This window comes from Schistocerca piceifrons, chromosome X, assembly GCF_021461385.2.
Source record: "Schistocerca piceifrons isolate TAMUIC-IGC-003096 chromosome X, iqSchPice1.1, whole genome shotgun sequence".
NCBI classification, from domain to species: Eukaryota; Metazoa; Arthropoda; class Insecta; order Orthoptera; family Acrididae; genus Schistocerca; species Schistocerca piceifrons.
The window spans coordinates 76,624,207-76,696,295 of NC_060149.1; the positions used below are offsets into that span (position 1 = coordinate 76,624,207).

The following is a 72,089-nucleotide window of genomic DNA, read 5'->3' on the forward strand; positions in this document are numbered from 1 at the left end:
GTGAGGACAGTCACATTATAATGGAAAATCAAATTAAGGAAGGAAAAGATGTGAGTGCGAAATTTGGTGTGCAAGTGGCTGCTAAATTTTCTGACCTGGAAGCTAACATAAATCAGTTTAGTACAGCTGCATTTAAAGTTAGCACTCACTTGAACTTCACATTTCCTGGACGCTAAATGCACCAATTGTGGTGGGGCAGTGTTGCTTGTCTTTGTTCACTCTGTCACTTATCGAAAGTCCACCTACCTCGATATTCCTTCCTATCGACGTCCCTTCACTCTGTAGTAGCAGATACATGCTAGGCAGTGTAAAGCAACCTTGATGAAACCACTACCTAATACCTACCACACAGAGGCTGCGTAACTCGAGTTGAAAGTCAGTTCCTGAAAGTTTATATTTAAAAAATCGGACGTTCGGAGGATGCAGTCTACTTGTAGAAAGCATTTACAAATTATATTGCATCTGCTTTTTCATTCATATGGAAACACATGAAATGGCTATCAAGTCCGCATTTAATATGGTAAACTTTATCCTCCAAAATTCACTGTCTGTAGAACAAATTTTCACTCGAAAAGCAGCCAGAATTTTTGCAAGCCAGACCTGACTAGTTTTCGCCATCTAACAGTCACAGACCCACCACTCTTCACGAGTTAAACATTGGGTTGTTTCAGTGGTCTTCTTAGCAAGAAGTGATCACCAAAGTATTCCTTACAGAGCACGAAATATGCCATATGGAATTGTTACTATAACCAGAAAGTTCACATGCTCACAAATCTCCAGTTATTTAATATAGAAACACCAAACTTTCATTAAAATGTTCATAGATCCAGTCATCTCAGTCACAACACGTTCTAACCAAACTGAACTCACTAGTTCTTCATCTTACAGACTATTTTTAAGGAGCTATCTAACATGGTGTTATCCATAGGCCGGTTAGCAAGCGACTATCACGAGCTATTACATTCACTGCCCACTCCACTATATTCACATGGGAACAGCTTAATTCTGTTGGCTGCTGATTTAAATGACCAATCAGAATGTTCCTTCCAAATCATTCTCACGGCGAAACTTGCCTTTCCAATCACTAATCTGATAGTAATAAATGTCATTAAAACTTCAATTTCTAGTATATTGTTTAATCAAAATAAGGAAAGTTCAAAATATTCTCCTAATCGATAAATAAACTTATTCTGCCTCTAACTTTCATTCTGGCTGCTTTTATACAAAAGCAAGCTCACACTGACATACATCATCTGAATCGTGGTGGCACCTTAACTTTCCTACCGTTCGTTTGTACAAGATCTTACATAAAATCACATTAAGTTTTAACATATGTTCCACATACACTCTCTCAATCATTCTCATGCTCTCACACAAAAAATTATAAGCAAATAATAATTTTGAGCGATTTTTGTATTATGTAACATAAAATAACTAAAGTTTTGAAAAGAAAATTCAAATTAATTGATTTTATCCACTGAAAACTTTGCAATGGCTTCAAATGATAATGAAAGGTTTTAGGACTTTTAGGTAATTTTTATTATCTCCAGAACTATAATAAATAAAAATCTGAAATTTTGACAGCATTATTCCATTAATAACAGAAGGCTGTGTGCCAAATTTGAATAAAATGGAATAGTAACTAATACGGATTATTTAGTTTCGTAGAGCGTATGAATTTTCATACCGACTGAATGTTGCTCTATACAGTTCTCACGGTAGGCAGTGCCAACTGCGCTGTGAACGAAGCAAAAAAAACGTAGCCATCCTGCAGCCACCGTACCAAATGGCTGCATGCCTTACTGCAACAAATGCCATCTTGTAATAACTTGCTACATTACAACGAGTGTGCAATATTTCTTGCCTCAAAATGACATATTTTGGATACATACACTCAGTCCTCGGTTACGGACTCATGTTTTGGGGAACAAGTGATGGAAATATTGAGTCTGTCTTCAAGGTACAGAAAATAGGTGTACGGATAGTAACAATTGCAGAAATTGGGCCCATTGTACTGATTTATTCAAAAAACTGCAAATTCTGACTGTCTCGTGTGAATAAATTTTCCAAGCTGTAATGTATGTAAGTAAAAATATTCATTTATATGCTACAAACAGCTCAATAGATGGCCATGAAACTAGATCCAGCAACTGCTTGTACCTAAACAGGAAAAACAAGTCCAACACACAGAACAGTATGCTATATAATTACCTAAAACTGTACAACAGACCCCACAAGAACTAAAAGGTGTAAATGAAATTCATATTTTTAGCCATAAGCTAAAGACATATTTTTTTAAGAAAAAGTTTTTACTAGGTATATGAGTATTTAGAATAATCGTAGATAGCTATTTAGTAGACACAAATACCACATAGGTCTATATAAAGTGACAGATTATGGCATAATTATAAATATTGTAAGAATTGACCTTTAAAAATTGTAGGAATTGAATTATGAATATTGTAAGAACCCATGCATGTTTTTAGTACATAGGACACAATTAACAGCATCCATACAATTTGTTTTGTTGTATGGATGAATAAACATATCATATCAATCAATCAACAGTTTCTATTCTCAATTTGTTCATCAAAACACAAGCTACAATATGTCGAAGATCGTCACTGTATTTTTATTACATCCCATGTATATGGCCCATCATTGAGATAAAAATAAGGAGAACTGTCATGATGTCAAAAAGTTGAAGTCAATGTCTCCCATATTAGTTGCCCAAAACATTACCCTCAGGTACGATGTTGCAGTGCCTGTATTGTTAAGAAGAATGATGCAATGTTCCTTCAGACATTCATGCACGTTTGGAGGAACAAGCACTGAGGCGAATACAGCCATTATGAAATACCTACATGAAATGTAATTGCAGTTGCGAATATGAAGAAACATCAGCTCTATGGAGGAATGACGACAACGAAAATTCATGCCGGGTAGGGACTCGAACCCGGATTTCCCGCTTTATGCGAGGGGTCCCCTTAACCGCTTTGGCTATTCTTGCACTACTCACGGTTAAATTCGAACTTCCATGTGTCGTCGTTTCTACGTCACAGACTGTGCTCATACACAAATTATGTAATTCCCATACAGTGGAGTATATTTTACTTGAAAGTCTCTACGTGGTATTGGCGGATAAATACGATGTTGCAGTGCAGTGTGTTGTTAAGACGAATGATGAAACTGTTCCTTCAGACATGCACAAATTTTCAATGTCGTCATTCCCTTATTGCAACGTTTTTGTTCGCATTCGCAACTGCAAATACATTTCATGTGTTTCATAATGACTGTACTCGCTCCACTGCCAGTTCCTTCTTCTTAACAACAAAGGCACTGCAACATCGTATTTATCCGCCAATACTAGGCAGTGACTTTCAAGTAAAATGTATGGGAATTACATAATGTGTGTACGAGGACAGATTGTGACGCAGGAACGACAACATATGGAAGTTTAGATCTGACCGGAAGTCGTGCACGGATAGCCAAAGCAGTTAAGGCGATTGGTTGCCTAAAGTGGGAAATATGGGTTCGAGTATCGGTCCGCTGCAAATTTCCAATGTTGTAATCCTTCGTACAGCCGATGGTTGCTCGTATTAGCAACTGTGAATTCATTTCATGTATTATCTTTTGGTGTTTTGATTGTTTCGAGTGATGAAAGTTGCTTGATCAAAAATACCAGCTTGTGTCGTTTATGGGTGTGCTATTCGCTCTGATCGCACCGTAGTCTGAAATGTAAAAGAATTACATTTCATTCGTAAGTGGACTCGTTCAACCGTTATTTACTTTCATATACATGAATTTTGGTTGCATTGTTTACTTTTACTGTAGTGATTTTATTTCTGTCATTTGGTTTTAGATATCTTATCAGTTCAACTCGAATAGCTATCTGGGCGAACGCTGTGAAAAACATAGCTAAATATTTTCTCAGGTTTTTCAGCAAGAGGACATAGACCGAAAATCAACTTTGTCAGGCTGTATTAAGGAAAATTCTGGATTACAAAAGCAGCCTTTTCACGTCACATATTTCTCTTCTTAGTTATTCGTAATGTCTAACAAAAGGAAAGGTACATTAATGAGGATCAGTTAGTCGTATTACTGATTCAAATGTGCATTCAAGGCCAGAAAAACGATCGAAAATATCTTCCTGACGTTGGGTTACTCAAGGAAGCATTATAACATTTTATATCTAAAACAGATGTTGCGTGCACACAACACAAATTAAGAACAAGTAGCAATTATAAACAGTGGTCTGCTAATGTTTTGGGGCATCTAACATGGCGGCGCCGGCTTCAAAGCAACGTTCAGCGTCTGTAGCGCCATCTCCCCTTATTACACCTCTATACGGCACACATTCTCATGTTAGACTGTGACATCGCCTGTGATTAATTTATTGATTTTCTCGATTAAGTGAAAAATGAAAGATCTATGGTGGGAGTGTCACGTAGTAGCAATATCTTTGTTTTGTGCAAAGGCAATTGGATGGAATCGCGTTTACATCAAGCCGATGGAGTTGTCATTCTGTGTCTGAAAATGTAAATATTTGTGATAAACAAATGAGACTATGGATTTTTCATATTATGGCATTGAACACTAATGCTCATGACTATACAACACTTCATACGTGGTACTTCAACACTCTTAAATGGGTCCCTGTGCTCTTCATATTTACGATCGTCGTGCATGCGACTGGTTGTGTTATGCACACGTACTTCTGATGTGTATATGTGAGTATAAGTTTCATTGTGATGTTATCTTAGTTACCTACGTAATGGGTTTTCAAATATCCATTTTTAGAGTTCCTACTGTACATGTTTGTTGTAACTTTAAGCGAAACTTTGCGGCAATAGTCGTGTTATGACGTTTAGTATTTTCAAACGTTAATCGGGAGAGTATTCCAAGAAATTTGAGATAGTAATTCGTAATTTTTAGTAACTTCGTTGCTCCAACATCTTTATGCGTCCTCGTAAACAAAAAGCGTATTAAGAATGTCACAATGGCATTCTGCTTGAACATGGTCACAATGGCAGTCTGCGAGAACATGGTATTTATAATACTTTCATTCTACTGTCTTACTTAGACTTTGTTCCACCAGTGCTAAGTAGTACATCTGGCTACAGGTTTCCTTCAGCTGCCAGGATTTCACCCTCCACCCAGTTCACGTCCATGGATTGACGATCCCTAGCCAAAGTTCGTTTCCAGGTGTTACAAGGTCTTCTACTTCCGCATCCATCCGTTCGTTTCTACAACAGTCCTGATTAGGGGATTCTTCCATCTGTTGTACGTGACGTGCCCAGAAAACTTCAATATTCTTTCAGCAACTGTTTTGTGAAGGCTGTAGCACCATTACTGATGACTTCATTATTTGAAACGTGGTCACTATATCAAATCTTCAGACTTATGCCCAACCATCATTGGTGAAAAACATTGAGCTTGTGTGCTGATATGATCGACATTTTCACGTGTGTGTATATGGCCATAGAGAGGTACAGTCGAAACTTTGTGGTCATACTTATGGGGTCTAATAGCCGTGTGTTTCACATTCATTGGAAGACTGCAAAAGCATTAATAATTCTGCTTCTGATGTCCGCATCTACATCCCCGTTGTTACGGATAAGGCTGCTGAGATTCGGAAATCACTGTACTATTTGAAATTTGTTTACACTCCATAAAATATGGAAACATGTTTTGAACAACATTCATGGTGTTGTGTATTCAGTTTAGCTCAAATTCTCGACTTTCGCTGTTCATTACATCTTTTGGTGCTATAGATTGTCAGTGTATTATTGTCTGTGGTGTATATCACACACTGAAAGTTATCTTGAGCTAATTATGTACATTTCTGCTTTGGAGACTTGGCAGGGAACGTTGCTCACCTAATTAAGTTGTGGAGCCTTTTTCAGCTCAAGAATATGTATAATAAATACTCTACTGTAACATGCATTTGTAAAGTGATATGTGATTCCATAGCGGTTTTGAGTCTCTGTAACATTGCACTGTGTGACAATAACAGTTGTGTCAACAACAGAAGTGTGAGGCCATATGAAGTGAAGTGAACCAATAAGGGTTGCTTGACCATTTATGAGTTCTGTAATGACTTTTTTATTTGTTGATATACAGTAAATAGCTAGTTCAAAACAGCTTTTAAAATTTATCATCTTGAGCCTTTTCAGAGAGGCAGATATGTCTCTTGAGCTGCGGGGTCACATTTGAGGCTTTACAGACATTTATGATAAATTAAGTATCCTCAGACAGGGTAATGCTACAGGAATGAAACACACACCATTTTTATCAGAACATTCTTTCTATAGTTAAAGTCCAAAAACAATAGCATAAAACTAATCCTAGTTCAAGAACATGGGTACCAAACTTTTAAATCACGATTGAATAAAATACTGTTTTCAAGGGTTAAAATTTCAATGAAGGAGTAAAACACCACAGTTTATTTTCATAGCACATTCAAATATGTTACACACCATAACACTGACAGAGTCCAAAATAAATCTCCCTCATTTTTTAAAAATTTTTAAAAAATCTTAAAAACAGGATTATTTTTCACATATGTTAACATATAAAAAATCAAAAATGGTCAAGCAATCCTTACAATATTACTTCATATGGATTGACTCAAAAGTGTCAAATCATTTTTGATTTTCAGTTAAACAGAATATTTAAAGTTCCTCACTGGTCCAGAATATTTCATGATTCTTGCAGCGTTTCTTCACACACTTTATTAGAGAAATAGGAGCCTTATCATTGATGCTGTCTTGACACTATTTTATCACATTGAACAATAATCTTTATTGAGTTAAGCTGGCGTTTTCACCTTTATGGTCTAACACACACACACACACAAATATATCCATTGGTCCTCTAAGGGTCTGTCTCTCTTGTCAGCTTATTACCTTTTCATGTTCTACATTTATGCTTCAGGTTCATCTTCTGTCAGTGACTTCACCTTTGTCGTATTTACTTAGCTCTTGAATGTTTGTAATTTCTTCATTCTCATTTCTGATTGTACATCTTGCTGTATCAGCCCTATTTAACTTGCCCTGTTGCAGGAACAGGTAGATGGAGGTAATTGAAAGTAAAGGAATAAACAGGAAATTTGATAGTGTGCATAATAATTTGATACTTGCTGGTCACAACTATTGTGAAATACACTGCTGTGTTTATATGTAGAATTATTATTATTATCCTGTATGACAATGACTGACTGTGTAATTATTCACAATTTTGTCTGTGCAGCAGAATTTCATAGGGATTTGTCTGTAGCATTTTTGTGCATTTCGTGTGCAGCTCCAGTAGTAATAAAAAAAAAAGTGGTGGGGGGGGGGGGGAGGGGAGGAGTAAGATTAGAGTTTAATATCCTGTTGTCGGTATGGTTCTTAGAGGCAGGAATGAGGATCAACCAAAAATTGTGATTCCACCGGTCTGCTTTCATCCGGGGCATAACTGTTGTGTGACATAATGGCACAGTGCCTTTGAGTTGGATAGTGTTTGTATACGGCTTGTTGCAGTATTTGGTTGTGCTTTCATGTTGGATTTATATGTTTCAAAGTTGTTCATTAGGTGTGTTACTGAGTCGTTTGACATTGTGAGTTGAGTTTATCAGGTTGTAATTGGAAGTGTTTGTTCTGGTTTGCTAGTGAGTTACTTGGATTTTATATATCGTACGTGATGGATTCATGTTTGAGTTCGGAACTGTTCACGCCATGGTGCTTCTTATTTATTTATATTTATTGTTCTTCTTCTTCTCCTTCTTCTTCTTTTGTCAGTTGTGTATATGACACAGATATATGGGTCACTGCTTCATAGCAATGGACGTAGATAATTTTTCTTGTAGCAGTTCACGGCAAGGGTCGGTACTACCTTGCAGGTTCATGATTCAGCTACTTGTGTCATCTGGAGCCTCATGTCTGAAGATGGCCCCATAGATTAAAACTGGTTACCAGTATCAAAAATAAATAATTTATTGTAATTTGGACTGCTTTTTCTTTTTAAAAAAATTGAAATTGTTTGCCAGAGTTCTCTTTGTCTAACATTTTTTATTAAAATTCAAAAGTAACTTCCATATCTAATTTCTTTATTTCATTTATTTTATAATCTATCATCTAAAAAGCATGAATCTTAAACATTCGAAATACTTTACTGATGCTGCATATTGAAGGTACTAAACATCCTGAAAACAGCACCACACCAAAGTGGTTCTGAAATTCCTCATCTTTTTTATCATATCATTGACCTATGTGAACAAATAAATATGAGGAATTAAACAAAGTTGGAATTAGTAAAAGGCTATATTATTCTAAATAACCTGTACATAGACCTTCCAAATCATCAAAGTCTTTGGAACAATGTGGAAGGTTGCAGGTAATTCCAGAATGTATCAGAATATTATAGAACAGTCTGGAAAATAACAGAAGCAAAAATTAATAGAACTATTTAATATGATGTGTTGATTATTATTTTATGGTTTTAATTTTTAAATAAAAATATTTTTAGGTAATTTCAGAGTATAACAGCATCTTCTAGAACAGCCTGAAATCATCCATATAATTCAGTGTGTTTTGGCTAGAAGATAAAGGTGAAGATGTAGGAGTCAGCAATTTAGTTGTCAACAGGCAAACAAACACAACATTTCAATTTATTGTCAAACAGTACCAGTAAGCTTTTCCGAAAATGACAGTGGTTGAATTTTAGGGCGTTTTCTGGGAAAGATTGTGTTTTTAGGGTGTTTTGCAGGAAAGATTGTGTTAGAAGTGTATTCTGAATGGGGTCACAGGATAGCATCGTGTGCTGATTAATTACATATCCATAAAAGAATGATGTAGATGAGTGTCAGGAACTAGACTTTCTTCAGGTTGTGAATATGTGTGCTCATTTCAAGACTATTTGAAAGTTAAAATATTTACAGTGGTGACTTAATCTGTGTTTAAATGCTTTGACAGAGTATCAGTGACAGTGAGCAGACAAGAAGTAGACTCCTGTGATGTGGGTGATACAGATTTCATGTCTGCAGAAGAATTACATTCCCTGAACTAGTGATTATAGAGGTTGGTGTTACCTCTGTTAGGAAACCATGGTCAGTTAAGTCATAATGTGTATCCATTAAGGAAACTGAGAGAATTTACTTACTCTTTAGAGATGACACCAAAATGAAACCGACCAAGCTCTTCAGAAGAAGATGAACGAAAAGAAGCTTGCGCAACTTTTCAGGGATTCACATCAAACACGATGTTAGCTGACAACATAGTTTTTCATGACAACGTTCTTGGATGAATAAATAAATAAATAATGTTCCGCTGATTTTTTGCTGCGTCAATGAAGGTGAGTGAGTTCTTACTGTTGCCCAGTGTCCCTTGCAAAGAAAAATATTTTTTATGCCATTCCATCTGTGTACATGGTGGACAAATCTAGGTGCATGGTAACTGCAGAGGAATGTTTGGAGAACCAGATCCTTACTATGGTCATCCTGTTAACAAAACAAATGTTCAAACTGCATAGCCATATTAAATGAAAGATAAATGGTACTGTTTTGACCAGAGTGCCAACAAAAATGACATTGGAATAGTTGCAGGAGAAAAAGTGGTAAAAGTTAAAAGATACATGACCCGCAGTATTAAAGAAAAATTTGCCATATATAAGAAGAGACATCCAATATTCCACATTCGAATAACAAAATCTTATGCACTACAACCTAAATTGGTAACTTGGCATTCATCTAGAGATATCTGTCTATGTGTGGATTGTGCAAATTTTGAACTTTGAAGAATTTGTTTCAAATTGTCACATATAACATCTCAGTTGGATGTGGGAAGCCATTAGTCTTATGTAATGTACTGTAGAATAAGAGACTTTGTTTCAAGAGTGTGGTGATTGCCCTGGACTCACCTTAAAAACATTTTGTCGAGAAAACATAACAGATTACTCTTCTGAAGTTACATGTGTACTATGGGACGAGAATAAACTTGCTAAGAAAACTGTTGTCATTGATACCTTCTTTGGTGAACTGAAAATGGACAGTGAAAGCAGCAACACACAAACATCTGAAGAAATTGCAGCAGCAACAGCATATTGCAGAAGTGATGGGACATAGTGAGGCTTAACAGGCGTGTTTAGTGCTTCACTATGGTTTTGCTGAGTAGCGGTCTGTGATTATGCCATAGGAAGTACAGGGGTATGACTGCAGTAAAGACCAAGTTTCAATATTTACAGGAGTGACATATATTCAAATGAGCTGCATCCACAGACAGAAAAGATCATAATCATTTCTTATCGTGTCCCTTACCATTTCAAAAATCAGTACCAGCTGTTTGAATTAACATAGTCAATAGTGCCAGCTGTAGGATGGATAATGTATTATTGGTCGTGGCAGGGGCCTTGTAATGAAGTAGGAGGTCGACTGAAGTACAGTGCTATGAAACATAATCTTTCCTGCTGAGTACAGCTGTAATTCAGAATGCTGAGGATTTTAGAAGAGTGGTAAAGCCATAGGCCCAACACATCAACAGCCATCATCCTGTTGCCAAAAGCGCACCTTGAAGAATTCTGCCAACAAAAAATAGAAGAATGGTCCAACCAGTCTACCTGGGAACAAAAATTCAGAAAAAACACTTCTGGATTCAAAGTAATGGTGACTGAACGTAGCCAGCCGCGGTGGCCAAGCGGTTCTAAGCGCTTCAGTCCGGAACCGCGCGTCTGCTACGGTCGCAGGTTCGAATCCTGCCAAGGGCATGGATGTGTGTGATGTCCTTAGGTTAGTTAGGTTTAGGTAGTTCTAAGTTCTAGGGGACTGATGACCTCAGATGTTAAGTCCCATAGTGCTCAGAGCCATTTGAACTGAACATATGTTGCACAAACTTTAAGGAGTAAGAAATAAGAAAATTCCATTTGTCCAACCAAGATCTCATAAACAACTGAAGATTGTTCACATTCACAACCTACAAAGATGGATTTCATTGACCTGTGTGTATCATTGTGATTGGTGATTTGCAGAAGTTATAGATATCAGTTACGAGTTGATTGAAATCATTATGAACTTAAAGCTACTATGTAGACCAAGTGCTGTATGTAGATTTGAAGCTCCCAGACAGCAACGATACCTCCAGTGCTCACTTCCACTCCATGGCATTTTGAAGATTTCAAACACCCCAGTTCCTGTTGGTGCCACAGGAAAGCATCACTGAGTGTCAAAGGAAGATACCGACCCAGTTGAACACATGTTTAGTGTATTGAATTGCTGATTTCAGTTTTAAATGCAGTGCACAAAGGTGTTGTTGTTTGGAACCTAAATGTTTTAGGATTTCAATATATATTTTGGAAGTTTTTATGATGTTTGAAAACTGCCTAGTGAATATCATTAAGAAGAATTAAAATGCTATGTCAAAGAAGACTAGGTTTTGATTTCATGGTATCAGTATACTAGAAAACAGTAGTGGATGTTTAAAAACCTCTTATTAAACTGAAAAGTGGAAGTTTTCCTTTTTAAGGAATACTGTACTATGTGGTACTGATAAACATTAAAAAAGACTAATTTATTATGATTGGCAAAAAATATGTTTTTTTTTTAATTCTAATTAAATATGTGGACACCTATAGCAGATGATCTTGGACACACATTTCTCAACCAAGGATACTGTTTTAATGATAAAATTGTTATATGTCACATTTAAAAATCTCAAACCATTCCAGAGATGGAGCATTTTAAAATTTTTTGCACATGATGAATGTTTCCAGATTTGCCATTTTTGGCAGCCTGTATATCAGATCAGCAGTTTCTCCCCCCCCCCAAAAAAAAAGTAAATAAATAAATAATATTATCTTATAATGTTGGCCTGAATTTTAATGTATCTCAAATCCAATAACATGTGAGACTGTGAAGGGGAGAATTTTTTCCTTTGCTTACATGGATTGATGTGGATTGAGCCAGCAGCATCTTCTGGACTGCAGCATAAATAAACTATGGAAACTTAGTAATAATATAAGTTTAAAACAGAACATAAAATAATTAGCCATGCACATTACACATGGTATTTACTAAGAAATATTCCGTAACTAACATCTGCAGCATGAAAATGTGGTTCTATTATTCAGAGACCATTTATTGATTTATTCAGAGTTCTGAATCTAGGGGACACTTGGCATCTGATATCCTTGGCCATTGAACATATCGGTAGATGCAGTGTTTACCAGAGTTCATGGCACAAACTTTGATTACAGTAGTATTGTAGGAAAAATGTAATTTTTTTCATCCATAGAATTTTCTAATTAATTACATTCATATATTACTGATTCATAAGTAGCAAACAACTGGAGAATGAAATGAACTGTGAATTATTCGTGTGGATGACATACCATTGTAGTGGGGAAAAAAAATTAGTATTGAGTCTGCTGCTCATATATTAAATTTTGTTGCTCATGCTTGTGATTTCTTTTGGCAGATTATCAAAAACAGGCTCTCAATTTTGCATTGCAGATTTTTTTTCCGTTGAATATTAATGACTAAGCTACCTTGCAAATAATGAAAGTTACAGAATGTTGGAAAAAAGAATATTTTGTATCTGGTATCTGATAAAGCAGTGACTTTATACAAATCCCACTTCCTTGAGAGACTGTTGAGAAAAGATGAAAGTTGTTGTTGTGTTCTTCAGTCTGGAAATTGGTTTGATGTAGCTCTCCATGCTAGCCTTTTGTTCTCTGCATAACTACCACATCCTATATCTATTTGAATATAAATGCCTTTCTTGCTATTGTGAGTGTACATTTGATATAGCCTCCCTATTTCAGTAATCATCAATTACCTTGCTGCCTAGCTAGCAGAGCTCCTCTACATCTCCTCACATCTGCCAGTCTAATTCTCACAGCATCTGATTTAATTCAGCTACTTTTCATTACCCTTGTTTTACTTTCGTTGGTGTTCATCTTAAAATGTCTTTTGAAGACACTAAAAATTCCATTCAACTGCTCTTCCAAGTCCTTTGCTGCCTGTGACAAAATTACAATGTCATTAGTCAACCTCAGAGTTTTTATTTTTCCTCCCTGAACTTCAATTCCCTTTCCAAATTTCTCCTAGGTTTCCTTCACAGCTTGCTCAATGTACATATGAATTACACTGAGGATAGACTGCAACCCTGTCCCTCTCCCTCTCCCTTCCCACACACTGTTTCCCGTTAATCTCTGTTAACTCATAACAGCAGTCTGGTTTCTGGACAAGTTGTAAATAACATTTCGGGTCTTGTATTTTATTCATGCTACCTTCAGAATTTCAAACAGTGTATCCTGGTCAGCATTATCAAAAGCTTTTTCTAAATTTACAAATGCTACAAACATAGGTTTGCCTTTCTTCAACCCATTGCTTAGGATAAATCATAGGGTCAGTTCTTCCTTGCATGGTTTTTTTTTTTCATTTCTCCAGAACCCAGACTGATCTTCCATTTTTCTGTAAATAATTTGGCTCAATAGTCTGCAGCTGTGACTTATTAAACTGTTGGCTCAGTAGTATTCACACCTAACAGCTCGTGCCTTATTTAGGATTGGAATTATTACATTCTTCTTAAGTCTGAGGGTGTTACACCTGTTTCAGATATGTTGCACACCAGATGGAATAGTTTTTTTCATGGCTGGTTTTCACAAAGTTTGTCACCTGAGCTCTTTTCTCCAAAGGTCTCCATAGTTTTCCTGGGCGTCTCTCTTTCCCCTAGTTATGTGTGCTTCTGCAACCTTGCCTTCTAGCCATTACTGCTTTGTCATTTTGCACTTCCTGTCAATCTCATTTTTCAGACATCTCTGTTCCTTTGTGTGTGCCTCATTTGCTGCATTTTTTGCATTTTCACTAGTCCTCAATTAAATATAATATCCTCTGTGTTATCCAGGGATTTATAGTAGGCCTTGTCTTTTTGCCTATGTAATCCACTGCTGCCTTCCATATTTCATGTCTCAAAACTACCCATTCATCTTGTGTTGTATTACTTTCCACCATTTCAGTCTAACATTGCCTAATGCTTCCTCTGAATCTCTCAACAACCTCTTATCCTTTCAATTTATCCAAGTCCCATCCCTGTAATTTCCTACCTTTTTGAATTTTTTTCAGTTCTCTGCAGTTCATATGAAATAAATTATGATCAGAGTCCTCATCTGCCCCAGGAAACGTCTTATAGTGCAAAATCTGGTTTCAAAGGGTCTCTCTTACTAGTATATAATTAATCTGAAACTTTTCAGAGTCCCCTGATCTGTTCCATACAACCTTCTTTCATGATAATTAAATGAAATGTTGTTGAATCAATTATTCTCTGTGCAAAACTCTACATGGCAACTTCCTCTTTCATTTCTTTTCCATTTCCACAGTCCATGTTCCCTTGCTATTTTCCATATTTTGCCTTCCATACTACTGAATTCTAATTAAATTTTCATCTCATTTAACATCTTTCCTTTGCTCATCACACTTTCTTCCAACTGTTTGTCATCTACAGAGCTAGTTGGCATATAAACTTTTGGCTTCATGTTTGTCATTTTTACAATAATGCATTCTCTGTGCTTTTCTTGGTAGTGTACCCCCATTACTGTTTTATTATTCATCATCAGATCTTCTCCTTCTTTACTCTTATTTCATTTTGTATTTATAACCCTGTACTCACCTGACTAGAACTCTTTTTCATCCTGCCACTGCAGTTCAACAATGCCTACTATATTTAATTTCAACCTGTCCATTTCCCTTTTGAATTCTCAAACACACATATTGTATTAAATGATCTAACAATCCACATTCCAACTAGAATGCCAGTTGTGTTTTTACTAGGGAGACTATTTTAACTCTAGAATATTTCACCCAACAGGGTGCCATCACCATTTAACCATACAGTAGAGCTGCATGCTCAGGGGGGGGGGGGGAGGGAGGGAACTAACAGATGTGCTTTCCCCTTGTTTTCAGCTGTTCACAATAACAGCACAGCAAAGCTATGTTGGCTAATGTTACCAGACAAATCAATCAATCATCCAGATTGTTATCCCTGCAACTACTGCAAAGACTCCTGCAGAAACCACCCCTATATTGTGGTTGCACTTACGGTACAGTTATCTGTAATGTTGAGGCGCACAAGCCACCTCACCACAGCAAGGTCCATCGTTCATGAGAGGGATGTAAGTTATCCAGTCAAATATTTTCGGGTCTGTTGTGTCTAGACAAGACAGCCTAGACACAATGAGAGGGAGCCGAAAGGCACGCACTACGCTCACGCGGATGGCGTGAGGTCTGAAACAGGATACATAATGAATGCTATAAAGAAAAGTACGTAGCTTCTGGAATACTTAACTTTAATCCATCCTTGTTGTATACATCGCTATTGACGATATAAGTGAGACTCTTTAGATACATGCAATGTTACTAATGGCGCCTTGCTAGGTCGTAGCCATTGACTTAGCTGAAGGCTATTCTAACTATTGGCTCGGCTAATGAGCAATGCTTCATCCATGTAGTCGCTAGCAAAGTCGTCCGTACAACTGGGGCGAGTGCTATCCCGTATCTCGAGACCTGCCTTGTGGTGGCGCTCGGTCTGCGATCACACAGTGGCGACACGCGGGTCCGACATGTACTAATGGACCGCAGCCGATTTAAAACTACCACCTAGCAAGTGTGGTGTCTGGCGGTGACACCACAGGGTCATGCACCATCATGTAGAGAAAATACATCAGAACAACATATGTATACTGGCCAGTGCTTGCAACAGGGAAATGGAACAAAACTCTCTGTCCAAATGTTGCCCATTTTGTTATGAAATGTTAGAAAAGTCTTTCTTTCTATCCCCTTCTGGCAACATATTCATGGGAAGTGATCATGAGTACTCACTCATTCAAACGATTGTTAATGCCAAAAAGGAAATACAGTGACCCCATGCATAAAATACTGCATTTCTTGTTAATTGAAAGGCAGAGTATTTTGTATGCCTTGAAAGAGTCATTCCTGTGCTTTTGGCACCTAAAAGGCTATGTCAGTATCTTTTGTCACCAGGGTAACATCAGAAATTGCTTTGGCAAATATGTCACAGCTAAAACAATTGTCATCTTGGGTATGCCCAAATGACACATTGGAAGTATCTAACACTTCACAGTAAAATTTTGGAAAATTAATTTAGGATACTTGTCCAGTAAAACTTCACATGTTGTCATCACAGTTATACCTCTACACTCGTACATTTAGTTTGATTGTCACATGAAGGATTATGAGAACTCTTTGGGTAGAGTAAAGATGTGCCATATTTAATACGTTCTTTGAGTGGCTGAGGAACTGCACAGGGCTGTTGTATTATTCCTTAACCTTCTATGTGAGTATGACGGATATGTCCATCCCAGCTCTGCAAATTTACAATGTGTTGGGTGGATATATCTGTCTGCTGCATTCTGTGGCTAGTAGCTGGTGGGAATGATGGAGTTATCAGCTTGCTGTTGAAGCTGTGGTATCAGTTGAGTTTTGTCCACTATATGGCAGCTCTCTTCAGGCGACAAAGCATATTCTGGGCTAGTTATAACACTTTCCACTCAAGCATGCATCGACAGTACGCACCCTGTGAAGCAGCTGCAAAAGCACAACTTTTTTGTCTGTTTTTCCCACTGTGTTAGTGGTCTTTTGCAATGGCAGAAAGAAGTCATTTATTGGATTCAGAGATAGAGCAGCTGCTTTTAGAAAGTGATGATAATTTCAGTGACAGTTCTGAAACTTCTCAAGATATGGATCTTGAGGCTAGTGAAGGTGACTTCGATTCAGAAACTTCTGGTGATGAGGCACTACTACTGCAGATGGTACCTAGTGCATTTGAGCATGCTAGTTCAGTTCGTGATCAATATTTGTGCAATGGTAGCAGTGGTACGGTTGTGCCCCTAAAACAGTATGCTATGGCAAGCTGTTTTGTGTGTTACATGCATGATGCTTAGTGCAAAGTAATAGCTGAACAGATAAACTTATATGCACAACAGTTCATAGCTTCTCTCCACAATTTAGCAGCCCACTCCATGGATTGCCATTGGCAGGATACTACAAGGGATGAGGTTGCCTGCCGTCATAAAAAAGGAAAAACTGAAAAAACGAGAGTACATAACAGAGTACAGAGGCAAGCAGATGATAATGAAATGGAAGAACAAAAGAGGCATTGTTGTGGTCAGCACCTTACATGACAATGCATCTTTAAATGTCAACTCAAAGAAGGGAATCCTTCAGAAGCCACATGTTGTCACTGATTGCAACAAGAATATGGGAGGCATGGATAGGTGTGATTCTAAGTTGCAGAATTATCAGATGGCTAGGAGCAGACAGAAAAAATATTATCATGTTTTCTGCCACTTGCTGGAAATTGCATGCTTCAATTCATACATTCTGTACAAGAAGCATGGTGGCGAACAAAGCAGAATGAGCTTCAGTGGAGAGTTGGTCATATCCTTCACCACAACAAGGGCCATCAGTGGGACGCCCATCTTGAACACCAAAACACAACGCCTTATAGCCAGGCATTTTCCAGACTTTATGCCATCCACAATGATAAGAAGATCAACAAGGAGACGTGTAGCGTGCACAAGAAAAGGCCTTCACAAGAGACTATACTGGTGCACAGAATTTGAAGTTTCTTTGTGTGCAGCATTTTGCTTTAAAATGTTTCACACTGAAAGCAACTTGTAATATCATGAAAATAAATTTTCATTAACTTGTGCAATATATTTTATTCATTTCTACCCAATATCAATTTGAATTCAAAAATGAAAAGGGGCGCACTGGTGCAAAGTAGCCACCGAGGAAGAGGCATGTGCACATGAAGAGGTTAATAGTCTTTGCAGTAGTTTTATCTGAACTCATGTGCTGCTGTTAACAAACAGATCCTCTGGTTATTATAAGAACAGTAATCACAGTAACATTTTTTTTTATCCTGTTGATGTGCATTATCTTGAAGGTGTCCCCATTTAAGGCAAGCTTTCTAAGTCATTTAGAATTTTGCTACTGTTAGTGGGCAATACAGTTGAAGATCTTTACTTAACTCTAATAGTGTTTGTATGTTTGCGTTTCAAACATACAACAAACTCCCAGTTCTGCAATTGTTGAATAAAATATGAAGTGAAGGCATAATTATTCTCTTACTATTAGCACAAATGTTTACTTTGAGAATACACTGTTGTGGCGTAACAAGCTAGCTACGCCACACTGAGAAGGGAGCCGAAAGGCACGCGTACGCACACGCCGACTGGCGTCAAGTCTGGAACAGGATAAGTATTGAATTCTAATAAGAAAAGTATGCAGCTCCTCGAATACTTATCTTTTATTCTTTGATGTGAATTACAGCATTCTTGATGAGACATTTCATACGATAGCTATCAAACTATGTAAGGCTAATGGCGCCTTGCTAGGTCGTAGCCATGGACTTAGCTGAAGGCTATTCTAACTGTCTCTCGGCAAATGAGAGAAAGGCTTCGTCAGTATAGTCGCTAGCAATGTCGTCGTACAACTGGGGTGAGTGCTATTCCGTATCTCGAGACCTGCATTGTGGTGGCGCTCGGTCTGCGATCACACAGTGGCGACACGCGGGTCCGACATGTACTAAATGGACCGCGGCCGATTTAAGCTACCACCTAGCAAGTGTGGTGTCTGGCGGTGACACCACATACACTATTATGCATTTGACAAGTCTTATGGCCAGAAGATGGTGTGGATCCCAATCTGCCATTAGACATCCATGAAATATTTTTCTATTGTTTTCAATTGCTTCTCCATGTAAATACAGTGACTTGTATGTGGCCAGTTTCTTCTTCCTGTATGTGTTTGTTTAGCCATTTCACTAGAAGCTAAAAGTTGATAATTTCCAACTCACTTAAAGCTGGTAGTAAAAGAAAATGCTTTAGGTTTTCTTCTGACATATTTCCCTTCAGAATTCGTGCTGTATATTGATATAAAATGAAATCATACTGTTGCCTAGTGCCAGGAGGAACTAACTGTTGATCATACAGCTGCTGAGTGATCTCAGTAGTAGCTTCTAAAATGGATCATTGACAGTGAGTGTTACTTGTATCATATTCTTGTTGTTGTTGAAATTACAAGCTAGGAAGATGACATATAAACACAAATGTGTTGCTCTAACCATCAAAAAGGTATTAATAGCTATTGATAAGTTAAAAAACAGATAATCTGCACTGAAACTTTTTCAGACTAGACAAATGAACAGTGAGAGACTTAAATAAAAATAAAGAAAAGCTGTCATACTTTGCAACTAAAGCTGACAGTAAAGGTAGACGATCATAGTGCAATTGCCTGATAACTTCAACTTAGTCAAAACTAGCTGATGCACTGCACTTGTGATTCCGACAGAAGAGAGCAAAATATGGTCCCATATCTTTTCTTATGTTAAAAGAGGAAGCAGGAGGGTTCCAGGAAACTCATGAAATTGAAGTAAAATTTAACACTTCATCACAATGCCCTACTTGATTAAATATTGTTTAGGGATTTGAGAAACAGGGTGAGAAACTTAGTCCTAACAAAGATACAGCTGATGCTTTTTACAATGAATTCCTTCAGTTACATCAGATAGAACAGTTCTCTTTGAGAACAGATTTGCATCACTATTGAAATTGGACTATACTGAAGGCCATCCTCACACAAACATTAGCCTCTCAGGCTGGAGCTCATGCTACCTGGCATAAGCCTAGTACAGAAAGCCTGACTGTTCTTTTCTGCAGCAATTCAATGGGTGCATGCAAATCAAAAATGCTGTGCGCATTCACTGGAATAACAAACTTGCCAATATATTGCAAGCATCAGGATAGGACCCAAATGAGCAGTACTGTCCTCGGAAATTGGTTCTGTTCTGCATTTGTTCCTTCTGCGCATACGTATTTTGAGTGGAAAGGTTTATCTGCAAGGGTTATTCTTTTGATGGACAAGGCACATTGTCACCCTGCAAAAGATGTACTTATTTCAGATGACGGATTGATTTTTGAGAGGAACCTCCAATCTAATGTTGTGTCGCTTAGAGCCATTGGATCTAGTTCCTTGGAGAAATCCGTGATAAACACTGTGCTGTCTTATAATATATTTATTCACAACTGGTTTCGATCTTTGATCATCTTCACAGTGGAAAAATATTGTGACAACTTCACATTTCATACATACTATTTAACAGAAAAGATGCCATAACTGACTTGGAAATATCAGAAAAAGATACTTCACACCATAATACCAGCTTAAGCAAACAGAAAACATGGAAAAATGAAACCATGTGTTAGCAGTAAGTGCACAGCGCCATTGCTCAGGCACGACAACATCCAGTAGGTTAACTCACAAGTCTTGACGTGTGTGTTAAGTATTAATTTTCGCCTTTTCTGAGTATTTAACATAAAAAATAAATACTGTCTTGTGCTTGAAAGCTTTTATCTATGTAAAAAACATTAGTTTATGGATAATGGGAGTAGATAAATTCTGCTTTACGATAAAATGGATGTTAAAAATTCATAACCTAAAAGTTGAGTTACACCAGACATTTGGTTAATATTTTGTAGCCTAAAGTAGGCATAGGGCCCAAAGCCATTAACTAAGAAGCCTTTTTTTAAAAAAAAAGATACTGATGCACACTTTTCCATAATTTTGTTAGGGTTAGTAATAGTTGTGACATCCCCCCCCCCTTCGCCGCTCTCCCACCTCTATATATGAGAGTCATGGTAGCTGGATGGAAGATGATAAGATGATCTAATTGAACTGGATAAAAACAGTACCATTGCAGGTGTACGTAAACACTGTCAAAAGAGGAAAACAAATGACATCAGAAAAACAGAGAAAGTAATTATGGACAGTCTTACACAACAAGAAAGGGAAAAATGGCTGCATAAAAATCATTCAGCAACCATAATTGAAACTGCAGAAAAAAATATTTTTCTAACATTTCAGAGCAAGGATGAATAAATATGTCTGAATCTTTCAAAAAATAGGGCCTCTCTCTCTCTGCTCAGAATGGATTGTTATGTGGCCTAATGAAACAGAAAACATCACATTAACAAATATCAGTAAAAATAAAAAACAGAGAGAACATTTTTCACGGGACCATAGACGGAAGAAGTAAAATACTTGGTAAAAAATACGTCTGGCAAACACTCAAAATCTCTGGTAGAATGGTCAGAACCATAAAAATGGTAAAACATGGAGAGCCTCCAGATAGATAAATGAAGCAAGAAATTTTCTGATAATAAAACTCCAGAGAAAAAAAAAATTGATAGTACATGCTTACATAGTATCATTCCTGTGTTATTAAACAGGTTATACTAGATCCCACAACCCAAACAGAACATATTTATCAGAATATTTGAACATTCGACTGCTATATAATTTGTACAAAGAACGTGTTGAAAGTTTTGGAATAGAGCCAGTTGTAAGACACATTTATCATAGAACTTTGAACAAAAAATTCAGCTTGCTTTTCCATGCTCCTCACAAGGATATTTTTGTACAGCTTGATACTTTTGCTGATAAACCCAAACATTCAACAGATGACCAGGAAAAGGTAAAGTTTCAGCAGGACCATGAATTGCATTTATGCACAACTGAAAAAGCTTGCAAGTCATTGAAAATGTATTTGAAAAGTCAGTTTCTGGTAGGACCTACTATGTCTTCCCTTTTAATTTAGGACGTTTTTATAGACCGCAACAAATGTCACAGAATGTTTCAGGGAAGGTCTTGAGTACATAGGAAATAAATATCCAAATTATCCATTAGTTATAGGTGGAGACTTTAATCTGGTATCCATTGACTGGGAAAATTACACGTTTATCACAGGTGCAGAAGTAAAGACTCGTGTGAAGTTATTCTAGGAGTGTTCTCAACAAACAACCTTGAGCAATTGGTTAGAAAACCAACTTGAAATGGGAGCATATTAGATATCTTGGTGACAACAGACCTGATCTTTTTGAGAAGTTAATCTAGAAGAAGGGTATTAGTGACCATGATATCATTGTGGCTTCTGTGTCAGTGGGAGTTGGGGGGGGGGGGGGGGGGGGGGGTGGGGGGGGGGGGGGGGGGGGGGGGGGGGGGGACCAAAGAGACAGCATAGAGTTTTCTTGTTTGGGAAAGCAAATAAAAGTGTCATTAATGAATATCATCATAGTCGACTCCAAGCATTCACTGCGAATATCATCATAGTCAGCTCCAAGCATTCACTGCAGGACACAAAGATATTGAGAATCTTTGGTCTGAATTTAAAGGTATTGCCCACCACGTGCTAGAGAAATATGAGTCTAGCAAAAATATAAGGGAGGGAAAGGATCCACCTTGGTTCAACAAACATATTAGGAAGTTTCTGAGAAAGCAGATAATTTTGCACAGTCATTTTAAATGTAGTCACTGCCCCACTGACGAACAGAAATTATGCAAAATGAAAGCAGCTGTCTAAAGATCAATGAGAGAGTCTTTTAACGACTTTGAAAGCAATATTTTATCTGCAGATTCTAAAAATAACAAAAAAAATTTTTTTGGTCTCATAAAATCTATGAATACTACAAATAATCCAATACCTTCTCTTGCTGACAGTATGGGTAATGTAACGGATGATGATAAACAGAAGGCTGAAATCCTAAACCTAGCTTTCAAAAACTTATGGTAGAGGACTGCAGCACCCTTCCCCATTTCAGTTATCGAACAAATGAAGGGTGGCTGACTTAATGTTTAGTGTATCTGGGATTGTAACACAGTTAAGATCCTTAGATGCCAGGAAGGCATCTGGCCCAGACGGTATCCCCATAAGATTTTATGTTGACTGTGCTACAAATATAGCCCCATTCTTATCCATCATCTATCAGAGATCACTGGAACAGTGAAAAGTTCCATGGGACTGGAAGAAGGCCCAGGTCATAGCAATCTATAAAACGGGTAGAAAATCGAATGCACATAATTACCAGCCAGTTTCACTGACATCGATTTGTTGTAAAATCATGGAACATATTTTGTGTTCAGACATAATGACCCTTCTAGACTCTAGAAGCTCATCTGCAGAAAACAGCATGGGTTTTAGGAAACAGCAGTCATGCGAGACACAGCTGGCCCTCTTTGTGCGTGATACAACAGGCTCGAAATACCTGCTCCATGGTTGGTGCCATATTCCTCGACTTTTGAAAGGTATTTGACTCAGTTCCACACTGTTGCTTGTTCCAAAAAGTGTGCACTTATGGGCTACCTGAAGGTATGTGCGGTTGGATGGAAAGTTTTCTAACAGACAGAGAGTAGTGTGTTGTCCTGAATTGGGAGACTTCAACAGAAATTAGCGTAACATCAGGTGTGCCCCAGGGCAGCGTAATAGGTCCGCTGCTTTTTACGATTTACGTAAATGATCTGGTTGATGGTATTGACAGTGGCATTAGACTATTTACTGATGATGCTGTAGTGTACAGGAAAGTAGTATCACACAAAAGTTGTGAACAAGTCAATGAGGATTTACAGAAAATAAATGCATGATGTAATGACTGGCAGTTATCTCTCAGTATTAGTAAGTGTAACCTACTGTGTATAACAAAGTGAAAATCCCCATTAATGTCTGCGTACAAAATAAATGTCCAGTCTTTGGAAACGGTAACATCCGTCAAGTATCTGGGTGTGACTATTCAAAATGATATCAAATGGAACGATCATATTACACAAGTAACGGGTAAGGCGAACTCTAGATTGTGGTTTATTGCTAGAATCATGAAGCGACGCAGTCCTTCAACAAAGGAAATTGCTTACAATATGTCAGTTTGTCCAGTCTTAGAGTATTGTTCGTATCTGTGGGTCCCTTACCATTTGGGTCTGATTCAAGAAATTGAGAAGGTCCAAAGAAGAGCAGCAAGATTCGTGACTGGTACATTTACCCATCGCGAGAGTGCTACGAATCTCATAGAAAGTTGGAAGTGGGACACACTTGCAGATAGATGATGTGCTAAACAGAAGGGGCTGTTCACTAAATTCCAAAATCTGATCTTCGCCAAGGATGTAGAGCATATATTATTACCACCAACTTTCATATTGCGCAATGATCACCATTCAAAGATAAGGCAAATTAGAGCTCGTACTGAGGTGTTCAGACAGTTGTTTTTCCCTCACGCAATCCGCGAGTGGAATGGGGGGGGGGGGGATAATATGATTTTGGCGTGACTACTGCCCTCCGCCACACGCCGGTTGGTGACAAGCGGAGTATATATGTAGATGTAGAATTTAGAAAATTCTATACTAGGATTCAAACTTGGGACTTTTGCCTTTCACAAAAAGAGCTCTATCGACTGAACTATCCAAGCCCGACTCACGACCCACCCTCACAGCTCCTCTTCTGGCTGTATCTCTTTCAGTAAATTATATACTTTTTGTTGTCACAAGTTCTCATTAGTATTAGGATTCATGTACTGCTGGGACAGTGTGCCCTAACAGAATGACGTGGGAAGTAGCTGTGACATTAATAAACTCGTTTTAAGTGAAAAGGATAACACTGAAATCATAGACCAAAAGTTTATGCAAAGTGGGCATTCCTATCTACCCAGTGAGGATGATTTTGGCTGAAAAGGAGATTACAGAAAGACACAACATGTATTTTGACACAATCATTGGTATAATATTATTGCCAAGTCAAGGAAAAATATCCCTTTCATGTCTCTGTAATGACAAACAGTGACTTCTTGTTTATGGTAAACTTGTTGGAGTCAGTCACGAAAAGGAACACTGACACTGAAAAATCCAGTACCGTGACTGAAGATGTGGTGGATTCAGTACAGAAGAGTGAATTCTTTCAAATATTTCCAAGGAAACACTTTCAACGGACATGCAATTTTACAAGTTGAGTTCGAGCTGGTATTTAAAAAAGGTCACTCAGTTTCTCTGGCTAATATACCACAGGGAAGGCTGCACTCAGGGACATGGGTTGTTACAAAAGAAGAGGACTACTTGGAAGACCTTTTGCCCTTCATCCCACTTGTTCATCACCAGTAAATTCAGAGTCTTCTTTCTGCTGATAATGCTGAAGACATTGGGCTGCTGAAAGGAAATAATATTGCTGGTGAAGTGTAACAAAGATTATCTAGAATTATGTATGTACAGTGTTGTTGATTGCCATGCATATTTTTATCATAAATAAACTCCTTTACCTGTTCACATCACAAGTCGTGTAACGTCGTTTGGAACCTTGTGTAACAGGATAAAATTTATTAAAATTGTTAATTGATAATTCTGTTTAACACTCTTCATAAGCCATTAAAAATCTCAAGACAAGAATAGTGTGAGCTGCGCCACTTGAATTTTATGAGGCTCATTTATAGGTAATGCATTATGTTCAAAGATTATTGTATGCTATTGTCAGACTCCCCCCCCCCCCCCCCCCCCAGTAAAAAAAAAAAGATTTAAATGGTAACTAACAGTTATTGGCCAATTTCACTGTCAGCATATTTTTCTTTAAAAAATATTTTAGCATCTGTCTAAGAATGTGACGAATAAGTCACAGTATGCATTACTGGACTACTTAGCCAGTGAAAATGTTGTGTACAGTCACAAACCTAATAAATAAATTTTAATGACATAGTAGCACAGAACTGAAATTTTTCTATATTTTGTGCACCTGTAAGAATCAGAACATTATGTTTTATGATGTCAGTAGCACACAGTCATCTTAAAATAATTCCGTTAGTATGTATGAATAATAGTCTTATGTCTGGATACAAATCATTACAGGTGTTCCAAAGGGTTCAATACTGTGTAGACTACTATTCTTATTATATGTGAGTAACCTCTTATTGTATATGCATAAAGTATAATTAACTCTCTTTGATGATACAGACATCATAATCAAGTCTCCTAAGATGTGCCATGAGAATAAAATGCAAATGAAATCAAAAATAAAATTATTAGTCTTCTGTAAATAGTCTGGCTCACTTACAACAGAACACTCATAATTCATGTACTTTCGTACAAGGCAGATTGAACTTTGGAAGTAACATTATAATGTGGTGTAAATGTAATTTATCTACATGTACACTCCACAAGTCAATTTACAATGTGTAGCTTAGGGTATATCTTACCAATATTGATGGCTTTGTGCTATTCCATTCACATATTGAACCAGAGAAAAATTGATGTTGATATCTCTTTATATGCACTCTAATCTCTCTTATGCTGTTCTCATTATTGGTGCTGCTGCTGCTGTTGTGTTTGATGATGATGATGATGATGATGATGATTGTAATCTTCAGTCCAAAGACATATTTGATACAGCCCTTCATGCTAGTCTATGTTACGCAAGTCTTTTCATGTGCATCTTTATGTTTTTGCAGTGCAATGACTGCTCCCTCAATTTTTTGGGTGTGTAGCTGCATAATTTCCACTTATTCTAACATTTTGGGTGTATACCACTGAGCCATCTTCAGAGTGAGCCAAATGACTGACACAACAGCACATGCTCCATCCTTTTAAACTTATAGACCATGCTGTTACACATGCGGCAACAGATACACAAGTGTCAGAGACACTAATTGGTGGCAATGAAGTACACGTTTGCATGAATTAGGTCTGTAACTACCAGTCGATCCACACTGGGAAGTTGATGTATCACTATTAGCAGCACTGTGCCAACATCTTTGCAAGTTGATTAGAAGAAGCACCTACTTCCATGACTTATCCAAGCTGATACTGCTGTCTCTATTAATTAATTTCCTTGCCAAATGAATTTCAGCAGTTTCTTTCACTGTGAAGTCCCAAAATGATGAAGACAATACTAGAATTTTGACATTTTCGTACAACATAGCTGGTCATTGGGGCTCAGTTCAAAGTGAGACTCATCACTGAAGACAATTCTAATCCAGTGAATGAGATTCCAGGCTGCAGATGTGTCTGGAGATGCCCAGGACAGCAGTGGGATAGCAACCTGACTGTTGGCTGCCATACAGCTCTGACAGCCAGGATTGATGGCCTGGGGTGCCATTTCTTTTCATAGCAGGACCCCTTTGGTTGTTATCCACAGCACACTACAGCACAGTGGTACATCAACAGCATTCTATGCTCTGTTTTGTTGCCTTTTAAGGCAAGCCATCAGTTTAAATTTCAGCAAGATAATCCCCACCTGCACACAGCCAAATCTTGTACCAATTGAGAATGTATGAAGCATTATGAGCAGGGTCCTCCAACCATTTCATGATTTTGTTGGTCTAATGTGCCAGTTGGACAGAATTTGGTGCAGTATCCCTTAGGAGGACACCCAACAACTCTTATCAAACAATGCCAAGCCAAATATTGCCTACATTAGATCTAGAGATGGACCAATGCATTATTGACTGTCTCAATTTTTGAAGCTCTTTCTCTTGAATAAATCATCCATTTTTTGGAAATTTTCATTGTTTGTTTGTCTATACATGTACACCTCATCTACTGATTTCCATGCCACATGAATAACTCCTTTGTGGTGTGTCTTTTTTTAGAATATTTGTTACCCTGGTAGGTTCACAGTTCCAGAAAGTATATTCAAGTCAACATTGTCAAAAGCTTTTTCAAGATTTAGCAGTATTCAAATGTGGGTTTGTCTATCTTCAAGAAAAGCCAGGAGATTATTCCGGAACTTAACTAATCTTCCCCCAGGTTAAGTCTATTGGTGGTTCCATTCCTCTATAGATAATTTGTATTGTGTTTCTCCCCCTGTCAATTTACCTGAGAGAGAAATGTTATAGAGGCAGCAAATCATCACACTGTCTACCTCAAATACTGGTTCTCTAAATTTACTTCATTTTGTCTGAAGAATGTCATTTTTTCCATAGATTACCATTTAATTTCCTAAATATGTATGTTACAATTTTGTATTCTCTGCACTGTCCTGTTATAACCCTAGTAGTGTCTCTTTCTAATTTTGATATCCACCGACATGTGTCCTTTCTGACTTGCACTCTCTTTTAAGTTAAACTAATTTTTCATTTTAGTCCTATTTCAGATTGCTGCATATCTTCCAAAGTTTTTCTTGTGAGTAGATTTAGTCACTGAGCTACAATCCTAAGAGGTCTGTGCAATATTAGTGTACAGCTCTCATACCCTCTTTCTTGAACTCAAAACATTTTCCAATTACAAATTTCTATTACATTTGATGATATGCAAAAAGTTACAAGGTGCCAAATTGTACAAATTTGAGGAGAGGCAGGAGGAGATAATTCCAGCAATGCGTACCTATCCCACAGTTTTAAATTTATGTTGTGTACTATGTGAGAAGTAGCAAAATGGAAGTTATTTGAGTTATTTGTTAACTTACTAAAAAATATAAACAGAGTTTTGCCGTTGTGAAACCACCTTTGTAGGACGACGCATTGTCCTGAAAAAATATTTTTATTTGTTGTAATAATTCAGATCTCTTTCCAAATGTTTTTCTGTCCAGGCAGTTCAGAAGACTTGTGTAGTAGTTTCCAGTTATTACTTCACTGCAGACAAGGCATTCAGTAAGAAGACTGTCTTAATTGCATCGTATAAAACACTGACAATAACTGTCTGTCAAAACACACTTAGACTTCTTTGGTGCAGGGCCACCAGTTTTCACAGAGTGCACTGTATCAGTTGGATTCTTTTGAAAATGCCCCAGATATTTACTGAGAAATTAATTTTTAAATTTGCTTTTGGTCAAAAGTCCACTGATGTGCTATTCATCTTGTGCAAAGCTTTCTGGTAGTTAATCCTTCATGTAAAACTTTACATGCCCTTTCTTCTGAGGAACTGGACATTCCATACACCTTTAACTACTATCATCCTGCACCAAATTATGCTCTTCCTCAGTCTTCTCATTTCTTTTTGAAGTGCTGGAATCTCCTTCACATGAATCATCTTCAAGACAAATGCAGTCACATTTGAATCAACTGTTGAAAATCAAAAATCATACTCCTGATAAGTAATCATTTATGTCCACAGCAAACAGTCAAGAACAGAGACTTTTATAAAGGAACAGCATTCCATTCATGTATATGACCATAGTCATTATTATCATTTCTCTGCTGTAGCAAGTTGGATGTAGGTCCTTGGGGTATACATAGTAATTTATCTGTCCATAGTAGTTTGTATATTTGAACAGCTTTGGTGTGTGTAGTAATAGTTGTTGCAACCAATCCATTCATCTATATAGTTATAAAAATCTGTTTTGTGCAGGCTAATCTTGGAAACCTGTCAAAGTATTTCATTCCTAAGTACCTGATGTACTGTATGTTAGGACTTGGTATTATCCAAAGGGACATCATTATGCACTGTTAGTACTGAAAGTTGTCCACCTATCTCATCATCTCCAAGTCTTAGATGGACTGTTGGGGAAAATCTGCTCAACACTAATGTCACAGTTTTGCTGATTTTGAGACCCACTGTTACAAATTCTTCATACCATAGATCTAGTTTAGTCTATACTTTCACGTCTGCCTCACCGCATTCTGTAGTATCACTGGTTAAGAATAAAACATTAGGTATTGAAACCTTTCTGTTGAATGCTTTTGGAACGTCATCCATTACTGTTATGACAATCAAGGGAGGTGAGATAACTCATTCTTTTAGACCTCTTCTTTCCTCCCCCTCTCAAACAAAAGTGATCTCCCTCTGGTGTGCATCTGTATGCGACTCTTGAGTCTACAAACTCAGCTATGATGTCCTTAATCACTGTCATATACCTCAAATAACCCAAAACAGTGTGTTTAAAAATGTGTTACGTATCCCTACAACAGTATAGTATTGGTCAAAACTAGAAGAAAAAAGTTCCTACAGTGATTTCTGAAAACCAATACCTTTTGAGATATTGACCAATCTGTCCTCTCATGTTGTAACTGAATGTTACTATTAATTCAGCTCAAACATCCACAGTAGCAGAAAACAGTTTCCCTGCTATGGTTACTTAATGTTGGCTGATATTGCACACTTGCAAACAAACACTTGTGCGATAGGGCAGCACAATAAGAAATAACTACAACTACAACAACAACAACAGTAATAGCTTCAAAAATAAATTGAAATCGTGTCTCCTTGACAACTCCTTCTGTACCATAGATGAATTCTTGAATAGGAATAAATAAATCTATAAATATATTATATGCATTTTGTGCCATTTAAGGGAATGGGGTAAATAATAGAAATATTAATCTTTAACTCTGTATTGTAATATATATATATTAAAAAATTTTGTTTCATCTGTGCATTTCTTGTGCATGTGACACGTTCCACATAATAATGGCTACCGTACCGTACAATTGATCAATGGAACAAGCAACCAACTAACTAACAACAACAGCAATAATAATAACACAATAAGAAATAACGAATAACATTTATTAAGAGTAGGTTATAAAATGGTGCTATGTTATAGTTTGATGTGTGGCACTTAAGGTCCTATACCTAATATAGTGGTATCTAAAATAACTTTACAATTTTAAACATGGCTGTCTCTCATAAACTGTGTAATAAGTTTCAACATAGGAATCATACAACCAACTGCTTGCAAATAACTGTTTGGTACATTGATTTACTCGTAGGTTTTGACATTTCTGAGGATGTCTTCATCAGAATGAAATTTTAAGAAACCGTAAAATTATTGCGAGAATGCCATGGTCAAAGTTTAGATCAGATATGCTCAATTGAAAAATTAAAATTAAACTTGTTACGGCCTTTAGCATGTATTCTTGCTAGGAATATCATCAGACGATTTCGTAAAATTTCATTCTGTTGAAGACATACTTAGAGATGTCAAAACCTAGGTCAATGCACCAAATAGTTATTTGCAACTGGTTGGCTGTGTGATTCTTTCATTGAAGAAAAGTAAAATAACTTTGCTGTCTCTTGGCAAACTATATATTGTCAGTATGACTGATGGTAATGTTAGCAGACACTCTGCTACTGGTCATAATTCTCCGTAGATAGCAATGACTGTGTTGGAAGGTACTGCACTGAGCTGACCATGGGCACTGAATAGTACTGTCTAATTGCGGATACAGAACTCTGTGTATTCACAGCACATCATGTTTTGTCACCTGTCAGCGAAAGGATTTCCATGCTCACCAGCACAAGGCAGAAGCAATGTAGTCCGCAGTTCACAGTACTCCCTATTGGTCATCCACAGTATCAGCAGACATAACAATGCGCTGGAATTAGTGGTGTGGAAGCAGGAAGAGGTCCGTGTTTGTGAGTGCCATCTGGAGACTGTTTTACGGAACTGAGAGATGCCAAGTGAGTGATAGGGCCTGGGTGGTGGTGGCGGCCTGTCGCAGTATTTGTTGTGTACCTCTTGATTGGTACACAATAATTACGTAGAAGTACGCACTACAGATATTGCAGTTACCACACATACTTCAGCCCTTCTTCACAGTGAATCAACGACTCTATCAAATACACCTGGCTACATTTGGATCATGCATTGGTTACACATTCCTGTAATGTCTGCACATTGTTGATGCATTAGGAATTCACCAATTCCTTTAAATGTTCCCACAGCCCAAAATCCAGTGGATTCAGGCACAATGGTTGGGGAGGCCATGCTACTTTACATCCTGGACCAAACTGACACCCATGAAACATTGCGTTGGGGTAGCGTCACATGATCCGTAGAAAATTGGATGATTCGCTGTGGTACATAAACCACAGTCATTGTTTCTCTGTAAAGGTAATGGTCTTCAGTAGTGTTGGTAAGTCATCATGCAGAAATTGGTGATACATAGCACCTGTTAATTTTTTTTGGTAAAGTGTATGGCCCCATGAGTCTGACACCGGCAATTCTGGCCCATACATTGACACTGAAACAATTCTAATATGTCACCTCGATGATTGCTCAATGACTTGCATTTGCCCTCTCATGCATATTGTGGTAATTCACTTGCCATTTCTTGTGAATCCTACCTCATGCTGAACACTACACACTACTCGTCAAAAGTAAAACAGCCCATATTTCTACAGGTATTTGTTCCTAGATATCGTATTATAGGAACTTTTCTTCTTGTTTCAACCAATACTACCATATGTAGGAATATGGCACCTTTTTTTAAACCACCTTGTAAATGTGGCACATAATCCTTGATGTACAAAACAACTTTTAGGAGCATATTCCCCCCTCAGCCATGAGTAAGTACAAATCTGCAAATCCATAAGTCCAGTGTTCACCTGCAACAGGACCATTCCTGGGAAAGCACTGCAGTATTCAAACCACTCTGCAGGTTGATGACAGCTTTATCTCTCATAAAACATTCTAATAAAAATTATGTCAGTAGTTGACCTTTGAAGCCAAAACATAGCCATTTTTCGTGGTGTGTATGTGGATTTCTTTTCCCACTTTTTTTAAGTAGTAGGCAAAAGGCTATCCATTTCGAAATGCTCTGTCTCTGATAACATCATTGTCAATGGGATGTTAAACACTAATCTCCTCCCTCCTCCTATTCCTCCTCCTCCTCCTCCTCCTCCTCCTCCTCCTCCTCTTCCTGTTCAGAATGCTGGATATTGGAACAACTTTCAACATTCTCTTGAGCAGCCTGTACAACCATTTCCTATCAGTCCCTCAAAGTGTGCAGTTATGTGTACACCAAATACAGCTGCTGCACTCTTTTTCAATTTATCTAGTGCTATCTTCACTTCCAATGAGGGCACCTATCTGCTTTTTTACTACTATCAGAATCATGCAGCCTCGCAGTCAAAGGAATGTTGTTCCTTTTGTACACTGTTGGCCATTAAAATTTCAACTCCAGGAAGGATAGCAAATAAAAAAAACTATACATATACAGTATAGCAGAAAGAATACAGTATTGAATTTGTACATGAATTGAAGATATAGGGGATGAGAAATTTAACACACAAAGTTGCTATGTCTGACAGCAACAGTGGCTCCAACCCGGCTGGGCATTGAGTCAGAATGATATTAGTTGACAGGTACAGGTATGTCACTCCATGATGCTGCTTCAACTACAGTCCACAGGTCATCAGCCATAGTGGCTCATGCATGGTGGCATATCAGTCTTTAGGTAACCCGTGATTGGTCTTTATGAGTAATGAGAGATCTGGAGAACGTGCTAGCCATGGCAACAGTCAAAATGTCCTCTGTATCGCAGGAGGTCAGCATGGCACAGTCTTTGTACATCTCATCACAGAAACGTCAAGGATTTGGTGTGACTCCTGTTCATAGTAGTTTCATTGGATGCACCACTGTCAGCATACCTCTCTGCGAATGCAGCAAGGGAAGCTGCAACACGTCATGATGACAGTTCATGGTGTTTCAGATGTCATCACACTGTCCGTGTTAATACCAGACTCATGGTACCTGATGGGACTGTATGGTCCTGTGTGACAAATTGAACAATATGTCTGTCCTCTCAGTTGCTAGCCACACGAGGCCATTGAGATCATGCACGATGTTGGATATGGCCCTCTTACACCCATCTACTCCTGAACAGTGCAAGCTGCAGTATTGCGGAATGATGGAGGTGGGCCACAGTCCTGCCAATATCAAATGCCAACACATACTGTTAGACATTTCCCCTAAATACACGAGGCATAATAAAGTCTTCTTGTACACGAGCTACACTCAAATGTGGTTTGTTAATGAGAAAAATCCTGTGTAATATTTCCTTATATGTATTTGATATTACTCCTAACCACTTTATGTGGTTGCGTTTGTAATACTTGCGTGAATTCAGAAATATTTTGCTGTAGAAAACATCTGGTCACAAGGTAATACATCAGTAAAATCAGATGTGTTGAATTTACTGAAAAATAAACTTGCTAATATCATTAAGATTAAAGAAATGTTGACTGTGAAAGTATTACCTAAGTATAGATAGTTACCCAATTTCATAATTGCTCAACACAGTTCCCACTACTGTTGCTATGTTATTTATAATAGTAATTTAGAAGCTGAGTACATGTCAGGGTATAGAAAAGTGCAAGAGTAGTGTTTAAAAGGGGCAATAAAGCTTCATTCATGTAAGTTACAGCGGTTTTATAAGTGGTTGCCAGACCAGTTTGGACATGCACTTACATTAACCATATGTTCATTAAGTGCAGCTTTCACTACAATTTTTAACAGCTCTCCTTTGCGTGGCATTAAGTGGAAATAGTACAAATATATATATATATATATATATATATATATATATATATATATATATATATATATATATATATATATATATATATATATATATATATATATATATTTTTTGAGCAGTAATGAAATTCATTATTGAAACTACTTCCTCACAGTAATGTGTGCTACTGTGATTCACTAATCGTTTGTTAATCACTCGGTGACAGTGCTGGTAAATTCACACAGGAATGGCACATTAAGTTAAGTCACAGAAGTACTTAAGAAACTGTAATTTCAGAATCATTAACTGACTTATTCATAATATTTTCTCAAATTATGAGACTATCCAAAAAATGAAATTATACTTTTGACTCATAAGTTAAAGTAGTAAAAACTTAATCATCTGTGTTGTTTGAGCTTGCTTAAAAACTTCTCATATGTAGTGAACAATAGAATTTCTTCAGACGTTTGACAATTATTCTTAAATATTTTTCCCATACAATGACACTAAATCCCAAAGTTTATGAATTGGGGAAGGAAACCAGTTTGAGGCAATATGAACTTGGTCAATCACATCCTACACGTGCACTTGAAATAATACAACTGTATTTCTACATTCAAACCACATACTCATCCGTGCATTTATGATACTAATTGGTATTTTGCCTGTAGGTTGTAAGATTATGTGCCAAGTTGGATGTCAACATTTACACAGTCTGTGCAGCCTCTTTCCATATATGGCTTTTACATTGCACCCATCTAGGACCATATTTCAACTGTTTATACCAGTGCAACCACTTGCTATGTACTGTGGAGCCCACTTTGTCTTCTTCTTATACTGCAGACACAATTATATCATTCATGTGAAGCAATTTCATCATTTTTCTTACACCATGTTATTTTCATCCTGACACCATGTAACTGTTCAGTAACTTGTATTTGACTGTCTCTGTGATTGCTTCGCGTGTTCTCTCATGGAGCCAACCATCTTTTCCTTTGGTGCCTTTGTGCCCCCTAACCACAGAGATACTTTCCCCTTGTTTATCCTTACCTAATGTTACAACCTCTTTGCTATGAATCGATCCTGGACGGGAATCAGTCATTTTCAATATGTGAGGAAATATTCATATAAATCTTAACATTCATAGAGTATAGTGTATGTCTGACATAATGTGGTAGTGTAACACACTGAAATGTTAATCATTTGCATTCCATCTTCATGGTGTTACAGTTTTAATGACCAGTAGTGTTGTCCAATTGTGTGTCAAAGTACCTTCTGAAACTGCTGTGATATTATGGGGTCATCATTTGTTGCATCTCTGCACTCTTTCATGCTACAAATGTATCTCAAGAGTTTAGAGTGTGTTTTTTTTTTCTTTGAGACATCAGCATAATTCATTGACATGACCATATAATATAACAGAGAGAAACATTCAAAGTTGTTTGTTTTTTTACACCAGTTAGGTGGTACAGTTGTTTGGAGTCAGGACTTGTACTTGTTGTCCTTGTCATCCTGATGTAGGTTTCCCTGAAAAGTAGGCCAATTCAAGCTTGTTCACCATTTCTAATAGCATGTTTAGACAGGATATTAAACCCTAATCTTTTAATTGGAGAGGATGTACTATGAAAAGTCACTGTAACTAACTAAAAAATTTTTTGGTATAATCTTTTGTTTTTCTTGTTGAAAATGTTATATAGATAACTTTTTAGCATTGCACTGATAGCCACAGTTAGTTGTATGTATGGTATATAATCTTTATATATATGGATCATATGTGAAAAATGCAAACTGTGTATGGTACACTTTCATCTCCAGAGCATGGGTTTTGCATGTTATGCAGTCTGAGCATATCACTCTCATTGGTTGTGGAATATAAAATATTGATTGCCACTATTGCTGTTCTGTGTGGTGATTACTGTTACTCAGTTGGCTGGAAAGAGTTTTTCTTTGAAATACGTTAGCATTACTTAGGTTAAAGCCTTGTTGTACAAAAAGTATGTCCATGGTGATAAGTCCATATTTATGTTGTTAAAGTGATCAAAGGTAAATAGTCCATGACAGTAAAACACTGTTATGCAAGTGAAAGGTCAAAATGTAATTTATTTAGATGTCTAAAGAAGTTTAATGAGTGGAGAGAAATTTGGAGGAGGGGGGAGGGGAGCACTGGGTTAAGATAAGAAATGATAAATGGGCCCTCAATGAATAGCGCAATAAGCTACAAGAGTTTGATTCACCATGGGCTTCTTGACAAACGTCAGAATGGTTGCCACATTATCACAAAGCAGCCAGTAATTATTTGAATTGTGTCGTCAATTTCCCTTACAAGATAAGAAAAATGTTGAATCACCTGGAAGGTGTGAGGGATGTTTTAGGAAAAAGTGTTTTTCTCCATATCCTGTAGAGTTGCACTGCTGAATTTTAATCCTCTGGTATGAAATTGCGTATGCATTTCTTGCAGTGTATGCAGGTAAATGTGCATGCAGTTTTTAATGTAAATAAATTGAAATACCATTCTGTCATGTAATTAATTGCAAAACTACATCGTATGCATTTTTGGGGCACCATCCAGACAGGTACTGGTTATTCTTCATGTTTTCATTTTATTTGAAAGGATGTGTAGCATTTTTATTTTCATGTGCAACCATCATCTTCTGTCCTTTTCTGTATTATACAGAAATTTGGTTGGAGCTGGTGGAAATATTGTGACACCAAAACGATGGGATTGCCCTTGCGACATGTTCCATAGATCATTTGAATGATTCTTTTATCAAAATGGTTTGGAGTGAGTCAATTTATAGGACATGTACACATGCCTAGTGTTAACTTTAATGTAAATATTACTTCCTCCAATTGTCTCTTCCGTTTCCTTGTGGTATTTAGACAGGGATCCTACAGATTGTTCCAGCTACCCTGGGTAGCTCAGTTGGTAGAGCACTTGCCTGCGAAGGGCAAAGATCCCGAGTTAGAGTCTCGGTCTGGCACTCAGTTTTAATCTGCCAGGAAGTTTCATATCAGAACACACTCGGCTGCAGAGCGAAAATCTCATTCCAGTTTAAATTTTGCCCATAATTCCTCTACATCCAAGTGGTAACCACTCACTTTCTAAGTGGGATGTTACGCAGCAGAAATACTCTCCTAACATTCTTGATGGATTTATTAACTTTAGTAACCACCGTTTCTAAGATGGAAAACCAGTCCTGAGCAAAGAAGGTAAAACAGAAAGGTGGAAGGACTATATAGAGGATCTATGCAATGAAGATGCAGTTGAAGGCAATATTATGGAAATTGAAGAGGATGCATAGGAAAATGGAAAGGGAGGTATGATACTGCATGAAGAATTTGACAAACTGAGAGACTTAAGTCGAAACAAGGCCCCCGGGAGTAGACAACATTCTGTTTGAACTACTGTTGCCTTGCGAGAGCCAGCCATGACAAAACTCTTCCATCTGGTGAGTAAGATGTATGAGACAGGCAAAATACCCTCAGACTTCAAGAAGAATATAATAATCCCAATTCCAAATAAAGCAGGTGCTGACAGGTGTGAAAACTACTGAACTATCAGTTAAATTAGTCATGGATGCAAAATCCTAACACAAATTCTGTACAGAAGAATCGAAAAACTGCTAGAAGCTAACCTCAGGGACAATGAGTTTGGATTCCGGAGAAATGTGGGAACACATGAGGCAATACTGACCATACAACTTATCTTAGAAGGTAGGTTAAGAGAAAGCAAACCTACATTTATAGCATTTGTAAACTTAGAGAAAGCTGACTGGAATACTCTCTTTCAAATCCTAAAGGTGGCAGGGGAGAAATACAGGGAGCAAAAGGCTATTTACGATTTGTATAGAAACCAGATGGCAGTTATAGAGTCGAGGGGCGCGAAAGGAGTGAGACAGGGTTGTAGCATATCCCCGATGTTATTCAATCTGTATATTGAGCAAGCAGTAAAGGAAACAGAAGAAAAATTTGGAGTAGGACTTAAAGTCCAGGGAGAAAAAATAAAAAAAATTGAGGTTTGCCGATGACATTGTAATTCTGTCAGATACAGCAAAGGACTTAGAACAGCAGTTGAACAAAATGTACAGTGTCTTGAAAGGAGGATACAAGATGAACACCAACAAAAGCAAAACAAGGATAATGGAATTCAGTCAAATTAAATCAGGTGATGCTGAGGGAATTGGATTAGGAAATGAGAGATTTAAAGTAGTAAATGAGTTTTGTTATTTGGGAAGAAAAATAACTAATAATGGTCGAAGCAGGGAGGATATAAATGCTAAAAAAAGTGTTTCTGAAGAAGAGAAATATGTTAACATTGAGTATAGATTTAAGTATCAGGATGTCCTTTCTGAAAGTATTTCTATGGAGTGTAGCCATGTATGGAAGTGAAACAGGGATGATAACACAGTTTAGACAAGAAGAGAATACAAGCTTTTGAAATGTGGTGCTGCAGAACAATGCTGAAGATTAGTTGGGTATATCATGTAATGAATGAAGAAGTACTGAATAGAATTGGTGAGAAGAGAAATTTGTGGTACAACAGGACTAAAACAAGGGATTGGTAGGACACATTCTGAGGCATCAAGGGATCCCCAATTTAGTATTGGAGGGAAGTGTGGAGGGTAAAAATCATAGAGAGAGACCAAGAGATGAATACAGTAAGCAGGTTCAGAGGGACGTAGGTTGCCGTAGTTACTCGGAGGCTTGCACAGGATAGAGTAGCGTGGAGAGCTGCATCAAACCAGTCTTTGGACTGAAGAAGTCGACGACGATGACAACAACAACAACAACAACAACAACAACCATCATTTCTGTGGTGTCATCATGATTACTAATCACTGTCTCTGTAGTGACACTGTCGATAAGGTCAGGTCTGTTTGTAGGTACAAGATCTGAAGTATTTCCATTGTGCGTGGACTATGGAACTAGCAGGTCAAGACAGTTTTCTGAAAACATTTTCAGAACTACTTCACAAGACTGTGTCCATGCTAGCTGCAATGAATCTATAGATGTCCCAGTCTATACTCAGCAGGTTAAAATCACCTCCAACTAATATTACATGCTCTGGGTTTTTCCACGCTACCGATCATAGAAGCCCTTTGAATGATTCTGAAACTGTCACAATAGACTCAGGTGGCCAATAAAAATCCACGATAATTAGCTTGAGTTCACCTACACGTATTATGCACGCCCAGATAACATCATAGTTAGACTCAGTTTATCACGCTATAGACACACTACTTATTTTGACTGCAGTGAACACTTCCCCTCCTACGGCATCTAACTTGTGCTTTCGATATATGTTGCCTGCCTCGCTAAATATTCGGGTGCCTTCTACTTCACGTTTCATTCACCTCTCAGTTCCAAGAATAATTAGAGCATGACAACTTGCCTGTGGGGCACTAAAATCAGGAATTTTGTTACAAATACTTCAATAATTCACTGTTAAAATTTTGACAGTCAAAGTGTCGTTACTTAGTACACCATCTCATTTTGCTCTCTGTGTATTGAGTGGCGAGTATTCATCAGAGGGCCTCAAAACTAGTGCCTAGCCTAAAAAAAAACTCATATGCACTCCACAAATACTCTGCTACCCAAATAACTGCTTCCTTTGTGTAGTGCGCCCCTGACCTGTCTAGGGGAATTGTACATTTCTTTGCTCCATAACTCAGGTCCAAAAATATGTAGCCAAGACAGTCACAATAGGACCTTTGGTTGAGCCAAAGCAAAGGACCCTGATCAACTCTGGCAGCAATGCTTCAGATTGTGAGCTCTGCTTGCACACCACGAGCAAGGCCAGCAGTCTTCACCACTTCTGCCAGATGTCCATACGAACTGAGAATGGCCTCAGAACCAAAATGACAGATATCATTGATGCTGATGTGAGCCACAACTTGCACATGACTGCACCCTCCGCACCTGATAGCTGTAGGTACCCCCAGCAGCCATACTGAGTTCACATTGGATTTCTTTCCAGCCCTGGATGCTATTTCCCTAAAGGACATAATCACACGCCCAGCATTGAAGCTCCTGATAACCAGTAAACACCCCCACCCCCTCTGCCCCTGCCGTGTGCCTGCTCAGTTCCTGTTGAAGGATGAAAGAGCAAGTCCACACAGCCAGCCTCCACATTGACTCTCTGCCTCAGGCAACACCACTTACCTTGTGATGAGGATGATGGATCCCTCAGGTCACATATCCCGCAAGGATGCACCAGATTCTCCACCACTGCTACACCCCGAGGCATTAGCCTGAAGATAGCTGACCACGGCCAAAAGCGTCTTCAACTGTATGCAAACTGTGACCAGCTCCTCCTTTGTGTGCACACAGCATGCACACATCCTGATACTACCAACTTAAGAATTAACTTTAAATGCATATACATATGATGACAGCCAACTTCTTGAATGTTTATGGGATGATTTTTTGGTTGGTTTCATAGTACATGTGGATTGAGTCTGGAGTCATAAATGTATTTTATGAAGACCATTCAATATGATCTTTTTACATGGAGAGTGAGTTGAACAGGTTAGCACTTCGTCACCATCAAGTAGTACAGCTCACTTTATTTTGTGATAGATGTTTGTATACATTAAATCTTGTGCTTTTTCTATTGTTTTATGTGTAGTACATCCCACTCACTTTCATCAAATTATCTTTCTCTGTTAGAAGATTTTGTTATTGTATGTATTTGAGCATACCTGATTTTCTAGAATTTGTTTATTCATTGCATGTTTTAGGGGAGTTATCAAAGATTAATGCATTGTCAGTGTGATATGAAGTGATTGACACTGCATTGGTTGTGAAATACTGAACATCCATAGACGTTTCTACTTTCCTTAGACTCAGATCTGTGCCTACATGAAATTTAAAGTAGCCTTAATGTATTGTGTACCAAAATATGTGAAAAGCTTTTTTGAAAATCATGTTTATGCATTGAATTTACCAGAAAGTACTCATTGGTTGATACTTTTTGGAGAAATGAGTAACTATAATCTTGAGCAGAGTATCATTAGAGTAATTATAATTGGGGTTTATCTGAATTGATTTGTGATATGTATCATCTTGCAGGTGCAGTTGCATACATCCGACATACCGTGCCGTAGACAACTGAAAGCGGCCAATATCTCTGTGGTCATGAAAGGTGTACAAGCAGCCTGAAGATGTCACAAAGACCCAAGGAAACTAGTGACGAACAAAGAGAGAGAAACAGAGAACGGATGAGGCGTTATCGTGCAACACGAACTGCAGAGCAGGCAACCATTGACCGCCAGAGACATGCTCAGTATGCTAAAATACGTCGTGAGAACATGTCACCAACTTCCAGGGCAAAAATGAGGCAGCGGGCTTGTTTACGGGCCAGGGAAAAGAGGGCTTCATTATCTGATGAAGAAAAAGCTGTGTGGCGTGCAAAAAATGCAGAATATCAAAAGCTTAGACGATCGCGATTGTCTGATGAAGAGAGAGAAAGAGTTAGGAGACGCAATGCAGAGAGAACAAGAGCAAAGAGAGCTATAAATGCTGCACAGCCGTCTGTGGACACTGATTACTCCAACCAGTATGCAAGTACGGTAGTACAGTCAGATCCTGGAAAGAATGATATGTGGGAACAATCTGATTTTATACACCCAAGTTTTGCAATGCCAACTGACGATTTTGACTATTTTCCTTTCAATTTAAAGACTGAAAATCATGACGACTGTGAGGGGAACCAGTTTTGGAACTGTTTTGGCCTTATGAGGCATGTTAATTCTGATGAGGTCAGAGTCAGGTGTGAGCCTTTGCCAACAGACTCATTTTATTATTCATATTGAGATGGTTGTATTGGCTGTGCTTAGAGTTCACACCATGTCATTAAAGTTTAATAGACATCGTATACAGTATTGTGTCTTTTGTGACAAACAGAACTGGTGGATTTTCTGTGGGTTACATCTAGAACAAAATGATGAAGACTGTTTCTTGTTCAGAGTGAGATATAGTTAATTGTGTTTTCTGTAAATTTTTATACTGCAAATTAAATTAGCGAATTGAATGTGAAACCTGATAATTGCATAACTGTTTTCTGGTGAGAAGGGTGAGCAGTGGTTTTGGTTATCTACACTGTTAGATTGTCGTGTCAACTGAAAGTAAATGTAACAATAGATTTTATGGTTCTGATGGAAGATTAATGGTGGACTACAGAGGTAAGTCTATAATTGAACTTTTTTTTCAAATGGAAGACAAGAAATAAGCCAGTGCTACTCATTAGAAGGGTTTAGTTATACGAAAAATAAGAGCTCTAGAAAACTACATAATTTATATATTTGATTGTAGTATATTTTGCAATGTGGCTTCAAACTTTGAGGAATCTTTGTGTGTGGGGTGTTTTTTTTTTTTTTTTTTTTACTCAAAATGTGTAATTTAAAACCACAGTTAACTCCTTTTCAGTGTAGGTGAGAATTTTGAGAGTGCTAGTGAATATTACAATGAGTTCTAACACTTTTCTCTCATACACATTAACTCGATTAACCCATACTGGTTATGAAAGACATGTCTTCTACAACCTCTGAGTATTTTCATGAATGATTCTGGATTCTATTGATGTTCTAATCTTATCATAAACCATATGTTGTAACAGAAGAGGAATATATTAATCTTATGGGCCACTCAGGCCAAAAAATTTCTGATGTTAGAGAAGAGCAATCTGCCAGTGTAAAAATTGCTAGTATGCATCGTATTACCACCAAAGTGACCTAGAATAGTACAGTAGTTAAGACAGTTAAGGAATGAGATTGAGGCTCACACATGGTAGAAGATATACTTTTATTTCACACTAATATGTAGTGACAGTTGTTGACCCCATTGCAGGTCACAATGATGTTGCAGGCTTGTAGACAGGACAATGAGCACAGAGCGTCAGCTCCTCAGCCACCGTGGAATCATGCTAAAACTAAACTCCATCTGAACAAGCCTCAGAAGGCCCAATGGTACCGACAGAAAGCCGTATCATCCTCAGCTGATTGGTGTCATTGGATGCACGTATGGAGGGGCATGTGGTCAGCATGCTGCTGTCCTGGCTGTTATCAGTTTTCGTGACCAGAGCTGCTACTTCTGAGTAGGTCCTCAGTTGTTCTCACAACAGCTGAGTGCACCCCACTTGCCAACAGCGCTTGGTAGACAAAGACAGTCGTCACCCATTCAAGTGCTAGCCAAGACTGACAGCACATAACTTCAGTGATTTAGGCGGGAACTGGTATTACCACCACAGCAAGGCCATTGGCACCATGGAATCATACAGGCAGTGAAAATAACAACAGGTTTATTTTACAGAAGCTGTAGGCATCATCTTGATGTAGTATGTACCCCAGTGGCATGTGGTGGCCCTGGGCAGTGGTGCGTGCTTGGTTCAGCATGCAGCAGCAGTAGGCGACCACCAACATGAAGAGTCCAACTGGACAGGTGGCCACATAAGCAGCAATTTCAACACCTCAGCAAGTGTAGACCTGCAAACGCAACCACACAGTGGCAGTAAACTCCAGTGTAAGTCGACCACGCCGTTAGGCATAAACACAGTGACCAGCCAGCAACTAGCGGTGGACCTGGTGCAGGAAGCACCCAAACAAAGCTGCAAACCAAGGATCCTCAGTGTAGAATGCAGCTCAGTAGCATGCACACACAAGTCTGTGGTAGCGGACTGCATGTACACAGGGTGGGCGGTAACTGGGCAAAAGTTGGGTGCAGCTGGCACCTAAGCGTGAGTGGTAAGCTGTGGACACAGGAAGGCACCCTGGTGTCAGGTGATATCAGACTGCAGTAGGCCTCCAGCTGGAAGGCACCAGTTCAGCTCCTGGCAGCATCAGGAATAGACATGGCCTATAGACCAGTGGCTAGCTGAAGGGGCATCTGGTAGTACAGTTAAAACTGAATGACCATCATCAGGTTGACAATGGGCATGACATACATCTTGGATGTGGTACTTGAGGCTGCTGAACATGGCCCTTTTGTGTTGATCATATAGATTCCAGAAGCGGCACAGTGCCAGGCTCAAGCACAGTGTAACCCGGTCACCCCTGTGGTGTCCTGTCCATCGTACAATGCTGCATCGATAATGTTCCAATCCCAACAGCAGGTGGCATGGCTAAATGTGTGGTAACTGGTTTATTCTGGTGCCAAAGTGGAGAATTTCGTCATTTCATCTCAGCCCCTTTCCAGGTTCTGGCAGCGAAACACGGTGGCAGCCTTCTAGCTTTACTTGTTATGGATGTCAGTTTAGAAAGATAGTGACGTAACACATATTTTACATAGGGGTATATACTTTCAAATACAGCATAATAAACTGGAATATACTAATCTGCTTCCTGTTATTCATGCGTGTGTGACTCAGGACATGTAAGGCCAACAGAAAAACTTGGCAATGTAATTACTGTCCTCTTTATACATCTGCATTATTGGAAATGTTAGGCTGGTATCTCAAAGGTATGGGGACAAATCCTTTAATCATATGTTCTGATGTGGACAAGTGTAATTAGACTCTTTCCTTCTGTTGCACAGCAATACTGAGTTGTCCATGGAGTTTTGTAGCGGATGACTTTCTGTATGGAGAAGATATCATATTGAATGGCCAGTGTGCTCCCAGGATTCAAATACTTTTAAAATATTTTGTATTCACTTGAAAAATCCGTTATAACAAGATTAGAACTCTTATGACTTTTCCTAAATCTACGGACTGCTCCTTTGAACACTGGCAAAATGTACCACCACAACCACAATTTTCCATTTTGCAGAGACATTTGAGTAATCTCTACAAATCCATGCCACACAGCCAGATTGAAAGAGAGCATTTAGACAAGTTAAGCAAAAATTAGAAATCTAAGTCAAGGGATTGCACCGCAGTAAAAGCATGTCATTTCTGTAGCTTGTTTTCTGACTATCAGTAACAAACCAGTTGAGTTGGCTCAGTGCTCAAGGCACTGAACTCATGTACAGGATGAGTGAGGGTCAAATCCCTGTCCAGCCATCAACATTTAGATATTCCATGTTTTCCCTAAATCACCCCCTGCCCCCCATCCTCTTGTAGCAGATATCCTATAAAAGGTGTAAAAAATGTATGATCATAGTTTAAAGCAACATTCCTCATCAATAGAGGAAGAAAATATGTTATATAGATATGGGTTCATAAACACGTTATTTCCATGTTAGAGCTCAGTTTCTAATTCTCTTCTTAATTACATTAATCATGAGAAACATGTAGAAACAGAGCATATCAGCATTACCTGAAAAATTTTCTTATGTGTTCAAAATACCCTTTTGGTTAGAATGTACATAAATTTAAATCTTTAGGCTCACAGCCAGTGTCTGTTGTTCCAATTGAATGAAGGTAATGTTGACATGTAATACTACACTTCATTGCTTTAATAGCATCAAGCACATAGTATCAACAGTTTAGGTTGAGCTTCCACTGGAACTATATTGTTCCAACTAGTTGGAGGCCACACATGGTCGACTAATCCCAAGACATGTAGCAGCTTGGGCACATGCACACTGCTTATGACCAAGTTGGCCATTAAAAGCCGGCTGACAGAGGGATCCTAGTGAAATGTGTTTGGTCAGACATAGTCATTGCAAGTGAGCACCTGTTATTGCTTGCTATTGGATTTGTTTTGTACTTAATTACCAACTATGGATGTAGAGAAGCTTATATTGTGAATGAGAGCAGGCCACTGTGAGATACGGATGACAACATATCACCTCCATGAGCTATGGAGCAAACTGCGGTTGAAAGCTGCAGAAGACATGAGGGTGGAAGGTAAGTAGAACCGCTGATCGTAACTTTGCAAAAAACATAATATTGTGCAATCAGATTTATTGAATACATGTCTTGGGACTAATTCATTTTAGCCAGGAGATCTTTGAGATTATCTTGTTTCCTCTACCTCTCAACTTCAGATATTTGCCTCACAGTGACTGCTCTTTAACATCACCCTCAAGATTCATGTGACTTAAAGATTGGAATACTCAACAGCAGAGTACTGTGCATCTGCCTGGCTTAATGGTCCATTTGTGAAAAAGATAGACATATAACTTAATAAAGCCATATTTTTTGGCAGTGGGTCAATAAGATTCCTTTCACATACTGGTTACCCATTTTGAGTAACATTCCTCCTGATGCCAGGCAGAAGTGTGTGTGCTAGTATGTGTTTACAAGAAGATTGTTGATAATGTCGACCTTTCAGTATTGAATGATGTAGTCCCTGTGGAGAGACAAAGATTAAGATCAAGACGTGCCACTCTTATCACAGCCAGCATTCTAACTGAAAAGGAATTCAGTGCCATCGATGAATGGAAATGCTGGTGCCAACAAAACTGTCCTGCACAATTCCTGATACTGTCCTGCATTGAAGAGAGAAACCCCATAGATTTGACTAGACTCAAGTAATCTGAACTATGGTGAACCACATCCAAGTGGGCCATGGAAGATATGGAGACATTATGTACAAGTGGAACAAATCTTCATTACCGTCTTGTGACTGGTGCAGAACAGCAGACGGTTGCTCATGTTGTATCAACATATCCTGCACGTGCCTGCAAGGGTTCTTTCAAAGATTTCCTGACAATGATGAGTGGTGTGATAAACTATACAAAAGACATTGATATTTTCCTATATCTGTCATCATCCGTGTTATATTATGCTGGAGACCTGCGTTGATATGTTGTAGTTTAGTAATGTTTGTGCATTTATAACTGTTCTTTGAATTCAAAACTCTTAACATGTGCCATACAATACGTAAATAAGTATTGAATACACGACTTTTTACTGGGAACCTAGTAATGACTTATGTGACTTAAAGTGTGCATTCAATAAACTGGCATTTCTCACCCTAAACCTTCTACCTAAAGTAATGTACTAGTGTTTAGAAAGAAGAAGCAGTTGCCACTAAACTGCAACAGACAATGGCATATGCTGTGTGACTCTTTCCCAGCATAGGCATAAATGTTGTTAAGATTGTTGGGTTTTGCATCAGATGGTGTTGCTGAAATTATAAAATATTTACAGAGAGCTCTTATGTATCACCTTCTGGCAGGGTTGCCAGATGTCCTGGTTTTCAGGACAGTCTCGGTTTCAGAGTAAAGAAATCGGTATAATGAAAAATACTTTCCGGGCAGCAGTTTGTCCCGCATTTCAGAGAAATGTGCTCTTATTATCTATTTTTGCTCCAGATTCTTGCATGGATCTACATTTCAACTCCAGCTGTTAAGCTAAATAATGGCAGTTTTTATTATCATAACTGACTGAGTCCCGTTCAGGTTATTATTGCATGGTGTTTGTGCAGTGACGTTACTGGGTTTCTATCATTGTCCCTTATCTCAGTTCAGTTTAAGCTTTGCAGCAATGTGGTTCTCTGTTTCTCTGTCTGCGTCGTATTGCAGTTAATTTGTTATTAAAGTGTTTTCAAGTTAACTCAAAATGCCAAAGAGGAAGTTTTTCATGCCAAGGAAAATATTCAGAAGAATGGTTCTTCATAAAACAAGCAAAAAGTGACTATGAAGCAGAATGTGTAATTTATAAGTAGTATGTTTCCGTTGCACCAGGGGGGAAGAGCAGATATTAAAGGATCATTTAGCTAGCATAAAGCACAAATCAAATGTGTACTCTGCTAGCACTTAAAAAAATGGACAGTTATTATGTTTCACATTCATTTAAACAGGGCAAATTAGTAACAGAGTTAGCAACATACTTTCATGCCATTAAACACCACATACCTGTGAAATCAGTGGCTGTTCTTACAGCCTAAGCTCCAAACTTTTTAATGGATCCAAAGCAGCAAAAAAATGTGATGGGCAGAACAAAATCAACAGCAATTGTAAAACCAGTCTTAGCACCCGACACTGTCAAAAGAATATCTGATAATCTTTCAAAGTTCCATTATTTTGTTATAGCTACAGATGCTAGTAATCACAAAGCCAAGAAAATATTTCTATTGATTGTTCAGTATTTTATACTGAAAAATGGAATTCAACTGAAATTATTTAAATTAACTTCTCTACCAAATGAAACTGCTTCTGTAAGAAGTATGTTTTGCATCACTGGCTTAGAGAAAAACAAAATTGACAAAAGTAAATGCATAGTGTTTTGTGGTGACTATGCCAACACTAATTATGAAGGAATACGACTAGCTGGTACAATGTTTCTGAAAAATATAAAAGTGAAGTAAACAAAAATCTTGTAGAGTTGAATGCCCTGCACACATATTACAAATGCTGGCCATGTGGGAAAATTTGTTATTAAACTTTTCAATTAAATTTCCATATACACAGTACAAAAGGAGTGTAAAAGAATGTTTTGGGTTTGTTGGCATAGAGTGTCATGCATTGTTGTCACGTATAAAAAAAAAGGTGGTTATCCTTGTTGCAGAGAGAGAGTACTAAATTCTTCCTCTCAAAAGATAAAGCACCTTAATTTCTGAAAATTGTGTTTCAGAATCCAGTAAGTGAGCCATAATTATGGTTTTTCCAATGTCAGATGAGAGTATTTCATAGGCAAATACATAAACTTGAGAAGGCAGATAACAGTATTATAGAAGTAGTTGTGATTTTGGAAGATGATGTCATAGCTATGGAACAGTGTAAAGAGGAAAAAATTTGTCCATTGAAAGTGGTATCTATCTTGCAGAAAACAGAGGTTGCATCAGCTAGGGATGTTCAGAAATTTCGTTCTGATATTGAACAGTTTAACGAAACATGCGGATTATTTAAAAAAAAAAATAAAAAAAAAACTGGTCAACAAACTTCAAGACTCTTCCATTTTGATATGGATGTAGCTGGACTCATAGCCAATTTGGAATGAAGTGACAAGGACAGTAAAATTTCTGCAAGATAAAGGATTATCAGTAGATGATAGTGCATTGTTTGACCAGTTTTGCTTTCTCAACCAGTTCACTGAATCACAATACAGCAAGAATAGTGATAATTGGTCTAGCAGATCATGTCAAGAGAAATCGACCAATTTCTTTGAATGGTGTGGACACACAGGGCTGCACTGGAAATTACTAAATATTGGAGAATTCACTGTTAGTGTTTCAGAACATAGTGCTGATGTGGAAAGAATGTCCTCTCTCATGAATATTCAGTTGGCTGGGGAATGAAATAGATTACAAGTATCAACAGGTGAGGCAATAGTAAAATTTGTTTTTAATTATGAAGCGAGCTGTTCTGACTCTCTTATGATTATGCCATTCAATGGCAGGATCTTCTCTCTAAAGCTCAGAAATCGTATAAATACCAAATGTAGAAGAGAGCAGAAAATTTCAAATGAAATTTTGTTAGTTGTTTACAATCAAAACTCTGTATTTCAACATATTTAAATATTTGATTTTGTGTGTCACAATGCAAAGATGTTAAAAAATGTAACTGGGTGCCTTATTAATGAGAGCATTCAGATAAACGTACATCAGGCAGTTCCTCAACTCTGCGCCTGACTTATCAACTGTAAAGCAAATCGCCTGCTACTTGCATCACACACAGTGAATGAACTTACAATCAACTGATCAAAAATTGCAATGTAAACAGTGTACCACTTGAGTGGGCCCACTAATATGAATGCCCTAGTAAGGAAGTGTGATTATTCTGACAATAATGGAATAGTGCCAGTTCTAAAACACACACTGCTAGGATAGTGAATAACTATCTGCACTGTTTCGAGGCTACTGCATTTGAATCTGTAAAGCTTCATATATCTGTCTAGTTAAGTGTTTTATATATATATATTGGGAAAAGAAAAGAATTGGAAAAATACGCAGGTCTATTAGTTCACCAAAAATTTTTAAATTCGTGCTTCATGAATGTGAGTACTTCTGAGTGCAGATAACAGGTAAAACAGCAAATGTGTAACTGCACCTTTATATTCAATCTTTTATGCAGCTACGTCCTGAACAGTCTTGTAACAGTAATGTGTTGTCTCTGCAGCTTTCTTCTCCTCCTCTTCCCCCTTTTCTTTTCCACAGCTACAACAGTTCCTACTTCTTCCCCCTTGAACATAGTGTGACTCATTGGCTGAAGGGCAGATGTTATCTGAGTTGCCTACTGTGAGCAGCAAGCTTCAGTGGTTCCCAATGTCCCAGCAAAAAGGGGCGATTTGCTTGCATCTTACACCTTCTGCAACCTTAAGAGAAGTCTCCCTGTTTCTGCTTCCCAAATTATGTCCATTTTTAAGTCAGTTTAAGAGAAATTATGGCCACCGTACCTTCAGGAGATGATGCTGACTGTCAGTTTTATCATCTGTAAGTGACCAACAGGCACACCATGGATATATTATGTAGTTTGAGTGTTACCAGTTGATGTGGTAAAGAAGAAATAGCATACTGGAGAAATGTTTTTCATAGAAAATGCATACAAATGTATACAAAAGAGTGAAGACATGGCACCTCTAGAGAACATCTCATCATGACTACACTTCCAAACTGTACTATTTTTGAATGAAACTGAACACAGAAGACTCCATGGGGACATCTCAGTTTTTGAAGAATAAATATCACACATTGCTGACTTTGAACTACAAAGTGGTTTTGCATTTTATGTATCGCAAGAAGGTGAACTTACATCTGGTACATCACATGCATCTTCAGTGAGGAATCCACCATTGCTGAAGGTTCAGTCCAACAGATGCTCCTCAGTCACCAACTTCTATGCCAAGAAGCATGGAAGCACCGCCTAACCTGTCAATGGGAAATGTCGGCAACAAACTTGAGCTATGTCAAGTTGAATGTGATGACCCATTTCTATCAATAGACAAGGAGAAACCGAAATTTTTTTCCAGCAATGCTGCATTGAAGCAAGACGGCAATTACATGTTTTTAATGACACTGCTACCATTTTTAAAGAACATAACTACCCACTGGAAACTTGCAGTTTTTCCCAAACTGCAACAAGTTCTTCTTGATGAGGATCAATATGCTGTGTCTACCACCATCATATCCTATAGTATATCTCCTCAGTAATCAAGCAGTGAATGTTCGGGATACAGACTACCTGTGAGCTCTTTGTTTGAGAGAGACAGTCTATTCCGAGATATAGTGATACAAGTTGACAAATGTCAACTTCATTGATGTAAATGAAACAGTCCCTATACCAACTGTGACCACATACTGTCAAATTTTGTGGAGAACTGTACAGACTCATAAACAAAATGTTTTATCAGTTCCATATGCGAGTACTATGATCTCTCCATTGGTACATATTTTTCATAAACTGTGTTGTAATACACTTTTGGAATATTATTATAGAACTAGCATTGTACAGTATTTTTTCATTTGTGGCCATTAAATGTATGTGCAAGTTATGCCAATATGAAACTCAAACATTCCTCAGGTTGTATAGTTTCCCTGAAATTCAACTGTTTCATAATCACAGGCTGAATAGCTGTAAGGATATACTGAAACGTTGCTGTGTTAATCGTGTAGTAGCTGAAAAATTTTCCTGTTCCCTATTCAGCCTTCTTCAATTGTGTAGTATAGGGCTGACCCGGAACTTCATTCATTTTAGTTTGGTTCTTTGACTCATGAAGAATACATTTGCTAGGAATTACAAATCACTTTCCATTGTCCAATCAAGCAATTCAGTTGCCCCATGACTGACTGTGTCAGAGTTTACTCGGCTGAAGTGGACGAGTTTCAGTAGTCGGCCATAGATGTATGACCTTGTGGGTAACTTGTTAATCAGACGAATATGGCCCCAGTGGACATCCAGGCCATGTTCATCATCAACTGTGCAAGCATGTAGCATCAACTGTTTGGTGTTTTTCATGAACACGGTTTCCAGTACAGTGCAGTGGAAGTGTACTCAAATGTGGAGTTGGCAGTTCCACATTTGTTGTATGGAGTATCAGATGGTAATGGCTGTGGTGATCAACATTTGTATCAGGAGAGATTTCCAGAATGACAGTGCCCTAACAAGACGACATTTGAAATAACTGATCTTTGTTTTAGGGAGTGTGGTACGCTTAAGCCTACTACTTGTGACTCGGGGAGGCATAGAAGAATCAGGACATCTCAATTGGAGGAGAAATTTTTTCATGCAGTTGCACCAATGCTAGTGTCATTGTAAGACAATTAGATACAACAAGTAATGTGGATCACATGACTGTGTGGAGGGTGATACAGGAGAACCTGCTGTATCTGTACCACCATATGCAGTGAGTGCAGGCACTACCAGCAGCTCATTTTCTTGCAGAGGCATACTTCTGCAGATCGTTCATTCAACATGTGTCAACCCTCATTTCAATACATATGTGCTGTTCACAGATGAGGCTTTGTACAAAGTAGATGATGAATGTGTTGAAGAGATGTAGAAACATAGCTCTAACATGAAAATAAAGTGTTTCTGGACCCATGTCCATATAACATAGTTTTTTCCTCTACATTTGAGGGCTGTTTCCTGAAAGTTTGGCCATACCTTTTTCTTTCACCCTATATATGTATGTATGAAGAATATCTAAAGCTGCCAAACAGGATAAAGCAATGAGTTCACTATGCCACAATCAAGCATGTTTGTTCCATTGTTTTGCAGCAGTATGAGCTTTGCGATTCTGTGGAAGAATCTCTGCAGCTTGGGTGCAGTAAAGACAAAATCAGAAACTGTTTTTCAGGTCTTAGTTGATCAACAGAATGCATTTTATAAAATCAGCTCCAATGCTGTAAAGAACTGTCACCTGCAAAAAGCTCCAGACTGTATATCTAACCCTGACCCTTTCCATTTATTGCACATTACAATAAACACAGTGAGAAAAGCAATAATGAGCATTTCCTCTGAAGCGATAGTCAGTGACTATATCAGCAATAACATCATCAAGAATGTTGCAGATAGCTTAGTATGTCTTGACAGGCATATCTAATTTTTTCTCTTGTGAAAGTGATGTACCCCACTTGCATTGTACAACTTGTGCTGAAGAATGAAAACTAACAAACAACTTGTGATTAACAGGTAATCTTACCCACTATTTCCAAAGCCCTGGAACAGCCCTCAGGGGCTCAGAATTTGTTTGCTGGGTACAGGCTCAGCAATCCCAGGGTTCCTGAGCTGGGGACTGACACGTGCCGCCAGTCCTTTGTCACTGTAAGCTCTGGGCATGCTTCAGCAACCACTGTGCACCATGGCAGTGGAATGTTGTGTCACAGGCAATGGGAACCTTGGCTTGACCACCCAGATTGTGAAGATGGTAAAAACCTCAAGCTCAAGGTGTGCTGCATGCCAGTGAGATGTATGGCTGTTGAGGTGGGACAGTAGTTAGTGGGCTATCTCTGGGGAACCTACCACACATCAATTGTATAAGTTTTACATAGGCACATGGGACTCTGCCTTGGTGGAAATTTATTTTCCTAGCTGCTCATGGAACCCTCGAAATCTTCTTCTCGTCCTCCAAACGGAATGTGTGAGCTGCTAGTAGGTACCAACGTGCAGTCACTCAAGAGGCCTCGTGATGAGCCCTCCAGATTCTGCAGCTGTTAAAGGTAGTTCAGTATTTAGTAACAAAATGCATGCTGCAGGTCAGATTGTATTTTTGATAGTTAAGAGAGGGAACCTCTGAGAAAGTCTGAGCTTCTTACATTCAAAAGTGTTTTTAAGGCATCACAGGGACATTAAAATCAGTCAAGCAGATGTGCAGTGGGATGCTGTTGGTTGAAACCTCTAGTTCCCAACAGGCAATGAACCTGCAGAAAGCGAAAAGCTAGAAATATGCCATCGAAGCTCAGCTACGCACCATGTTGAATTTCAGCATAGGTGATATGACATGCAGGGATCTGATGGACATTTCTAAAGAAGAACTGAAAGCTGAGTGGGCTCAGAAAGGAATTGTTGATGTGCTGAATATCATGAAAAGGCTGGATGGCAGTTTGATCACACCAAACTTGTTTATACAGATTTTCAACAGCACGAAACTTCCCGAGCATGTCATTGCTGATTTCTTTTGACTCAACATGCGTCCTTATGTTTCCCAACCCAGTGCAGTGTTTTAAATGATACCACTTGGGCACGTGAGTCTTGGATTGTAAGGGAGAAGCCACTTGTGCCAAATGTGATTAGGTCGGCCATGAAGAATTGGTTGTTCATCTCCTCTGAAATGCGTAAACTGCTCTGGGGATCGCCCTGTCTGGAGAATGAACTGCAGTGTCTTCCTTGAAGAAAGGAACATACAGGAGATAAATACAAATAAGCATGTCTCACATGCTGAGACCAAAGAGCTCTATCAGACCATGCAGCCCCCAGTGTTTGCTACCTCCTTTGCTTCTGTTCTCAAACAGCTTGTTCAGAAGGTAGATGCTTCTACACAAAGGAAGGTTGCTAGTGTCAGCGTTAGTACCTGTGTTTGTTACTTCCTCCCAGAACATGATGAGAGGCCTTGGTTGCCAATGTTGTGCAGCCCCCCTGCTCCTCCAAAGGTTCTGTCTGGTCCAGCACTGCCACTACCAACTTCACAGTTGTGGCTCTGAAGCATCCCCAGGCAAAACAACATAAATCAGTGAAAGGCAAAGAGTAAGCCACTTAAAGAGATGGTACTTAAGTAGTCTAATGATGTCAATGTCCCTCTCAATGAAATCTCTCATGATTCATCTTCGGAGCTGATGGCCCTTAGTGTCAGACTGGGGTACACATCTTGCCCGAACATTGAGGCTCTGCCCTCTACAGGTTCCCTTCCCCAGCAGAAATACAGGGTGAAAGCACAACCGCTGTGATAAATAGGGCCCGGATTTTAATTACCTAAAAACAGTGAAATATGCAAGCATTTATCACCTAAAACTTACATAAATATGACCTTAAAAATAAAATATGACTTAATAGAAGTTTATTTAAAGCATTCTTGTATGTTTATTTAATTTCTTATTCACCATAAACTAATACAAAATTTACTTCTCAAAATATTGTAAGTATAGTTCTTTATTTCTGTAGGGTTTGTGGCTAATTTGCACCTATTTTTTTAATGTCAGAATGTTTTATTTTCTAAACACAAAGCACAGTGAAAAGATCATCTATCGAAACAGTAAAACAATGTTTTTATTTCTACTTAGTATTTAAAGCATTTCACATTATTTAATACCGTATGTCGATCTTCAGTATCTGCAAAGTTGCATTGGATTACAAGGTGCATTTTCAGGTTTTGCATTCTCAAAGATCTACGGTTGTCACTGAGGATAGTTTTGTATCTTCAAAAGCTCCTCTCCATTTCACAAGACGTCACTGGAGCGTATTTGAAGGCAGCCAGGTCACTGGAGTTCAGCTTTGTTTCAGTATCTTCAAATGTTGCGGCATTCCCTGAAAGACTGTCACTAATTTTGCACAGTGTAGAATATCCAGGATTCCGTTGGAGAACACTTTGCAGTTTGCTTTTCACTTTGTCAGCCACATGACCATGAGCTCGACCCAACTCACTCTGCACATGTTGCACAATACTCAGGGCCTCACATAGCTGAGTGCCAACAGCTTCCAGTCATTTGATGGCTTTTGATATCACTGAAAAATTGACGTTGATGTATGCCAAGTTTCGAAACAATGTATCAGTAAAAACTTATTTCACAATTTTGATAGCAGTTGATTCATCGCTATCAAGCTCACAGAAGATTGTCTTTATTTGGGTGTAGTTGGTGTAGTAATACTCAGCAGCATTAAGCCAAGAACCCCATCGTGTAAGAACAGGTTTAGGTGGGAGGGGCGTTGAAAATGCTTGTTCCTTGAATTTCTGCACCTGTAGCGGAGCCTTCACATAGATTTTCTTGCCACAGGAAATTAATTTGTCCACGTCAGGGTAATTTGATCGCACCTCTTTGGCAACTCTGTGCAACGCATGTGCAAGGCAAGTGGCGTACACCATACTGGGATAGAGAATCTGAAGCCCTTTGGCTGCTTTAGCCATATATGAAGCACCATCTGTTACAAGCAGCAAAATGTCTCTTTTCGCACCATCAGGTCACAGTAGCTTCAGAGAGTTGTCAAACAAAATAGCAATCTTCGAATTGTTTACTCTATCGAGAGATTCACACATTAGTAGGAACATATCTCCAGGGCCATCAATTTTTAGCACACCAATAACATCATTTGCAATATATCACCCACTAATAGCCATAGTTACATCTATCGACAGCCAGATCTTTTGCTCAGCAATAGTAATTCATATTTTGTTGAGCACATCATTGTAGCATACGGATAAATAGTTCTTTATCAGTGTAGATTCATCTGAAACTGGATGTGTTGTTCACTTCTCCAAGAACCATCTGAAGTGTGGATTCTTCAGCTTTTCCAATGGGATGTTGCAAGACACCATCATCTCACACAAATCCTTGCAGAATGATTGCACGGTTGACGATTGACCTGTCTGTTCAAATAACAGCGTTTGCCTGCTGTTATTTTCAGCACTTCGTTTCACACAGCTGCTGTGTTTAGTGGTATTACAGTGTTGTTGCACATTAAAGCACTTTTCTGCACTAACTTTAACTTCACACAGTTTACAAAATAATATTTTCCCATCAGTACTAAAGAACTTCTTTCCAAATTCTCGAACATATCCTCACAACTTCACGCTGTCGGAGCAATTTGCTTTAGGCATGTTGAACAAGGCAAAGGCTGTATTCAAACTGGTTACTGGGAACACCTGTGCGACTGCAATGATTATTACGGCAGAAGCCGCCTTTGTTGGCTCTGAGTGCGTATTGCCGACTCTGCGTAACAGTGTTTTACATTCGCGAGACGACTTTTGTGGTACACCGATTATCTGCTACAGTCCTGAGAAATAAATCTGTGTACTAATTTATCTGTTTATCTTTCATAATATCACGTTAAATATTGTCTCGTGAGCAACATATTCATTTTCTTATTTGTGTGTCCCTTAAGATACAAGAAAAACGGTATATGCATTTTTGGCAAAAGTTGACGGAAATATGACCTATTATGTTAAAAGTTAGGCGCAGTATGACATATTACTAAAATTTGTTGAATATGACTTTATATGCACAATCAAAATACATTTTTTGACACTAAAATGCCTAGATTTGTTTATAAATTGTTCTAAAATTCACCCTATAGTTCAGAAAAAAATATGACTCGTCATTAAAATCCGGGCCCTAGTGATAAATGGCTCCCTTGCTACAGTGGAACATTAATGGGTTCAGGACACATGAGGAAGAACTAGAGGTCCTAGCACAGAAATGCTCCCTGTGCTTGTTTTTTCAGGAAGTGCATTTTATAGCATCTGATGTCCCTGTTGCAAGGATCACCTGCCTTGGGAAAGGATCAAGGGAGGGGTTGCTGCCGGCCGGAGTGGCCGAGTGGTTCTAGGCGCTTCAGTCTGGAACTGCGTGGCTGCTATGGTCGCAGGTTCGAATCCTGCCTCGGGCATGGATGTGTGTGATGTCCTTAGGTTAATTAGATGTAAGTAGTTCTAAGTTCTAGGAGACTGATGACCAAAGATGTTGAGTCCCATAGTGCTCAGAGCCATTTGAACCATTTGAGGGGTTGCTGTGTTTGTCAATAACAAACACCATTTCTCTGCTCTCTCTCCTTGGTTACTGATCTGCAAGCCATAGTCATTGCAGTTCATGTGGGTCAGACACTCTCACAGACCTTATTGAACAACTCCCCTGCCAGTTTCTCTTACTGGTTTATTTCAATGCCCATAATGTATTATGTGGTTTAAACTATATTTGCCGTGGTGGTCAAGTTTTGGAGAACACCATGATGTCTCAAGAGCTGTGAATACCCAACACAGCTGGTACCACTCATTTCTTGGCTACTACTGGGCCATCCTCAGCCGTTGACCTCTCTTTCTGCTCTCCATCCCTTGAAGACTCTGCTCATTGGGAAGTAACTGATGAACTTCATTCTAGTAATCATTTACCACTGTGGATCTACCTACTGGATGGAGCATTACTTGGACAGAAGTCGCCGAAATGGATGGTCAGCTGGGCTAACTGGACACTGTTCACCCAGGTTGCTGTGTTTGAACACTGCAGCACAGTCCAGGAGAAGGTGGACCACACCCCAAAGTTCCTTGCGTGGTGGGAAAATGGCTATGTACGTAAAAACCAGTATTCCATTTGAGTCCATAGATGTATCACGGCACTGCACTGAACAGATATTTGAATGTTGTGCAGGAGCAGTTGAAACTAAACTTCTAATTGTTGTTGTTTATAGCTCCCCTGACTCTGACTTCAGAGCATTTCTGCTCAAGCTAGCGAGGGTTCTTGATTCACTTTGTAGGAAAAACCAGAAATTAGTTATATGTGGTGACTTCAATATAAATTTTGTATATGATGGAGCAAGAAAAAGAATGTTGGTAGAGCTCCTAAATTTATATGATCTGATGCAGACTGTTTTTTCTCCAACTTGGGTGCAGGGGAACAGTAGCACAGCCATAGGCAATATTTTCATTCTTTCTTCATTACTAGATGGCCATTCTGTCAGTAAAAGGGTGCATGGCCTTACAGACCATGATGCACAAATTTTAACACTAAAAGGCTTTTGTACTCAAACAAATGTCACATATAATTACAAATGATGTAGGAAAGTTAATCCAATTGCAATAGCGAGTTTTTTAAACCTTGTCAAGGAACAAGAGTGGCAGGATGTTTATAGTGTCGATAACATAGATGATAAATGTAATGCTTTCATTAACACATTTCTCATGCTCTCTGAGAGTTGCTTTCCATTAGAATGTTTTAAACGGTGTACTAGCAGTAATAGGCAGCCCGGGTGGCTGACTAGTGGGATAAGGATATCATGTAGAACAAAGCTGTAATTATATCAAAATGTTAGAAATAGTCACAATCAAGCTACAGTAGCCCATTACAAACGGTATTGTAAGGTGCTTAAAAATGTTATTAGGAAGGCAAAGAGTATGTGGTATGCAAATAGAATCGCTAATTTTCAGTATAAAATTAAAACCATATGGTCAGTTGTGAAGGAGGTGTCTGGTCAGCAGCACAAGGTCGATGGAAATGGAAATGAGCGTTTGGCGTCATTGGCCGGGAGGCCCCTCGCGGGGCAGGTCCGGCCACCATATCGCAGGTCTTATTACATTCGGCGCCACATTGGGCGACCTGCACGCCGGATGGGGATGAAATGATGATGAACACAACACAACACCCAGTCCCTGAGCGGAGAAAATCTCCGACCCAGCCGGGAATCGAACCCGGGCCCAGAGGACGGCAATCCGTCATGCTGACCACTCAGCTACTGGGGCGGACACAAGGTCGATGATATAACGTGAGTTCATTGTAAAAATATTTCTTCTTCGTTTGCTTGTGCCTTATTCTACAGTTTTCACAGGGTCGGCATAGTTACGATCGGATTTGGCATGATTAATTGAAGGGGTGGCCAGATGCCCTTCCTGCCGTCACCCCGTACCCCCCAGAACGGAATCAGTGTACACCAGCTGTCTGCGTCTAGTGTAATCCATGTAATAGTGTAAATATATTTCAAATAGCTGCGAGTCGTGTAACTGAGGCAGGACATGGGGACCAGCCCAGTATTCACATAGGATGTGGAAAACCGCCTAAAAACCACATCCAGGCAGGCCGGCACACTGGCCCTCGTCATTAGTCCGCCAGGTGTATTCGATCGGGGGTCCGCACGTCTATCCAAATCCAGGAAGCAGTGCATTAGCACTCTCGGCTAACCTGGCGGGTCGTAGTGAAAATATTTCTGTTACTGATAAATCAGATATATGTACAGTATTTAACAATCATTTTCTGAACATTGCTGGTGAATTAAATAAAAAACTTTCTTGGCAAATACCTTTCTGAGATTGATGTCTGAAATACTCCTCTGTGATACAGACAAGGGGAAGATTGGGCCAATAATTAAATCACTAAAGACTAAGGACTCTCATAGGTATGATGGAGTGCCTAGCAGAATATTAAAGTACTGTGCTGCACATGTTAGCCCTGTATTTAGCCATAGTTGTAATTTTTCCTTTAGGAAGGGTCAGTTTCCTAAAGGATTAAAGTACTCAGCAGTAAAGCCGCTTTATAAAAAGGGAGAAAAGGATGATGTAGACAATTTGAAACCTATTTCTATGCCATCAGTGTTTGCTAAAGTTATTGAAAAGGCTGTGTATGTAAGGATAATTGATCATTTTATATCACACAATTTGCTGTCAAATATACAGCTCAGCTTTAGAAGTCGTTTAACAGCTGAAAATGCTATATTCTCTGTGAGGTACTGGATGGGATAAACAAAAGTTTTCAACCCCCCAGGGGGCTCGCCACTCTTTGGCGGGTTCGTGCTTGGCTACCACGGGGCCTCAGCCTTTGCAGCACTTTTTCCCTTCCATGCTGTATGTCTATCCTCTTGCTATTCTTTTTCCCCTCCCTTGGGTAACATGTCTGGGGTATTATTGGGAATGTTCTGCATTCTGTCGCTGACCTGTGAACAGTCTCAACTTTCTTTTTGGCTCCATTTTCCTTTCCATGTTTCCCTTCTCCTCCGTTTCGGCGTTTGAGGATCCTCTTTTTTCTTCTTCCTCCCTGTGCATTCCTGAAGGCTGGCCCATGCGTCTGACACGTAAAAGATGACTGGGTAACGCCTAATTCCCAGCCCCGGGTCGACAGGTAGGGTTCGCACATACCCCTGGTACAGGCCAGGCCCAGGGAGGGGTGACTGCCTGAGCTGTAACCTTCCTGACTTACCAGTTGGTCCCTCCGTCAGGTGTTCAGGAGGTGTGACCTGATCACCTAAGGTGGGTTTGCCCTCTTGTGAAGGGGGCCCCCAGTTGGAAGGAGCACATCATCGGAGACGCTGGCAATCTTGGATAATTTGCTCGCGATGAGTCAATCGTCCTCCCCATCGACGGCGACGAAACGTAAGCGTAATGAGGCTACTGATCCACAGACCTTTCCCGCTGCACCGCGGTTCCTTGTGGTATCACGTACTGGAGACTGTCAGTCCTTTGCTGTGGTCAATCCGTTTATTATTCAGAAAGGTGTTGATGCCATTGCTGACCCTGTGAATTCCTGCTCTCATTTACATTGTGGCACTTTGCTTTTGGAGATGGCTTTTGACTCTCAAGCACAACAACTGCTTGCTGCCTCACTTCTCCACGGCTACCTTGTTCGTGTCGAAGCACATAGAACTTTGAATTCTTCCCATGGTGTAATTTACACCAAGCTTCTTGACGGTCTAACTGAGGCTGAAATACACTCATACCTCTCTGATCAGGGTGTCATTGCTCTCCATTGTGCAATGAAAAAGGTCAATTCCTCCTTGGTGCCCACCCACACTCTTTTCCTCACCTTTGATAGGGTGGTACTGCCTTCCAAGATTAAAGCAGACTATGAAATCACCGCAATCCAGCCATACATTCCGAATCTGATGCGCTGCTACCAGTGTCATCATTTCAACCACACTTTAACATCTTGTCGACACCCAGCCAAATGCCTAACCTGTGGCAGGGATGCACGCGAGGGCGAATGTCCGCCTCCTTCTCCCCACTGTATCAACTGCAATGGTGGCCATGCTGCCTCCTCCCAGGATTGTCCCGTGTATCTAGATGAGCGGGGTGTTCGAGAGATTCAGGTAAAGGAAAAAGTGCCGTACCCAGTAGCTTGCAGGTTACAGGCTAGTTGTAAACCCTGTGCTCTTCCGTGTGGCACCTATAGTTCAGTTCTTGTTACACTTCGCTCCATGAAGGACAAGGCCACACAGACATGTAACCTCAAATTTGGCTCTGAGGTTGTGAAGTCGCCCAGTGTCAAGGTAGCATTGCCGACTCCACGTCCCGCAGAGAAACAAACTGGTAAACTCTCACCTAAAGGGGTGAAGCTACCCGCTACATGACCGGCAGGCAGGAAAGCACAGGAGGAGGATTCCCGAGAAGAATTCCTGCGTCCCTCCAGCCAAACAACACCCAAGTCTTCCTCCAACCAGAAGTGCTCGAAAAAGTCCACTAAAGGCAAACAGTCTTCTCCTTCGCCTACTCGAAGATCCTGCCCGACAGTGTTGCCACGTGGTCACTTAGCCCGGCCGGCCTCTGTCTCGCCGGTGCACACCACCAACCGGTTTTCGCTGTTGTACTCTACAGACTGACTGCACAAGCACACCGATGCTTTTTGTGGACCCCATGGAGCAGGATCCTCCTGCTTTTGTGCCCTGTAGTAGCGACTCCAGACTGGCTGTCCATCGGTGGCCGCCGAGTTGACGCCCCTACATCTCTTCCTCCTCATGACTGTCCTCCAATGTAATGTTCACGGCCTTTGGTCCCACAAAGAGGATTTATGGCTGCTTCTGGCATTGCAGCATCCCCTTGTACCCTGCCTTCAGGCCCTCAAGACTGCTTTGAGCTTCCACATTAATTACTGATTCGTTTTGGCTCAAATGGCTCTGAACACTATGGGACTTAACATCTGGGGTCATCAGTCCCCTAGAACTTAGAACCACTTAAACCTAACTAACCTTAGGACATCACACACATCCATGCCCGAGGCAGGATTCGAACCTGCGACCGTAGCAGTCGCGCGGTTTCGGACTGAAGCACCTACAACTACTCGGCCATTGCGGCCGGCACTGATTCATTTTGACCTTTCCCCTGAAGTCGGTATTCCACCTCATGCGGGTGTCATGCTGCTCATATGTGATGACCTTCATAGTCAACCCATCTCCCTGACTACCCATCTTCAAACTGTTGCAGTTCACCTTTTCCTTCCCCACCTTATGTTCTCCCTCTGTACCATTTATGTACCTCCGTCCTTAGATGTCACCAGGGCAGACTTCCTTCAGCTTATTGGGCAGTTACCTCCCCCCTTTTTGCTACTCGGTGACTTTAATGTGCACCATCTCCTTTGGGGTTCTCCCAGGACCTGCCAGAGAGGTGCCCTCTTGGCTGACCTTAACCAGCTTAACCCCTTCTGCCTTAACACAAGAGCACCCACTTTCCTTTCTGACACCTCGCGCACCTATTCCCATTTGGACCTATCCTTTTGCACTGCCCAGCTTGCCCATCATCTTGAGTGGTCTGTTCTTTCTGACACCTACTCGAGCGACCATTTGCCATGTGGTCTCCATCTGCTGACTCTTACCCCATCCACCTGCATGCCCAAATGACAGGTTGCCAATGCTGACTGGTAGCTTTACTCCTCTCTGGTGACCTTGGCAGAACAAGATTTCCCTAGCTGTGATGACCAGGTGGACTGTCTCACCAACGTTATCCATCCTGCTGCAGAACGTTGCATTCCTCGCACTTCCTCTTTATCACATTGTGTCCCAGTCCCTTGGTGGACTGAGGCATGCCGTGACGCAATTCGCACATGGAGACGTGCTCTCCGCGTTTTTAACAGCCACCCTACACTGCAAAACTGCATTCATTATAAACAGGTGCGTGCAGAGTGTTGTAGAGTTCTTCGGAATAGCAAAAGAGCTAGTTGGATTTCATTCACTAGTTCTTTTAACAGTTCCACACCTTCCATTGCCCCATTTCCGGCCTGACAGTAGGTGCTGATGTCATCATGGATCCCATTGCTATCTCCAACACCTTGGGCCGCCATTTTGCGGAAGTTTCGAGCTCTTCCCACTATCACCCTGCCTTCATCCATCGGAAACGAGTGGAGGTGGTTCGGATAATACCCTTCTCTTCCCTGAATCGTGAGTGCTGCAATGCCACCTTCACTATGAGAGAACTAGATCATGCTCTCAGTTCATCTTGATCCTCTACCCCAGGGCCAGACGCCATCCACATTCATATGTTGCAGCACCTCTCTCTTGCAGGCAAGCACTTTCTGCTTAAAACATACAACCGCATCTGGGCTGAGGGCACTAAGCCCGGTAAGGACAGAAACCTTCCTTCTAGCTACCATCCCATCTCTTTTACCAGCTGCGTTTGCAAGGCGATGGAACATATGATTCATGCCCGGCTGGTGTGATGGCTCGAATATCACCATTACTCACAAATGCACAGTGTGGATTTCTCACATGGCGTTCTGCAGTTGACCATCTCGTTACGTTGTCCACCCATGTCATGAATTTTTATCTGTGGAAATCCCAGACTATGGCCGTGTTTTTCGATTTGGAGAAGGCCTACGACACCTGCTGGAGAACAAGTATCTTCACATGTGGGACTTCCGTGGGCGCCTGCCCTGTTTTTTTTTTCAGGCATTTTTACAAGACTGAGTTTTCAAGGTGTGTGTGGGTTCTACCTTGTCGAACACTTTTATTCAGGAAAATGGTGTGCCTCAGGGTTCCGTCCTGAGCGTCATCCTCTTTGCTATCGCCATTAACCCTATAATGGCCTGTCTCCCGCTGGGCGCCTCTGGCTCCCTTTTTGTCGATGTTTATGCCATCTATTGCAGTTCTCCACGGACCTGTCTCACTGAGCAGCGTCTTCATCTCTGTCTTGAACGTTTTCACTCCTGTAGCATCGCCAATGGCTTTCGCTTTTCCACTGCCAAAAGCGTCTGTATGAATTTCTGGCGGCGCAAATGGCTTCTCCCACCATCTCTACTTCTTGGGCCTGTTGCCCTTCTGTTCGTTGAAACTACGAAATTCCTGGGGCTCATGCTCGATAGGAAACTCTCTTGGTCCTCCCATGTCTCTTACCTGGCAGCCTGCTGAACGCGCTCCCTCAATGTACTACGTGTCTTCAATGATACTTCTGGGGGTGCCGATCGAACCACCCTCTTCCGTTTGTACCGGTCCCTTGTCCGTTCGAAACTCGACTATGGGTGCTTTGTTTATGCATCTGCACGCCCATCCGTTTTATGCTGTCTCCATACTATCCACCAACATGACATCCGTTTGGCCGCGGGTGCCTTTTATGCCATCCCGGTTGAGAGTGTATGTTGAAGCTGCTGAACTACTGCTGTCCTACCGCTGTGACTTTCTCCTCGGCAGATATGCATGCCGTTTGTCTGCCATGCATGGCCACCACTCCTAACACTCCTTCTTTGATGATTCCTTTGATCGTCAGTATAGGGCCCGTCCCTCTTCTCTGTTACATCCTGGTGTCCGCTTTCGCCACTTGCTACGGCGGCTTAACTGCACGCTACCTGCAACTTTCCCAGTGGGTGTGAACCCTTCACCACCTTGGCTTCGTGAAGTGGCCCATGTTAAATGTGGCCTTCATTCGCTTCCTAAGGGCACTACTCCAGCCTTGGTCTATCGCCTTCAGTTTCACGATCTTTGCATGGAACTTAGCGATAGTCCCTTTGTATAAACGGATGGCTCTCAGACTGACCGTGGGGTCAGGTGTGCCTTCACCATTGGCACCCATGTCTTTCGATATCGGCTTCCGGCACACTCCTCAGTATTTACAGCTGAGGTTTTCGCCTTGTATTAGGCCACAGAGTACATCCGGTGACACAGCCTTTCCAATTGTGTCGTCTGCTCAAACTCACTCAGCGCCCTCCAGAGTCTTTGTGCACTGTACAGTGCTCATCCCTTCGTGCTGTGGGTACAGGAAAACTGTCACTTGCTCACTCTTGGTGGAGCCAATGTCATGTTTCTGTGGGTCCCTGGTCATGTCGGTCTGCCAGCAAATGAGGCTGCTGACGCTGCTGCCAAGGCTGCAGTCATCGTACCTCACCCCTCGAGTACCTATATTCTCTCCTGTCAGGAGGTGGTATCCCTTTGGCATCGCCAATGGTCCTCCTTTCACGGGAATAAGCTTCGGCTTCTTAAGCCTCTCCCAGCACCTTGGACGACCTCCTCTCGGCCCTTCCACTGGGAGGAGATTATTTTAACTCGGCTGCGTATTGGGCACTGCCTAGTGGCGCTGCCCCACCACTTTGTACGCATTGCACACAAATTTTAACTTTCTGCCACTTCTGCTGGAGTGTCCTTTTTTACCAGTTTATGTTCCAGCTTGGGTTTGCAATCTGATTAATAGCCGTTTTAGCTAATGACACGTAGGGGTCGACCGCGTTTTACTTTTTATCCACCAAAGCAATATGGCAAATGCCATTTAATTTTTAGCTCTAGACCTCCATTTTTGTATACTGTTTTCTAGCCCTTTTCCTAGTGCCTTTTTTTTAGCTGTCTCCTATTGTCCATTGTGACTGGCAAGAGTGAGCAAGTGACAGTTTTCCTGTACCCACAGCACTAAGGGATGAGCACTGTACAGCGCACAAAGACTTTGGAGGGCGCTGAGTGAGTCTGAGCAGACGACACAATTGGAAAGGCTGTGTCACCGGATGTACTCTGTGGCCTGATACAAGGCGAAAACCTCAGCAAAACCTGATGTTTCCCTCGTCTCTGTGTTTGTGTTCTATGGTTTTGACTTGGGTGCATATGACCCCAGTTGTTTTTTGCACCCTAAAACAAAACAAAAAGGGTTTTGAACACTAGGCATATTTTTTATTTAACTAAGGCGTTTGATTGTGTTGATCACAAAATATTGCTCCAGAAGTTGGACCATTACAGAATACAAGGAGTAGCTCACAATTGGTTCACCTCTTACTTTAGAAAAAGACAGCAAAAGGTCATTATTCACAATGTTGATAATAGCTGTGATGTGGGATCTGAGTGGGGTACAGTCAAGTGGGTGGTGTCCCAGGGATTAGTGTTGGGGCCACCCCTGTTCCTTATTTATATAAATGATGAGCCCTCTAGTATTAGAGGTAACTCTAAAATATTTCTGTTTGCTGATGACACTAGCTGGGTAGTAAAGGATGTTGTGTGCAACATTGACCCAGTTTCAAATAGTGCAGTTCATGACCCAAGTTCATAGCCTGTAGAAAATAAGCTAACGCTAAATCACAGTAAGACTCAGTTTTTACAGTTTCTGACACACAATTCAGCAAAACCTGATGTTTTAATTTCACAGAATGGGCATGTGATTAGTGAAACTGAACAGTTCAAATTTCAAAGTGTTCAGGTAGATAGTAAACTGTCATGGAAACCCCACGTTCAGGATCTTGTTCAAAGACTTAATGCTGCCATTATTACTATTCGAACGGTATCTGAAGTGAGTGATCGTTCGAAACGAAAATTAGTCTACTTTGATTATTTTCATTCACTTATGTCGTTTGGTATCATATTTTGGGGTAACTCTTCCCATTCTAAAAGGAAATTTTTGGGCTCAGAAACGGGCAGTTCGGGCAATAAATGGTGTAAGTTCACGAACCTCTATTCTACCCCTGTTCATGAGTCTGGGTATTTTGACATTGGCCTCTCAATATATTACTGTCATTTCTTGTTAACAATATTAGCTTATTCCCAAGAATAAGCAGCTTTCACTAAGTTAATACTCGGCAGAAATCAAACCTGCATTTGGGTGGGACTTCCTTAACTCTCGTGCAGAAAGTTGTTCAGTACATTGCTGCATCCATTTTCAATAAACTACCGCTCGAATTCAAGAATCTGAGCAGTAACCCACACTCTTTCAAATCGAAACTGACAGGTAACCATGTGTTTGTGGGGTGTTGATATCTCATTTAGTTTTCGTGATAGGCCTACTGTTGTTTGAATGCAACATGTTGACGTGTTAGTGGCGATTTTTGGAATGTGCAATTTTCTGGAGCAACGATACAACATAAAATTTTGTGTTAAACAGGGAAAAACTTTCACAAAAACGTTTCAGCTTTTAAAATAACTTTATAGGAATGATGCTCTGAGTTGTACGCGATGTTTCAAATAGTTTTCACGATTTAAAAGTATAGTCGTCAGTCAGTTGAAAACAATCCTCGACCAAGTAAGCCTGCACTACATCTGACGACTCGCACATTCAGAAAATCAACTATCTGGTGTGTGCGAATCGCCGATAGGCTGTCAGGGAAATTGCAGAAGAGGTTAGCATCTCAACTGGGTCATGCCATGAAATTTTTACGAAAAAATTGAACTTGTGTCCAGTTGCAACATAAATTGTTCCTCGTTTGATGACACAACAGAAAGAAATTCAGTTGGATATTCGCCATGAACTCTGTGAATAAGCCAATGACGATGAGACATTCTTGCAAAAGATCATAAAGGGAGTCGAAACCTAGGTTTATGACTATGACACTGAGACAAAAGTTCAATCATCACAGTGTATTGGAAAGGATCCCAACACGCTCGTATTCAATCGAATCGTGCATTTTGAATTGTTGTCCCAAGGTTGAACACTGAATCGTGTAACCATCAAGGCGTTTTGCAGCTGTTAAGTGAAAAAAAAGTGCAAAAGGAGACCAAAGCTGTGGCGAGACAACTTAGGGTTCTTGCAGCTTTCCAGTGCGCCCAAACACTTAGCTTTGTCAATTCATCAGTTTTGTGCCAAAAATCAGGTGACAGCCCTCCCACAGCCTTCTTACTCGCCAAACCTGAATCCTTGGAATTTCTTCTTATTTCTAAAATTGTAATCAGTGCTGAAAGAACGCCATCTTCAGAGTATTGATTATAGCAAAGCAAATTCGTCACAGAATTTAAAGGCCACCTCAGATGAAGCTATACAGGACTGATTCGTAAAATGGAAACAGTGCTGGGAAAATTGTATGAATAGTGCAGGGTACTACTTTCTACACCTACATAATACTCCACAAGCTATCGTACAGTGCATGGCGAAGAGTACCCTGTACCGCTAATATTATCCATTTAATAAAGTTTGACCCCTGACTTTGAACTCATATTCTGGTCACATGACATGACGAACATGTGTTGTACCTTTCCGGAATCGTGAGAATGTCTACTTTTATTTGGTGTATGAATATTACGTTTTAGTTGAAAAGGGGGCGGCATACGCGGTAGTATTTAAGAGGAAGGGTGCTTTTTCTACCATTTTTTGGCGAGTGTCATATTTTAGGAGTCATAGAAGTCTGACCACAATTAGGAGAAATGGTTCCTTTGCACAGTTTAAAGATACAACCATACTCAACTTCCAGGCGAATTGTCGTTGCTTCCCAATTAGTCGTTTTGTCCCAGTAATGGCAGGCGCAGATTTCTGCAGTTCGCCTAATTGTGATACATACACTCATGGTCATAAGTAACAGAACATTTTGAACGACTTGAGATAGGACTTTCGTATTCACAGGGCATGTACACTAGTATGTTCTACAGAAGTGATTACCATTCCAGTCACCTTGATTCAGCATGTGTCCTGTTTCCTAGTGGGCACAGGGTCCACCATGAGCTGTGATAACTTGTTCCACTCATGATGGCATTGATGCATATGGGATGTGAATGGCATCCTGTGGTATAGTCACCCATGCTGCATCCACCTGGTTCCAAAGTTCATCTGTGGTGTTTGGCATTGGGTCACAGTGCTGCACCCATCATTTCACCATATTTCACACATTTCCAATTGGCGTCAAGTCTGGTGAACTGGCAGGCCAGGGCAAAAGGCTGACCCAAAGAAGGCATGTGTTCATGCTGTAAGATGCGGTCGTGCATTGCCTTGCTGAAAAATGACACCCCACACCATAAAGCTCGAGTTAGTGTTGTTTGTCTTGTGTGAGTGCAGTCACTGTGATGCCGCTCCCCCTCTGTGGCGAACCAAAATGCGGCCATCATTTTCAGACAAACAGAACCTGGATTTGTCTGAAAACAGTCTGATGTCATTCCTGTCCCCAGTGACGCCGTTCCATACAGAATTATCATCTAGCATGTTTCTCCAAATTCATCAAAGGTAGGCAGAGAAGTGGGCGATGCACACGTGACCCATGCCGTAATAAACGGCAACGGACTGTCACCCCTTGATAGTGCATGATGTGTTACACTGTTCTACTAGAGCCAAGGACGACTCAGATCTGTCCTGTAATGCTTTTTTAGATGAGGTATCCATCGTCTCGGAGGGTAGTCTGGTTGATGCAACCTGACCCATCTCGTCATGGTCTACGGCCTTCCATGAATCATTCTGCACATGCTAGTTGCACTGCTGAAACACTTCATCCCACACGAGCATCAGTTTCCTGAAAGTATGCATTACAATCTCTCTTGCCAATAATGCGACCTTTTTCAAACTCACTGATTTGACGGTATGATTCGCACAGATCTGCTCAATTCACACTGAAGAAGAAAAATCTACGACTTCTGTGTGGGAAAGTACTTTCCAAGAGTGCCAGCTGTGTTAGAAAAGTGGAAGACTGAATAGTAAGCTTTTCTTGATATGAGTGAGACAACCATTTGGTGTTCTATTCAAAAACTGGGCTTCAGATACAAAAAGTTGAACAAAAAAACCTGTGCTGATGGAAAATAAGCAAGAAGCAGGAAAAAGAGACGAGTGCTTGTTGGAAATAAGACACTTGCACAACACTAGATGGATTATTTATCGCACTGGCGAGAGTTGGTTTGGAGCAGATTATTCCAGGAAGTTTTGTCGGCAGGAGCAAAAAATGCCCTATGCATCAGAAAATGTATTCTATCATCACAGAGGAAGTGCTCAAGAGTGAAATGGCTGGAAAGGAGGAATTCAAACACCATCCAGTTCTGGAAAAAGGTTTATAGTGTGCCACTATGGGAATGAAAATGGGTTAAAGCAAAATGCTGGCGTATATTTTATTGGGAAAAATGGAGGTGAAGATCATCATTCTGAAATGAATGGCAAACACTATGAAGAGTGGTTTAGGAGGTTCTCGAGAAATTACCAAACAGATCTGTGATGGTTTTAGAGCAGGCTTCATATCACATAATGATAAATCCAGTGTCACGAAATCCATTCACAAAATGGAGAAAGGATTCTAGTATTAAATGCATGGAAAGCAATAATGTAGAGCTTCCATCTAATGCCATATCATATGAGGAATTTACTAAAACTGGCCTACTGGAATATACGTGACCGCACTTCAGGGTGCAGGAATACATTTTGAAAAGTACGAGGGTAATCCCAAAAGTAAGGTCTCCTATTTTTTTTTTTTTTTTTGTAAGTACATAGACCTGTTTATTTCTACAATGGTTTAGATCAGTTTACAACTTGAACATTTAGCTGTTTTTCTACATAATCACCATTTCTGTCGATGCATTTTTGTAGACGCTCTGGCAGTTTTTGTATGCCCATGTCATACCAGCTCGCCGCCATGCTGCTCAGAAAGTTATGAACCTCTTCTTTCACCTCGTCATCGGAGCTGAATCACTGGGACCACAATTAACGCTGACAGGTACTGTGAGACTCTGAAAGAACTCAAACGGGCAATTCAGAACCGGAGAAGAGGAATGTTGAACAAGGGCGTACACAATCTCCATGACAACGCTCGCCCACACATCGCTCGGCAAACCGTTGCCCTCCTGCAAATGTTTCAGTGGAACATAATCACCCACCCACCCACCCTATAGTCCTGACTTGGCGCCCAGTGACTATCACCTGTTCCCTAGGTTAAAAGAACATTTGGTTGGAAAGCAATTCAGCTCCGATGACGTGAAAGAAGAGGTTCATAACTTTCTGAACAGCATGGTGGCAAGCTGGTATGGCATGGGCATACAAAAACTGCCACCGCGCCTACAAAAATGCATCGACAGAAATGGTGATTGTCAAAAAATAGCTAAATGTTCAAGCTGTAAACTGATCTAAACCATTGTAGAAATAAACAGGTCTATGTACTTATAAAAAAAATAGGACACCTTACTTTTGGGATTACCCTTGTATATTGCAATCAGTGGACAAGGGCATTCGACAAGAAAAAAATAGCAGAGGAGAACAAGAATGTTAAAATGAATGATACTTTACAGTTGTGTAGCTCCACTCTAGAAAGTGTTCCCCAAAGTGTATGGAGGAATTCAGTTAGTCATGTAGACAAACTTGAAAATGGCAATGCGCAAAGAGCTCACTGCCTTGACATAGCAACAGAACCGTCACTGAACAAGTAGACGACTGCAATAGCAGCCAGCAGCCAAAGTGATTAAGGTAGGTGTTATTTTGGTCATTATTTACTGCAAAATTTATTTGAGCTAATCGACTTTTCCATTTATTGTTGAAATGTGCTTTACAAATGTTCATTTATTGTGAGCTACTTGCATATTGAGCATTTATTTTACAATTTCCCATATTATTTCCTTCTACTTGCAACAAAAACTGAATGTGGTAGTGCTGTACTGGAATGCTACTACAAAGGTCCCATTCTTTGCTGATGATAAACAGGCGCTTATGGCACATTAAAACAGTGGTGGCGTGCTGGTGTAGCAACTACACTCCACCACAGCCTCGTATTATT

General features: G+C 39.7%; 1 protein-coding gene across 1 annotated transcript; it reads left to right on the plus strand.

The window, feature by feature from the left end:
- Nucleotides 1-4,324: 4,324 nt before the first annotated feature.
- On the plus strand, nt 4,325-42,073 carry LOC124721951. Its single transcript, XM_047247115.1, has 2 exons — nt 4,325-4,730; nt 41,101-42,073. Exon 2 carries the CDS (start codon nt 41,193-41,195, stop codon nt 41,841-41,843), a length of 651 nt encoding a protein of 216 aa, XP_047103071.1. The 5' UTR covers nt 4,325-4,730; nt 41,101-41,192; the 3' UTR covers nt 41,844-42,073.
- Nucleotides 42,074-72,089: the final 30,016 nt, after the last annotated feature.

Coding starts and splice junctions, on each gene's coding strand:
- LOC124721951 (XM_047247115.1), top strand. CDS start 41,193: ATGTCACAAAGACCCAAGGAAACTAGTGACGAACAAAGAGAGAGAAAC.